At 37.9% G+C, this 72,089-nt stretch overlaps 3 protein-coding genes across 5 annotated transcripts; 1 reads left to right on the forward strand and 2 right to left on the reverse strand.

The window, feature by feature from the left end:
* The first annotated feature begins 17,343 nt into the window (after positions 1–17,343).
* On the forward strand, positions 17,344–18,317 carry LOC104110432 (uncharacterized). Its single transcript, XM_009619930.1, has 2 exons — positions 17,344–17,694; positions 18,213–18,317. The coding sequence occupies exons 1-2, from the start codon at positions 17,344–17,346 to the stop codon at positions 18,315–18,317; spliced, it is 456 nt and encodes a 151-aa protein (XP_009618225.1).
* A 2,207-nt stretch (positions 18,318–20,524) lies between these two features.
* On the reverse strand, positions 20,525–23,479 carry LOC104110430 (uncharacterized). Of its 2 annotated transcripts, none has more exons than XM_070179680.1 (6): positions 22,794–23,479; positions 21,874–22,691; positions 21,645–21,745; positions 21,442–21,570; positions 20,754–21,357; positions 20,525–20,642 (listed from the first exon to the last, which is right to left on the reverse strand). In XM_070179680.1, exons 1-2 carry the CDS (start codon positions 23,010–23,012, stop codon positions 22,260–22,262), a joined length of 651 nt encoding a protein of 216 aa, XP_070035781.1. In that variant the 5' UTR covers positions 23,013–23,479; the 3' UTR covers positions 20,525–20,642; positions 20,754–21,357; positions 21,442–21,570; positions 21,645–21,745; positions 21,874–22,259. Both variants share the same exon structure in this region, with proteins under 2 accessions (XP_070035781.1, XP_033515660.1).
* Positions 23,480–26,049: 2,570 nt separating this feature from the next.
* LOC104110431 (probable enoyl-CoA hydratase 1, peroxisomal) lies at positions 26,050–43,902 on the reverse strand. Of its 2 annotated transcripts, XR_011408738.1 has the most exons (4): positions 43,352–43,895; positions 42,055–42,337; positions 41,827–41,899; positions 26,050–26,357 (listed from the first exon to the last, which is right to left on the reverse strand). XR_011408738.1 is itself a non-coding variant. In XM_009619927.4 (3 exons), exons 1-3 carry the CDS (start codon positions 43,759–43,761, stop codon positions 26,253–26,255), a joined length of 798 nt encoding a protein of 265 aa, XP_009618222.2. In that variant the 5' UTR covers positions 43,762–43,902; the 3' UTR covers positions 26,050–26,252. The 2 variants fall into 2 exon arrangements, 1 of the variants encoding a protein (XP_009618222.2); XM_009619927.4 differs by lacking the exon at positions 41,827–41,899 and having other exon boundaries at positions 43,352–43,902.
* Between the last annotated feature and the right edge of the window lie 28,187 nt (positions 43,903–72,089).

Raw genomic sequence — 72,089 nt, forward strand, 5'->3', positions numbered from 1 at the left:
CATCTGCAACTAATGGCCTCTCACCAACCGGAATATATGCAAGACTGCCCATACTCACAGCCTTTCTACTCAAAGCATCGGCCACCACATTAGCCTTTCCGGGGTGATACAAATGGTGATATCATAGTCTTTCAACAACTCCAACCATCTTCTTTGACTCAAATTAAGATCCTTTTGTTTGAATAGATACCGAAGGCTACGATGATCAGTAAATACCTCACACGAGACACCGTAGAGGTAATGCCTCCAAATCTTCAACGCATGAATAATGGTTGTCAATTCTAAGTCATGAACAGGATAATTCTTCTCGTGAAATTTCAACTTTTGCGACACATATGCAATTACCTTACCATCTTGCATTAATACTGCACCAAGCCCAATGTGAGATGAGTCACAATATACCATATACAATCCTAAACATGTGGGTAATACCAACACTGGCGCCGTAGTCAAAGCGGTCTTGAGCTTCTGAAATCTCAACTCACACTTGTCTGACCATCTCAATAGGACACCTTTCTGGGTCAATCTGGTCAATGGGCTTGCTATAGATGAAAATCCTTCCACGAACCGACGATAATATCTTGCTAAACTCAGGAAACTCCAGATCTCTGTAACTGAAGTAGGTCTAGGCCAATTCTGAACAGCCTCAATCTTCTTAGGATCCACCTTTATGCCTTCTGTCGATACCACATGCCCCAAAAAGGCAACTAAGTCTAACAAAAACTCACATTTTGAAAACTTGGCATATAACTGATTATTCTTCAAAGTGTGAAGCACACTTCGAAGATGCTGCTTATGCTCCTCTCGACTACTGGAGTAAATTAAGATATCATCAATGAATACAACTATAAAAGATTCCAAATGAGGCTTGAACACCCGATTCATCAAATCCATAAATGTCGTTGGGGCATTTGTCAACCCAAATGACATCACTAGGAATTTGTAATGCCCATACCGAGTTCGAAAAGCTGTTTTAGAGACATCAGAGGCCCTAATCTTCAACGGATGGTAACCAGACCTCAAATCGATCTTCGAAAATACCTTGGCACCCTGAAGCTGATCAAATAAGTCATCAATTCTTGGCAGCGGATATATGTTTTTGATAGTGGCCTTGTTCAACTACTGATAGTCTATACACATCCGCATAGAGCCATATTTCTTCTTTACAAATAATACCGGTGCACCCCAGGGCGAGACACTGGCCTAATGAATCCCTGGTCAAGCAAGTCTTGTAACTGTTCTTTCAATTCTTTCAACTCTGGCGGGGCCATACGGTATGGTGGAATAGAAATGGGCTGAGTGCCCGAAGCCAAATCAATACAGAAGTCAATATCTCTGTCGGGTGGCATCCCCGGAAGATCTGCAGGAAATACTTCTGAAAATTCACGAACAACTGGTACTGAGTCCATATAAGGAATATCCGTACTGGGATCGCGAATATAAGCCAAATAGGCTAGACACCCTTTCTCTACCTTGCGCCGAGCTTTCATATAAGAAATAACCCTGCTGGCATAATGGCCAGGAGTTCCTTTCCACTTTAACCGAGGTAACCCCGGCATAGCTAGGGTCACTATCTTGGCATGACAATCCAATATAGCATAATAAGGAGACAGCCAATCCATACCCAAGATGACATCAAAATCTACCATATCAAGAACTAGAAGATCCACACTAGTCTCAAGATTATCAATAGTAACCACACAAGAATGATAGACATGATCTACTACAACAGAGTCTCCCACCGGTGTAGATACACACACAGAAGCACTCAGAGAATCACAAGGCACAACCAAATATGAAGCAAAATAGGAGGACACATAGGAATAAGTAGATCTTGGATCAAATAGAACTGAAGCATCTCTATGGCAAACTGGAATAATACATGTGATCACAACATCAGATGACTCCGCCTCAGGCCTAGCTGGAAAATCATAAAATCGGGGCTGGGCCTCACCACTCTGAACTGCGTCCCTGGGACGGCCTCTAACTGGCTGGCCTCTACCTCTAACGGTCTGACCTCTACCTCTAATGGCCTCACCTCCACCTATAGCTTCCTGACCCATACCAAAATTACCTCTGCCTCTAGATGAAGCATCACTGAAACCACCGAACTGACAAGGCCTCTTATCGGACCTCTGCCATCTCTCCTGTGCAAGAACCATCTCGATCCTCCTTGCAACATTAGCAGCTGCCTGGAAAGAAATCTCACTTCCGGTCTCCTTGGCCATCCGAAGTCTGATAAGGTGAGTGAGTCCCTCAATAAACCTCCTCTCTCTCTCTCTCTCTCTCTCTCTCTCTCTCTCTCCCTCCGTAGGTAGTAAAAGGAGAGCATGACGGGCCAAACCCACAAAATGGGACTCATACTGAGTAACAGTCATACTGCCTTGCTGTAGACGCTCAAATTTCTTGCGGAATTCCTCTCTCAGTGTGATAGGGAGGAACCTTTCCAGAAATAGCTGAGAGAACTGATCCCATGTAAGTGCAGTCAATCTGACTGGTCGGGTCAATGTATAATCTCTCCACCACCTCTTAGCGGAACCTGTCATCTGAAATACAGCAAAATCAACCTCATTGGTCTCAACTATACCCATGTTCCGCAGCACCTCATGGCAGCGTTCAAGATAATCATGTGGGTCCTTAGAAGGTGTACTACTGAAGTAAACTGGAAAGAGCTTAGTAAACTTATCCAGTCTCAATAGAGCCTCAAAAGACATGGCGGGCCTATCACCAATCTGTGCCGCAACAACTGGCTGAACTACTCTAACTGGAGGGGCTGCTGGAGCCTGATTCTGGGGAGCCATCTACTCCGGAGCAGGAGTAGTGGGACTTTGTACTCCTCCCCCAGCCTGTGAGACAGCTGGTGCCACTGGCAATGTACCATTCTGGGCCACGCCGTCCATAAGACTTACCAAACGGACTAGAGCGTCCTGAAGTACTGGAGTGGCTATGAATCCTTATGGGACTTGAACTAGCCCAACTGGTACATTCTAAACTGGAACCTCCTCATGAAGGTCCACCTGAGGTTCTTCAACAGGTACAGCTGCTCGAGCTCTAGACTGAGCTCTACCTTGGCCTCTAGCACGACCTCGACCTCGACCTCTACCCCTGGCCATAGTTGCCACCGGGAGTTCTGGTCCTTGTCCTTGTCCATCGGTAGAGGTATTACGTGTTCTCACCATCTGCGAGAGAATAAGAGTAGAATGGTTCAATCATATAGAATAAAATCGCACGACAGAATAAGAAAGAAGTGATATTGTTCCTAAACTTCATAGCCTCTGAGAGATAAGTACAGACGTCTCCGTACCGATCCTTCAGACTCTACTAAGCTTGCTCGTGACTCGTGAGACCTATGTAACCTAGTGCTCTGATACCAACTGTCACGACCCGAAATACCCTCCTTCGGACTGTGATGGCGCTTAACATTTCACTTGCTAGGCAAGCCAACGCTAAAATAATATTAACAAATTTTTAAACCATTTTAAAATTATTAATAATCAAGGAAACAAAAGCGGAAGCAAAGTTTGAAACATAGTGAACTAATCCATAAAAATAATGGTGTTTAAATACCATCCCAGAATTGGTGTCACAAGTGCATGAGCTTCTAAAATAATTACAAATAAAGGTCTGAAATAAATAAAGTTGTCTGGAAATAAACACACGGCTAAAGTAAAATAGAAGGGGACTTCAGAACTGCGGACGCCATGCAGTTATACCTCAAGTCTCCTTCGAATAGCTGAAATCCGAGCAAGTTTATGGCACGTCGCTGGGACCAACTCCAAAATATGCATAAGAAGTACAGAGTGTAGTATCAGTACAACCGATCCCATGTACTGGTAAGTGTTGAGCCTAACCTCGACGAAGTAGTGATGAGGCTAAGGCGGTTCACTTATATTAACCTGTACGCAATATTAATAACATCAACAAATAATAAAAATAAATCAGGTAACTCATTTATAATAATTGAAGCCAACTCAGCAGTCATAATCCATTATTATTTCACTCAATTCTGTTGGAGCGTGCAACCTGCTCTCACAATATATTCACATTCAATTCTGTTGCAGCATGCAAGCCGCTCTCCCAATATTTTCCTTTTAAACAACTCTATCATATATTTATTTCAATCAAGTGTATATATAGACTTTTAAATAAGTATGTTGCGGCGTTCAATCCGATCCCCCAATATTGACTTTTCAATAAGTCTATTGCGGCGTGCAATCTGATCCCCCAATATTGACTTTTAATAAGTCTGTTGCGGCGTGCAACCCGATCCTCCAATATTGACTTTTAATAAGTCTGTTGCGGCGTACAACCCGATCCTCCAATATATCTATTTCAATCAATTCGTATAGAAGAAATTTTCCCGATAAATGCAACAATTAATATAAAATTATAAGACAATAAGCATACAATAATTATGATTTAATTATGAAACAAACAATAATAACTAGCAAATTATTATAAAAATCATGGATAAAATAGGCAGTTTAAAATTTAATATGCTAAATGTCAAATAACAATTAAAATACATAATTCAAATAGCATGTAACAATTAATGCAGGAATTCAAGAATTAATATTTGACAAAGAATAGGAGAGAAATAATTATTATAATAATTAATTTATGATTTAAAATAATTTATGATTTTTCAAGTAAGGAGGCAATTAATTTGACGATGTATAGACACTCCTCACCTCGCATATACGTCGTTCACATGCAATTCACATAACAAATAATTTAAGGGTTATATTCCCTCAAGTCAAGGTTAACAACGACACTTACCTCGCTTTGCAAATTCCAATCAATTATTCAACCACAACTTTTCATTTAAATTTTCCTCTGAAAGCTTTAAATCTATTCACAAACAATTCGATATATTCAATACTAATCATAGGAATTAATTCCATATTAATTTACTAATTTTTCGGATAAAAATCTGAAATACATTAAAATATTTGACAGTGGGACCCATGTCTCAAATCCCGAAAAAACTCACGAAATCCGAATACCCGTTCCGATACGAGTTCACCCAAACAAAAATTGTCCAATTCTGATATCAAATGGACCTTCAAATCTAAATTTCTCGTTTTTGAAAGATTTTAGAAAAATCTAATTTTTCTTCCATAAATTCACGAATTCATAATATAAACGAGTATGGAATCATGAAATATAATCAATATAGGATAAGGAACACTTACCCCAATGTTTCCCGTGAAAATCGCCCAAACGTTCGCCTTAACCGAGCTCAAAATGACCAAAATGAGTAAAAATATCGGACTCTTCGATATATACACTTCCCAGGCATTTCCGCACCTGCGGTGCCTGGGCTCGCACATGCGAGCTCGCATCTGCGAAATGGGGCTGCCAGGCGAGGCCTCGCACCTGCGGAGGAAAAATGTGCACCTGCGCTGCCTTCGCTTCTACGATCATTTGGTTCGATTCTGCGGACGCGCGGGTGCGTGCAGGTTTCCGCACCTGTGGACTTTTTCCCAGCCATGCCCGGGCGCATCTGCGATCGAAGGTTCGCTTCTGCGAGCTCGCACCTGCGAGAAATATCCGCAGGTGCAATTACAGCAGAAGGAAAAATACGGATTTTGCTTAAGTTCAATTCTTGATCCGATTTTAATCCGTATCACTCTCGGGGTACTCGGGATCCCGTACGAATATACCAACAAGTTCAATAAGATAATACGGACTTACTCGGGGTCTGGTATCACGTCAAACAACGCTGGAATTATAATTCACACCCCGATTCGAACTTTTAGTTTTAAACTTTTCAATTTGCAAATCTTGTGCCAAAATATATTAAATGAATACGGAATGACTTCAAATTTGGCACACAAGTCATAAATGACATAACGAAGCTGTTCAAATTTCCAAAATCGAATTCCGGCTCCGATATCAAAAAGTCAACCCCGTGGTCAAACTTGAAAAACTTTAGCTTTTAAATTACTAGTTTCCGTTAAATGGTCATAACTTGAGCTAGGGACCTCCAAATTAAATTTCAGGCATACGCCCAAGTCCCAAATAACGATACGGAGCTACCGGAACTGTCAAAATACTGATCCTGGTCTGTTTGCTCAAAATGTTGACGAAAGTCAACTCAGCTGAGTTTTAAAGCTCTATTTCTAATTTTAATCCAATTTTCACATAAAAACTTTCCGGAAAATTTTACGGACTGTGCACATAATTCGAGGAATGATAAATGGTACTTTTCGAGGTCTTAGAACATAGAATTATTTATTAAATTTAAAGATGACATTTTAGGTCATCACACTTAGGTATGTCAATATTTATTAATTTTTCCTATGACATTCTTGTGCTCCTATTTTTAAAATTAGAAGTGGTCTAAATTATCAGTTTTTATTTTTAGAGATTCTGAAACAACAAATTTTATCAATGTAAAGCAGGTGAATCCTTTTCAATTATTTTGAAAAAAAGTTCAATTATTATGACAAGTTTTTAAATATTTCTAATTATTTTGAGCTTCAATTGTTATACAGTTTTAATATCTATTATCTTTCGTTACCTTTTTTATTTGTCATCTTTTTTTCAGTCCTAAAGCATTACGTGCGAGGCAAGTACATAAAGACTAGTATACTATAATAAAAGTACGAAGGCCCCTAGCGAAATGTCGTTCGCCTTTTTTACCCTTTTAGAATAGAGTTCACACAAGACAAAATAGTCATTTGATTATTCACCTAGCTAATATTTAGGAGTTTGAAACTAAATTAAATTTTACTTATTTAATCTTTCCTTGTTTGAATTAAGTAAGAAGTCCCTATATTTAGGACCTTAAAACAATTAATGTTTTAACTTATATAAATCTCAAAATTAAAGTGTGACTAATAATTGACTAATATTGGTAACATTCGGCTAATATTAATAATATTTCATGAATTGACTAATTTTTGTAATAAGCTATTTATAAATGGACATAGCTGGTAGTTTCCCTTCAATCTTCCCCTCCGCTCTCAAATTCTTTTAAATGGATGATTTTATTGTTAGCTTTTGACATTCAAATTACACATAATCACAATATCGTAAATATAGTAGCCAATTTAAACTCAAACTTACCAACATCTAGCCCAAAATTAGACACTTACCAAAATTAGCCAAAAATTAGAGATACACGCAAGGAAGGATTCTTCAATTCGAGAATCACGCTAAAGATCTTTCTTCATTTCCTATTTTTCAAGCGTATCAATTTCACAGAGACATACATTCTGTAAATCACGGCATTATCTCCCAAAATATTTTCAAAAGGAGCTCCAAATTTATCTCAAAAATTGATCAATTTCACTGTAGAAGCAACAATTTTCTTTCGCGATTTCTATGTAGATACAACTTTGATGAAGGAACTACGAACTACAATCAAAATCAATCAAGGAATTAGTCAGTTTTGACCTAATTTCAGCTACTTCAATGGCAAATTTACCAATTTTTATTCTGTAAGGTAGCCGATGGAATGTTGATAACAGTTTTGTAGATTGCAATGTCGATACTACAATAGTTACTCCAAATATAAGTTTTGAAGATTTTGTAGACGTGATTTCGAAACAACTTATGATAGATACTTCATTGAATATTATTGAAATCAAATACACTATCCAAAACGGTTCTCCACCAATAGTGATACATAATAATATGGGTGTATGTGTATATCTTGAGCTAAAAAAATCTCGGAATTTACAATGTATCCCCTTTGTATAACATCGAGTGAAAAGGATATGGATATGATCTGCTACAATTCAAATTCTGTTGTGATTTCCTTAGAGTGTGCACAAAGCTCGGTTATACAGGAGAGATACAATGGCGATACAATTAATATGATTGAGTTTAGGGATGGAGAAGACCGGCAGGATATAGAATCTGATAAAAATATAATAATAACTGACCCTCAACACATAGATGTAGAAGAAGGTCAAATTTATAAAGTCAAGGCTACGATAGTCAAAGTCATGAAGCACTTGGCAGTAAAGGAAATATTCTAGTTTAAGGTGCATAGATCAAGTGAAAGCAGGTATCAGAATATTTGCTGTATAATTATGTATCTCAATGTATATCGTAGTTGATGTTAGAAGCATAATTATGCAAAAAATAAGTTGTTGCTTGTAAGTCTGTGGTTGTACACTTTTAAGTTATGGTTGTCACCGTGTAGTACTGTATAGTCATTGTGTTTTTTCATCTAGTATTGTTGATGGCAGTGTGTATCACTATATATCATTGTATTTCATGTCGTTCTGTTTATTGATGGAAAAGTTTATATCCTTGTCGTAGGTACTGCCTAGTGTGCATCAACAACAACTGCGATTGGTGTTTTAATTCTTCGAGCATAAAAATGCAACACTTTTCAAGGTCAGAAATTTCGGCAAACTACACTCATGCCCGCTGAAAGACAGATCTTACGCACAACGTCAAGCTACTGCAAAACTCATCGGCAGTCTTATGATAGACAAGTATAAAGACCCAAAAGCATTATACACTCCTAATGACATAATTGGAGACATGAACAAGCAGTATGGTCTTCAAATGACATATATGCAAGCATGGAGATCAAAGGAATATGCAGTTCAACTACTGAGAGAGAATCCGAGCGAATCATATGAAAAGCTGCCAAGCTACTTTTATATGATGGTTCTTACAAATCTTATGCCGGTGGTAAGTTTGAAAAAAATAAAGGAAGACTTGTTCATGTATGCTTTCGTTGCACTATATTCGTCTATAAAAGGATGGCAGTATTGCAAATCGGTTGTTGTTGTAGATGGAACCTTTCTTAAATTGACATACAGAGGAACATTATTGATAATCCACACAAGATTCAGTATGTAAAAATAAGAATAAGTATAAGAATATATATATATATATATATATATATATATACTGAGAGAGAATCCGAGCGAATCATATGAAAAGATGCCAAGCTACTTTTATATGCTGGCTCTTACAAATCTTATGTCGGTGGTAAGTTTGAAAAAATCAGAGGAAGACCTGTTCATGTATGCTTTCGTTGCACTTTATTCGTCTATAAAAGGATGGCAGTATAGCAAATCGGTTGTTGTTGTAGATGGAACCTTTCTTAAATCGACATACAGAGGAACATTATTGATAACATCCACACAAGATCCAGCAGATAAAAATAAGAATAAATAAATAATATATATATGTGTGTGTGTATATATATATATATATATATATATATATATTATTCATGTATATACTCAAATGTGTTTATATGATTCAATTTATTAGGTAGTATCCTACCACTCGCATATGCCATAGTAGATTCAGAGAATAATGCTTCATGGGAGTGGTTTTTCGCGAGGTTCAAGTATGCATTTGGGGAAAGGGAGGGAATGTGCATAGTCTCGGTGTGATGACCTAAAGGGTCATCTTGTGAATTAAGACTCTATTCCGGGCCCGTTAGCCTTAAAACCCTTATTTTTACTCACCTCGATTTGAGTGTGTAGTTTTGGCGTAAATCCGAAAAGCATTTATGTGGAAATTTATGAAGTAATAATTTTTGGGAATTTTAGTTGACTTTGGTCAACGTTTTGAGTAAACGGACTCAGATTCGTGTTTCAACATTCCCGAAGGTCCGTAGTAAAATATGGGACTTGGGCGTATGCCTGGAATCGAATTCTGAGGTCCCTAGCTCGAAAAATGAATTTTTGATGAAAATTGTAAGACTGAAATTCTATGGATTTAAAGAAATTGATTAAATTGATCTCGTTGATATCGGGACCGTATATTGGTTCCGGAGTCCGGTACAGGTTTAATATAATATATAAGTCATGACTGTGAAATTTGGTAGAAATCGGAGTTGATTTGACGTGATTCGGACGTCCGGTTGAGAAGATAGTAGTTTTGAAATGTTCTTGAGGAATTCATGAGTTTTGGTGCTAAATCCATAGTTTTAGGTATTATTTTTGTGATTTGATTGCACGAGCAAGTTCGTATGATATTTTTAGACTTGCGTGCATATTTGGTTTGGAGTCCTGAGGGCTCGGGTGAGTTTCGAATAAGCTACGGAGTGATATTAGAACTTAGAGAATTGTTGGTGTAACCGGTGTCTATAGCAAGCCTCTGATCTCGCAATTGTGAGATCGGGCTTCGCAAATGCAAAATAAGCAGTCCTGGCAATTGCGAGGTATCTATCGCAATTGTGAAGAAGGCCTGGGCCAGCATGTTCTCGCAATTGCGAGATTTTATTCGCAATTGCGATGGGGGTCTGGGGAAGGATATGTTCGCAAATGCGAATTTCTTCCCGCAAATGCGATGGGCCAGTTGTCGCAAATACGACATATTCTTCGCAAATGCGAAGGCAGCAGAAATGCGAAGGATCTCGCATTTTCAATGACCCCTTCGCATTTGCGAGCTTCGCAATTGCGAAGCTCAAGTCGCAAATGCGACGTCCGCAACTGATAACTTTGGACTTAGACGGGATTTTTCATTCATTCTTCAATTTTTCGAACCCTAAACTTAAGAGGCAATTTTTCAAAGACCAAATCTTTCCCAAATCATAGGTAAGTGATTCCTAATCCTTTTCTTTTAAATTTTTATATCTTATAACAAGATTTCAACCTAGAATCTAGAATTTTTATGGTGAAATTAGGATATTTGGGTAGAACTTAGGAATTTTGAAATTTGAGGATTTAGACCTCAATTTGAGGTCGGATTTAAAAACTAATTACATATTCAGGCTCGGGGGTGAATGGGTAAAAGAATTTTGGTCCGAACCTCGGGTTTTGACCAAGCGGGCCCGGGGGTCGATTTTTCCACTTTTTGGAGGAAAATTTGGGGAATTTAATTTATGCAATATAATTGATTTCTTAAGCAATATTTGATATTATTGAGTCATTTTAGAATAGATAAGAGTGGTTTGGAGGTGAATTCCAAAGGAAAAGTTGTGATTGAAAATTAAATGGCCTTCGGAGCGAGGTAAGTGTTGTGTCTAACCCTGACTTGAGGGAATTAGGAACCTTAGATTACTTGCTAAGTGAAATTCATGTGAGCGGCATATAAGTTAGGTGACGAGTACTTATGCGCCGCCAATTTACCTGTTTTCCATGTTTCTCTGTTTTTCTTATATTGTCTCATTCCTATGCCTAATTGCTACGTGTTATACTAGTGTTGTTCAATTTATTGTTCTTATCATATTTACGGATTTTCTGGTGATAATTGAGTTTTTATTTCAAGGTTGAGATTGGTATTATGGAACCAAATGTTGAAGTAAGGTTTGTACTTGTTATTCTATATCCCTGTTGTTATTTATGCATTGCATTATGGTAAGGGAGAGTGTTAATGCACGAAGGGTGATGTCATGCCATATTGTGAGTGTTAATGCACGAAGGGTGATGCCGTGCCATATTGTGAGTGTTAATGCACGAAGGGTGATGTCGTGCCATATTGTGAGTGCTAATGCACGAAGGGTGATGTCGTGCCATATTGTGAGTGTTAATGCACGAAGGACGATGTCGTGCCATGATATGAGAGTTAATGCACGACACTTACCAGTACATGGGGTCGGTTATAGGTGCCTTGCCTTAGCCTCGTCACTACTTTGTCGAGGTTAGGCTCGACACTTACCAGTACATGGGGTCGGTTGTACTGATACTACACTCTGTACTTTCTGTGCAGATTTTGATACTGGTTCGGGTTGATCGAGATTTTGCTATTAGTCCGCTATCTGGACTCAAGGTAGATCTATCGGCGTTCACAGACCTTGAAGTCCCCGTCTTTTTTTTTTTGTTCTACTGTTTCTTTCATTCAGACAGTTGTATTTATTTCAGACTATTATTTGTAGTAAATTCTAGAATGCTCGTGAATTGTGACTCCAGATCGGGGTGGTAGTAATTAATACAGTTTTATAATATTTCGCACTTATTATATTTCATCTTAGTTAATTATTGTTAATTATGGAATGGAAATAAGGAATTGGTTTACTGATTCTCTAACGTTGTCTTGCCTAGCAAGTGAAATGTTAGGCGCCATCACGGTTCCGTCGGTGGAAAATTTCGGGTCGTGACAGTTGGTATCAAAGCACTAGGTTACATAGGTCTCACGAGTCATGAGCAAGCTTAATAGAGTCTGATGGATCGGTACGGAGACGTCTGTACTTATCTTCTAGAGGCTATAGAGTTTAGGAATAATTCTACTTCTTTCCTTCCTTATCGTGCGGCATTGATTTATCTCGAAAGATATATCTCATATTCCTTTGTATCTACTCGTGTATGACATTGTGCACTCGATATCAGTTATGTGTCGACGGATCGTGATGCCGTAGGTGGACTACGAGAGAGCCAGAGATGCTCAACATTGCCTCAACGTGTGGTTCCAACTGAAGATGCGGACGTATTGAGAGATCAACTAGTGAATCATGTGAGGGGTGCAACGGACCTTGGCATCTAGTTGATTTATACGAGCGGTGAAGGTTAATATTATGGATCATCGTACATGGTGGGTTATGACTTCGCACCGAGTGGGGGGAGTCCACTATCAATGGATGGATTGTGGGGTCATGTGTTATATCAGTTTTGGCCTGAAATGTATATATGTGGTACTTAAAGGTTCCCCAAATATTTACACATGTTTAAGTCCTAAGATTTTGTAGAGGATAAGATTGGGACTTGCGGTATGTCCGCCTACTTAATAATCCTATACTTCAGTACCAAAGGAGTTAGAGAAACAACTTTAAATCTATAGAATGTCTACTCAACGTGGACGTCATGGTTGCGGATTTTGGAGTGCTTCGGAGGAAGTACAGTAGTTGACGAGATTCTGGACTATATGGTTCGTTCCAAGATTTGCCTGTATGGAGTTCTACTATTGTGATCGTTTTGTATAAATAGGGGTAAGGGTTACCCCAAAGAAGATTCGAAGAATATGTTAAGAAATGGGTCAGCTCAACAGTGTTGAGTCAGCATAACAAAAGAAGAAATTGGCCTTGGGAGAGATAATTCTCCACAGGTGTCTGTGGCAAGCCTATGAAGAGGGCAGTATGACTGTTACTCAATATGAGTCCCGTTTTGTGGATTTAGCCCGTCATGCTCTCCTTTTACTACCTACTGAGGGAGAGAGACTGAGGAGGTTTATGGAGGGACTCACTCAACCTATCAGGCTTCAGATGGACAAGGAGACCGGAAGTGAGATTTCTTTTCAAGTAGCTGCTAATGTCGCGAGGAGGATCGAGATGGTTCTTGCATAGGAGAGAGAGTAGAGGTCTGATAAGAGGCCTCGTCAGTTCGGTGGTTTCGGTGGTGCCTCGTCTGGAGGCAAGGGTACTTATGTCAGGGGTCAGGTACCTAGAGGTGGAGGTTAGACCGTTAGAGGTGGAGGACAGGCCGGTAGAAGGTGTCCTAGAGGTGGAGACCCAGTCGTTATTATATTTGTTTTATGGTATGGAAGAGGTCATTACATCAGATGGTGTCATTATGGGTACGACCTCGATTTAAAATAAAGGAATAATTTCCTTAAATCGATTCGGTTCTGAGTATCAAGACGAGTCCTCCTATTGTGCTCCACGTATGAGAAAGCTTCGTAATTCTATAATCTACTTATGTGTTTACTCCTATTGGGAGATTCTATGGAGATAACTACGCCTATTATTCCATGTTGGTCACTACTAAGAGCTGTGAGGCCAAATGTGGCTTTCTGTTACTCATTTCGGTAAGTTTTGATGTAATTTACGGATAATTAATTACAAATTATGAATTATATGCCCTACCGGTGTGGGGTTCATTGCGTGTTGTGATTTTTTGTAACCGAAATTATGTAAAAGGAAAAAATGGAAATTTTCTATTGGCACGATATGCATATTACTTGTGATCCAGAACTGAGGACGAGATCCTCGCATTTTTAATATAAATCGATATGTTTAAACCGGGCTACGAGCTGCGGTGAAAGTTATATAAGGATGAGATCCTTATAAGGAAAAATTCTTGTGTTTAAGTTCTCCCTTGTGAAATTAAATTTGTACTATAGTACTAATAGGGAGTCATGCCTATTAGGCTTATTTGAGAATTCTTGTATGAAATTCTTTGTGCACATTTGCCAAAATATTGAATTTTGTAATTATTGAGTTTTAACCTATGAGGTTGGTGCTTGCCCAGGTGGCGTTAAATCTTACTCGTTAATTCGGGTAAATAATTGTGAGGTCTTCATGCCTCACATCTCGTTATCAATATTGTGAAGGTTTGCAACGAGAGTTTTTATTAACATGAGGTTAATTGGCAATTCGGTAATTGATTATGAACAACTATTAAGAACAAATATCCGCTGACAAGAATTGATGACTTATTTGATCAGCTTCAGGGTGCCAAGGTATTTTCGAAGATCGATTTGAGGTTTGGTTACCATCAGTTGAAGATTAGGGCATCTGATGTCCCTAAGATAACTTTTTAGACTTGGTATGGGCATTATAAGTTTCTAGTGATGTCATTTGGGCTAACAAATGCCCCAGCAGCATTCATGGATTTGATGAACCGGGTGTCCAAACCCTACTTGGATTCCTTTGTGGTTGTATTTATTGACGATATCTTGATCTACTGCCACAGTCGAAAGGAGCATGAGCAGCACCTTCGGATCGTTCTTCAGACTCTGAAAGAAAGCCAGCTATATGCTAAGTTCTCAAAATGCGAGTTTTGATTGAGTTCAGTTGCTTTCTTGGGTCACGTTGTATCAGCAGAGGGTATTCAGGTAGATCCTAAGAAGATTGAGGCAGTCCAGAACTGGCCTAGACCCACATCAGCTACAGAGATCCGTAGTTTCTTGGGTTTGGCGGGCTATTATCGTCGATTTGTGGAGGGGTTTTCATCCATAGCAACCCCGTTGACCAGATTGACCCAGAAGGATGCCTCGTTCAGGTGGTCAGACGAGTATGAAGCGAGCTTTCAGAAGCTCAAGACTGCTTTGACTACAACACCAGTATTGGTGTTACCCACAAGTTCAGGATCTTATACAGTATATTGTAACGCATCCCGTATTGGTCTGGGTGCGGTATTGATGCAGGGTGGAAGGTTATTGCATATGCTTCGTAGAAGCTGAAGGTTCACGAGAAGAATTACCTTGTTCATGATCTAGAGCTGGCAGCCATTGTTCACGCGCTGAAGATTTGGAGGCACTATCCTTACGGTGTGCCATGTAAGGTATTCACTGATCATCAGAGCATGTAGTATTTTTTCAAGCAGAAGGAACTCAATTTGAGGCAGAGGAGGTAGTTGGAGATATTGAAAGACTATGATATCACCATATTGTATCATCCCGGGAAGGCCAATGTGGTGGCCGATGCTTTGAGTAGAAAGTCAGCCAGTATGGGTAGCCTTGCATATATTCCAGTTGGTAAGAGACCGATTGCATTGGATGTTCAGGCCTTGGCCAACCAGCTCGTGAGGTTAGATGTTTTCGAGCCCACCCGTGTTCTAGCTTGTACAGTTGCTCGGTCTTCTTTGTTTGAGCGCATCAGAGATCGGCAGGATGACGATCCTCATTTACTTTTCCTTAGAGATACAGTGCGGCATGGTGGTGCCAAGCAGGTTACTATTGGAGATGACAGAGTTTTGAGGATGCAGGATCGTATTTGTCTGCCTAATGTGGATGAACTTCGTGAGTTGATCATTGAGGAGGCTCACAGTTCTCAGTATTCTATTCACCCGGGTGCTGCCAAGATGTACCAGGACTTGAGGCAGCATTATTGGTGGAGGCGAATGAAGAAGGACATAGTTGCCTATGTATCTCGGTGCCTAAATTTCCAGCAGGTGAAGTGTGAGCATCAGAGACCTGGTGGTTTACTTCAGAGGTTAGAAATTCCTAAGTGGAAGTGGGAGCGTATCGCTATGGATTTTGTTGTTGGACTCCCACGGACTCAGAGGAAGTTCGATGCAGTTTGGGTCATTGTGGACAGGTTGACTAAGTCAGCGCACTTCATTCCTGTGGCAGTTACCTATTCCTCGGAGCGGTTAGCAGAGATTTATATTCGGGAGATCGTCCTCTTCACGGTGTGACCGTCATTCTTATGCCTAATTGCTACGTGTTATACTAGTGTTGTTCAATTTATCGTTCTTATCATGTTTACGGATTTTCTGGTGATAATTTAGTTTTTATTTCAAGGTCGAGATTGGTATTATGGAACCAAATGTTGAAGTAAGGTTTGTACTTGTTATTCTATCTCCTTGTTGTTATTTATGCATTGCATTATGGTAAGGGGGAGTGTTAATGCACGAATGGTGATGTCGTGCCATATTGTAAGTGTTAATGCACGAAGGGTGATGTCGTGCCATATTGTGAGTGTTAATGCACGAAGGGTGATGTCGTGCCATATTGTGAGTGTTAATGCACGAAGGGTGATGCCGTGCCATATTGTGAGTGTTAATGCACGAAGGGTGATGCCGTGCCATATTGTGAGTGTTAATGCACGAAGGGTGATGTCGTGCCATGATATGAGAGTTAATGCACGAAGGGTGATGTCGTGCCGTTTCTATTAATTTTATGGTGAGATTGAGAGTAAAAGCTCGAAGGATGATGTCGTGCATTTTTTCTTGCTATATTCACTATTCCTAGTGATTCATGGTATATTGACTGCTCCAGTGATCATTCTGTTGTAGTTCTTTCTCTTGTATTCCCCTCAGTATTTTCCCCTCCCGACATTTCCTGTTTAGTTATTCATTTCTGTTATTTGTATATACATTGTTAAATTGTACAAGTTGATTTGTAGGTGCCTTGCCTTAGCCTCGTCACTACTTCATCGAGGTTAGGCTCGACACTTACCAGTACATGTGATCGGTTGTACTGATATTGCACTATGTACTTTCTGTGCAGATTTTGATACCGGTTCGGGTTGATCGAGATTTTGCTATTGGTCCGCTGTCCGGAGACTCAAGGTAGATCTGTCGGCATTCACAGACTTTGAAGTCCCCGTCTATCTTTTATGTTCTACTGTTTCTTTCATTCAGACAGTTGTATTTCTTTCAGACTTTGTAGTAAATTCTAGAATGCTCGTGAATTGTGACTCTAGATCCGGGTGGTAGTAATTAATACAGTTTTATGATATTCCGTACTTATTATATTTCATCTTAGTTAATTATCGTTAATTACTGAATGAAAATAAGAAATTGGTTGAATGATTCTCTAACGTTGTCTTGCCTAGCAAGTGAAATGTTAGGCGTCATCACGGTCCCGTTGGTGGGAAATTTCGGGTCGTGACACTCGGACAGGCATGAAGGCATTGAAAATGCAGCGGCAATATTGTATCCACAAGTACCTCACTGTGTCTGCATATGGCTTCTATGGAATAATGTAAAAAAAAATTACAAGAAGAAGCATTTGCAGCTCAAAGACATATTCTTTACTATGGCCAAAGCATACACAGTTGAGAAGTTTGATTACCACATGGCAGAGGTAGAGAGAATTGATAAGAGGGTCAAAGATTACTTAATCAATATTGGGTATGAAAGATGGTCCATAGCACATTGCACTATCAACAGAACATTGACAATGACTTCAAATATTACGGAGTCGATCAATGCGATGCTCAAGGCTGCTAGGGAACTCCCAGTACTGCCCTTACTAGAGTACATAAGGCAATTGATTGGACGATGGAACATTACAAACCAAAAGAGTGCAATAAAGTCATTTACTGATCTTGGGGAAAAATATGATACAATGTTGATGGACAATCTCGAATTGTCATATCGGATGAAGGTATGAATAGAATCTATAGATACTTGTGCATATAATATGTAATCATGACGAATTCACGGATCTGTTATATCTTGAACCCTTTATATGATTCTATTAAACTAGTATCCACTTGCACGGCACAGGGAGACCAAATTGATTAAAGTAGGTGTTTTCTAATATTCATTGTTTGCACAAAGGAAATATTATCGTGTTCAAGTAATGGAGGGTCTTATCTTCGTTACCCTAGGCTTCAGGTTTTTTGTTTCATTTCAAAGCTGGTTGGTCTACTTCCATTCTCAATTTCTTCTGGGGCATGCAAGAAATTAGTCATTTTGTAAGCAAATTGTTCAACTTTTAGGCGACCACCAGCATGTATATAATGCTTTCAATTTATTGTAGCATCTATGCCTACCCCACTACTGAAATATTGGTTAGTTTGACATGATATTAAGCTATTTTGAATCTTGTAGGCTCTTCAATATATGTATTTTGAGGGCATATGCTTTGTCACCACTAATGATAGTTGATAAATTTTGTAGGTGACCTCTTCGACTAGTTACTTATATTCAGTACTTGATAAGGGTAAGCAGAGAATGGTGTTCCTAAAAGACAACTTACAGATGTGGAAGGTTTCAGTTGGATGAGCTGCCATATGCACATGCATGGGCAATATTAAAATACAAATACATTGATCACATTGAGTATTTCTCTGTGTACTACGCCAGAAATTACCTATTGAAGACCTATGAAATTCCAATTTATCCGGTTCCTAATGAAAGCACATGAAAAATTCCTGCAGAAGTTCTAGATGAAAAAGTTTTGCCACCAGACGTGACTAAATCAATAGGAAGGCCGAGGAAGGGGAGGTGCAAGCCAATATCTGAAAGGGAACAAAAAAGGTCGATTTCATGTGGACAGTGCGGAGAACAAGGTCACAACAGGAAAACTTGTAGAAATAATCCAAAGAGAGGATGAAATATGTCAAACTTAGAATTACTTGTTATTTTACTTTACTGGATATCATAGAGATTTAGAAGAATCCAATATATCAAGAACTGTATCAATGCATAATGTCATTTGAATTTTAGATATAAATAAATATCTGATCTATCATTTAAAATCGTGTTGCAAGTGTATTTTTTAAATTATACATTTGTTTGATTAAAAAAGAAGTTGTATCACCTATGTTTCATATTTGTATCTCTTGTGTATCACCAATGTATCAGTTGTGTATCATGTTTATATCATCTATGTATCTCTTGTGTATTACCTATGTATCTCTGTGTATCGGCTCTTACTCATGTTTGCATTTGTGTAATAACAAAGCTAACTAAAGCAAAACAGACGTAGCATCTAGAAACCTCTGCAAATAGTTTTAGAAATTTGCAAATAAGTGGCTTCATTAATACATATTTCGAAACCAAACAAACTGCAGAACTCGTTGTGTAGAAACTAACTGTGCAGCAATCCAAAACGAATGTATCATCTATGTATCATGTGGGTATCCTATCTGTATCATGCATGTATATGAAAGAGACAGTGTATCACAAACTACCGTATATTTTTCATATCTTGAATTCACAACACAAAATCAAGGGAGGAAACACCAAAATAAACTAAACTGCAACACTCCAACATTGCACTAAAATTCATTAAACCTTTATAACAGAGCAGACATCTCATTTGCCATACAAATCTTAAAAGTATTCATAAAATTCAAACACAAACAAATTCGATCCGTCTTACAACAATGACAACATAATAGAACACAATACAAAACAAAATTATTGAGTTCATCCTACAACAATGACAAAGGTAACTACTTCTTCCGCTTTCGCGACTTATTCTGTCGATCAATAATCTCATCATCACTTTGCGCGTTCAGTTCCATCTTCTTTCTAGCATAATCCCATAAGAGAGCACCAAATCTGCACTGGTGTGCATAGGCATTGAAATTTTTAGGAGGCGTCTTTCCCTCAATGAAATACTCGACAAATGATGCCGCAAATACACCGCAATCACTACAGAAAATAAAAATAATAACAATTATCAAACTGTTGAATCTAAAAACAAAACAGATTGTGTTGAAAGAAATTCATATGTTTCGACTTGTCGAGGCAGTCCTTCAACCAGTTTTACGTCAAAAGGGGTAATCAAGTCCTTTTATTTGTAGACACCAATGTGCCAATTGATATCTTTTTTGTTTAAATAGAAATGTGTGTGCATGAAAAAATGAGGCAGCATAGAATACATGCACATTGTGTTATGAACTTTGGCTTGATGAGCAGCTCCACCGCGCATAGAGTCATACACTTAAATGCACCTATCCTTGAAGGAAATCACAGCCATTATTCAATGCCATTGTTCCGCAACATTAATTAGCATTAAGACCTGCTCGACAGTGTGCCATGGAACATTGGCATCCAAGACATACCCCTGAATATACTTTGCAATGATATGTTTCGGATTGCACACTTCACTATCTCCATCTGTATCAATAAACGCCTGCCACAACTCATTAATTTTCTCGTCGAAGTACCAATCCGTGGTGGTGAATGTTACATGTAGGTTTTTGTCATACTTCCCCTTCTTTCTAAAATAATATAACAAAACATCAATGTGCTAAAACAAAACATAACAAATAATTAATCATTGAAGGCTTGTAAGCTTTAAGCGGCTACGCTTTTTCAAACCAAATTCACAGAAAACAAAGGAAAAAGAATGCTCACTACTTCTCTTGTGCCAGGCAAGATAGCAATTAATAATCTGTTCTAACTTAAGAGTCCTGATCATGTGTACACTGGCTAAAATTTAAAAAAAACTGTAAAAGTAACTTCTTACATACCGAATCATTCAAAGGCTAACCATTATATGCCAAAGTGTAAAACCACTTTTTGTCTTCAACATGATATACCCCAAGATCATAAGCAGGATTGAGTTCACTAACATGGTTCGGGTAAATTTTATTCCTAGTAACAGATATACACAAAAGAGATATAGTGATTTGATTTAAAATAATTCTACAAATGACAATATATTAAAATATAAAACTGAACAAAACTCAGAAGCTGGAAACATACTTCTTTCTGGACTTTCCTTCTTTGACCCACGCAGCAAATATATTCAACAAAGAGTTGTTAATGCCAGTTCCGATTTTGAGAATGCTTAGCAGCATAAATTTGCTTTTTTTTCTTTCGCTGCAACAACACCAGTACTGGATCCTGAATCAAATACAGTAATGAACGGAGACTGCACGACCTTTGCAAGACATATCTTTCTTTTTTCCATTTGCGGCGAAACTTCAGGAAGTAATTCAGGCTGGTATAGAACAATCTGAGATTTAGGAACCTATTTCTAAGATTGTTCCTTTATCTCCCCTGCCGTCTCATCAACACTTGCATTCACACAAACAGCGCCAGTCTGAGATTCAGGAACCTTGTCTTTCTCATATTCTGCCTCCATCTCCCCTGCCGCCTCATCTGTAGTCTTACCAATAGCGGCAGCATGTGCTACATCTGGTGTGAAAGTTACTTTAGCAACGAACATGTTAACTTTCACACCAAAAGGTTCTTCCATGATATTGACACATAACTGATCTGCTGCATCGAGAACAATGTTGTTACAATGATGCACACTGGTATCTCCTTGAGAATGTGGAACATTTTTGCCTTCACTTTCACGGACCTATTTTTTTTAAAAAGAATCGAATTATCAAAAACAAGAAAGAAAAAGAAAAAGGAAAAGTGCATAATGCACAACTAAACACACCTTACAACCATCCATGTCAACATCTTCATTGCCACCAAACTCCATATTTCTCACAAAATTATTATTGTCTTGACGACCACTGGTGTCTTCCTCTGGATGTGCACCATATTTGTCTTCGCTTGCACCAAACTATTTTTAAAAAAAGAATACAGTAAGTTAACTAAAAAATAAAAGGAAATGCACAGTGGAAAAGAAATACATACCTTGAAATTTATTAACTCAAAGACTTCCTTGAATTTATCAGAAACATATTCCATGAAGGACTTTAACTACTTATGAAAGTCTTTTGTAATTGCTTATGTTTCTGCAAATGTAACAAAAAGTGCTTCAGTACTAAATGTATCAAAGATGTATAAAAATTGTATATTTGATGTATCACAATGAATTACAGTGTATCATATGTATAACCCATCAATACATAAAAGTTGGTACCTTATTCCATGTGTTGTTGAAGAAACCAGTAGAGAAGTCCTCACGTATTGGCATGTCTGTCATTTCCCAATTCAATATGTGTGGTATATGATCTCCAATGCGAACAACAAACTTTTGATAAACTACAGTGCAACATTCATAGAACCACACCTGTAGTGCAGAAATCCACCAATCCTATAAAACTCAGACTTTCCCCTCAACATGTCCCTCATCGACTTCATTAAAGTTTGAAACGCAATCTTACCCCAGGGAAAAGACACATACTCACCACTCTCGACAAGATGGAAATCATGTTTACTTATAAATGTCTTTTGAGCCTGAGTGGACATTAGAAATGTGTTTATGAAATAAATGGGTACAATCTTAACTGCGTCTTCATCAGACTGTCATTTCTTCTTCTCAAAACAATCAATAAGCGACTTCTTTGACACCGCTTCAAAATAAAGAAAATAAGTATCCACCAACCTATTGGGTCCACTGAAGTTACCCTCAACATGTTCGTTGCCACAACAGTTTAAACCAATTACAACACCAAATTTTCGAAGACCAAAACGTAAAACACATTCGTCATTCAATTTCACATAAAATTGATCACACTTATCTTGAACCAACTCCCTAAACATTAAAGAACGAATAAGTTGTGCCTGGATAGAAACTTGAGGTAAATCAAGGAAATAGCCAAAATAGCTTTCCCTAAACATCTGAAGCTGGACATCAATCAACTTTGACTGTAAAACTGATACGATGTCCACATTAGTGTATGATGTCCAATGAGTAACAGGAAAAGGCTCACCAACTGGAATATAAAGCTTCCAAGGCTACAAATAAATGACACAAATTAAAAACATACAAATACAAACTAAATCCAATTTTAAAAGAAGATTCAACAATAGAAAAAATATAACTGAAATTGTATGTACCTTACAAACTTTGTTAGGAATTTTAACTTTTTCTGCCTTCTGAACCTTACCTTTTTTTGGTTTGACACCCATATTCACTTCGTCCTCCACGACACGTTTTCTCTTACCTTCAACACCATCCACTCTAACCATTTTGCTCTTCTTTTTCTCTGATTTCCCAACAACATCCTTTCGAGATTCTAACACTTTAACACTGTCGGAACGATTTTTTCTTCCCATATTTCATTCGTCAATCGATTTCTCAACTAAAACTGAGGTTGAATGATGAGATAAACTCATCGACCTAGTTTCTCTTCTTATGTTGCTCGATTTCTCATTCGAAACCGACTTTGAATAAGGTAATGAACTCATCGAACAAGTTTTTCTTGTCATATTGCTCTGTTTCACAATTGAAACTAGGTTCAATGAGAAAAATTTTAAAAATTATTATACGAACAAACGGTTACAAAATTTTGTGAAGAAATTGATACAAAACTCGACCAAAACTAACAAAATCGTCTATAACATATACATACGATGAAGTCTAACTAAACAATTCTGTCGCAAAAGCCTAAAAACACATCACTTCTCCAAAAGCACACGCAATCCGAAAAAATATACAAAACAAGAGATTTTCTACTCCAAATTATCTGGAATCAGAAGAAATTAACCGCAAATGTTTCTTGCTTTGTCGTCAATTTCAGCAATTTTGGTTCAATTTAGCAAAAAATCGCATATATATATATATATATATATATATATATATATATATATATATATATATATAGAGAGAGAGAGAGAGAGAGAGAGAGAGAGAGAGAGAGTGAGTGAAAACTCGGTGTCTGTATTATAAAAATAATGGATACAACATTAATTGAAAAAATTTGGACCCAAAATGACATTTGGGCCTTTTCTAGTAGATATTTTATTTTGGCCTAATTTTGATTGGAAAAGTTTATAGAGTGACAGTTTGAGTAATTTTCTCAAGATTGAATGGTAACCCTACAGATAAAAGTTCGGTTTCACTTGTCATTCTCCTAATTAAGTTTCTTCTAAACCTCCAAAATAATTAAAAGTAAATATAAGCATGGGAAAACAAGATGGAAACATTGTTTCCTACATCCTCAACCTTAACGTATCAAAATAATACTTCCTCCAATGATCGATTCAAAGTTTGAATATGAATTGATTTATATTTTGGTCTTAGTTTGGGCATCAATTCCTTATACATTTTAATACAGACTTTGACATATTCAAAGACTAAAAATGTCCCAATAATTATAATTAGAGATGTTTAAAAATGTTTGTAAATAAAAGGCAAAGAACAAAAAAAAAACTTAAACTCTTCCTTACAGCAAAAACAAACTCTTCAATCCCAAATAAAGTGCAAGAAAAATTAACCATATTTTAAATACAATTTTCTCAAATATTATCAAGAGGAATACTTGTACCATAGTTGATCCAAACCATCAACTATTGTCCGTAAATATTATAATCATGGATATATGTACCTCAATCAACTTATGATTTGCTCCTTAATTGCTAATGCTTAAGATTGTATGTTAATATTATAATAATGGATATAAGTACCTCAATCAACTTCTGCTTTACTCTCTAATTGCTACTGCTTAAGATTGTAGTTAAGAATAAAATTGTTGGAATTTCAATTCAGGCTTTTCACTCCCGTTTGGCCATAGATTTTTGCTTCATTTTTTCAAAAAATAAAATTGAAAACATTGTTTGAATTATTTTGGGAAAAACAATTCAAAAATTTTCAAGTTTCCAAAAACTGGTTTATGACAGTTTTTGGGTGAAAATTTTTCTTCCACTCACAAAATTTCAACTTTTTTTCAAATAAAATATATGTCCAAACACAACTTCAATATTCAAAAATTAGTTTTCAACACAATTTCAAAAATTCTTTTTTCAAGTTTCAATCAATTCTATGTCTAAACGCTAACTAAATCCTCTTATTTTGAGGAGAATAATAAATGGTGAAAAGTGCATGTTTTTTAGTATGTTTGTATATTATTTCTTATGTGAGTTATGGGAGATCACATGATTTTTAAAGTGAAAATATGCTCATTACGTGTTTCTTATGTGTAGAAATGAACTTGCGCGAAAAAAGGATCAAATAGGAGCAAAATTGGTGAAAATATAGTTAAAGAAAAAAGTCTCGGACATACCAGACCAGGATCGGAGCAGAAGAATACAACAACTGAGAGCGGTCTGGGTCGCGCATCCAGACGCGCCCCCGACGTTTCCAATTCGAAGTAGAAGTGTTAAACCCGCCCATACAAACCCTAATGGATATAAATACATCCTAAAATATCCTTTTTGAGGGGAGACGCTACTTTGGAGGAAGAGGAAGACTTTCGAGAGGCAAGAACACGCTTGGAACAAGGAGAAGGATTCAACTTCACATTTTCCCTCTTTCTTCCTATTTTTCATGGTTATGAATTATAGTATTGTAGTTTTACGTACTATTATGAATAACTAATTTCTTATCTAGGGTTTTGATGGAATCTTTTGTAGGATAAATGTTTGTTACGTTTTTATGTAACTTAGCCTTTGGATTTCTCTACTTGGTTAACTACGTGCTTATTTTAGTTGATTGAATGGCCATCGATTGATTGTTCCTATTTATTATGTATTACTTGGAAAAGGATACATTTAGGTGGTTGTTAAACCTTACTCCTAACGTATGTGAGGAATCAATACGACTGGTTTAAAGGTGAGTTTAGAAATAACAAAGCCTTGACGTTATAGTGAGCAGTAAAATAGTACCAGCTAGCGTAGTTTGGAAAAATATGTCTAGTAAATTATTTTAGTTGCTCGAGAGAGAATTACGACACCTGAAATGCTCACGATCAATAGAGAATACTTAGGCGAAATTGTAGGAAACGTAGCAAGAAAAATTCTGACAATTGAAAAATTCATAACTCTAGGCCTTCTTGATCTTGTCTCCAACTTTTAGTCTTCCTAATTAATATTTTTTATCGCTTTTAATAGTTGCTAGTTAATTAGTTTAAAATAAGAATCACATTCGTGATAGTGAACAGTTATTGCTAAATCTTAGTTCTCTGTAGAATTCGATTCCGTACTTTTAGACCGGATATTCGATTCCGAACTTTTAGACCGGATTATATTTACAACGACCGCTTATCCTATTTAGGACTAAAGTTGGGCAAAAAATTATCAAAATCAGTAAACCGTGGAAGAAATTATAGGGCGTAATACAAAACCTTAACAATGTCATGTCACAAAGAAGACGGAGTGTGTAAAATGGTTGACCATGGTTGTGCCTTGTTGACAGGATCGTCACTCTACTGAAAATAGAATAACATCTTTCTTAGCGTTTGATCAATACAGTGCCATGTAAAATGAGACAAACAAAGTAATATTTACTTTTACTTGAAATTTCTCAATAAAACGTGCGCGTAGACTAGTTTATTTCAAAAGCAGAATAACATGAAAAATCTATAATTTTGAGGAAGGTTTGCTTGAACTCCGACCAGCAATGAACTCTTGCAGTTTCTTAAAGTGATCTTTGGACATTCCATCGTAATACTCGTGTGCCCTCTCCTGGAAATGACAATAAAGCGCACACATCAGTATATTAAGTTGCAGGTAGTGCGACTACATGGTAATTGCAAGATTTTGTACAAGTATTCATTAGTTTCTAATTTTTGACACGGCACTCTGACGATAACAACCTCAACGCATCCAGAAGAGGTGAACTAACAAGATTAAGTGGATCACTTAAGTTGGAGAGTAACTTGGATACTCAGACATCCATTTTTCCCTTTTTTATTTTATCTCGTCAACAGTTCTCTGCAGCTAGAAGATTTCACAAGACAAGCAACACAACCAAGAAAAAGAAGCAGAGAGAGAGAGAGAGCGCGCGCATTGCGACAAGATATTATATGGACTTGTAATACAGAAGCAACCGCCAACTTCACAATGTAAGGTGAATTAGTACATTTGAGAGTACGAACACCGTAGGGAATAGCCACACCAGAGACTAATAATCAACCATCGATCTTGATGTTAGACAAATATCAGATTCTTCATGCATGATTTAGGATTAACTTTAAAAAGGTGCAACCACCTGAATTGGTTCTCCCTTTCCCCCTATTTCAATCTCAGCTATCTTTTTCCTTCAAGGGCTGTTGGATGGGTTCTTATCTGGTATTTCGCGAGGTCATTATTTTTTCCGGTGAGAGAACTGGAGGGTGGATGGGGCTATGGGTACTAGGAAGGAGTGATAGACTATTTTTCCAGAGTACTTCCCTTTCTTTCTAATTGGTATTTGTAACGACTCGACCGTTCGTTTTGAGCTTTAGCGCGTCGTTAGGCGGTTTGAGCCCTTGAGTAACTTCACTTCAAGTATTATGACTTGTACACGTGATCGGAATTGACTAAGGTTTGACTTTTGAGTAAACGACCTCGGAATCGGAATTTAAAGGTTCCAACATGTTCGTATGATGATTTTGGACTCGTGCGTATGTCCGGATAGGGTTTTGGATGACCCGGGAGCGTTTCGGCGCCTATTGTGGAAAGTTGCCATTTTGGAAGAATTTCATAAATTTGGGTTGAAGTGTATTTTAATGTTATCGATGTCCGTTTGGAATTCTGAACATGAGAATAGCTCCGTATGGTAATTCAGGTCTAAGGAGCACGTCCGGATGGGGGGATTTGGAGGTCTGCAGGTCATTCTGGGGCCATTTGGCGAAAGTTAGAAGTTGAGGTTCTATTGGAAGTTTGACCAGGAGTGGACTTTTTGATATCGGGGTCGGATTCCGATTCCGAAAGTTGGAGTAGGTATGTAATGTCAAATGTGACTTGTGTGCAAAATTTAAGGTCAATCGAACGTGATTTGATAGGTTTTGGCATCGAATGTGGAAGTTAGGAGTTCAATGGTTCATTAAGCATGAATCGATGCACAACTTGTAGATTTGACGTTGTTTGATATGATTTGAGGCCTCGAGCAAGTTTGTGTTATGTTATGGGACTCCTTGGTGTGATTGGACGGGGTCCCGAGGGCCTCGGGTGTGATTCGGAGTGGTTTCGGACCAATTGTGGTTGTTTTGGCTGCTGTTGTTGCTAGTTTTGGTTGTCCTTCGCGAACGCGAAGGGAGTCCCGCGTTCGCGAAGAAAGGTTTTTGGGCGGTTGATTTTTGTTCATCGCGAACGCGACACAGAGGTCGCGAACGCGAAGAAGGGCTTGAGGAACCTACGCGAACGCGAAGGGGCGATCGCGAACGCGTAGAAGGAAAGGGGGAGCTGGGCCTGGAGTAGGTTGGCCTTCGCGAATGCAGCTCTTGGACCGCGAACGCGAAGGGGCAGGGGTCTGAGGCTTCGCGAACGTGGCATAGGTGACGCGAACGCGAAGAGGAATTTTGAGGCAGTGGCATTTGGCCTTCGCGAACGTGAGGCGTTTCACGCGAACGCGAAGACGGGTCGCCTGGGCAGTGTATAAGTTTGCCAAAACGGTTTTTGGCTCATTTTATCTCAATCTTCCATGGGAGCCGAACTAGGGGCGATTTTGGAGGAGCTTCTTCGTCACCCATCACAAGGTAAGTGATTCTCACCTATTACAAGTTAAATACTTGGTTTATATATGGATTTAAACATGAAAATTGGTGGAAATTGTGAGATTTTTAAGAAAACCTAGAAATTTGTAATTTTGGATTTTGACCACGAAATAGGACATGGAATTTGGAATAAATTATATATTTGAGTTAGTAATATTATGGGTAATGTTTATCTTCGAAAATTTTCGGAATCCGGGCACGTGAGCCTGAGGGTCGGCTTTATCGATTTTTCCAACGGAGTTGGAAATTGTTATAATTTGATTTATAATGAGTGTTAGAGTATATATTTATGGATTTGCACATTGATTGACTAGTTTTGGAGCGACGGGCACCAGTTTGAGGTGTTAGAACGGCATTGGAGCCGGTTATGGAACTTCGGAGCGAGGTAAGTCTCATGTCTAACTCTGTGAGGGGGAAACTACCCCCTAGGTGTTGTAATTGATATGTGCTACTTGTTGCGGGGGGCTACGTACGCACGAGGTGACGAGAGTTCGTACGTAGCTACATTCATGTTATTGTCCGAGTAGACTCAGGTTCACGCCATGCTATAACTGTACTATTTGGGTTATCACTTGCTTATTAAATTCTTTTACTTCGCATTACTACTTGAGACTATACGGAATAATTGCTAGAGTGACAGACTTGCTATTGTAAAGATTTGACGAGTTTCATGATTAGCCGCGGAATAATTGCTCCTCTTACGAATTTCTCCCGCGTTATGCGTTCTCATCGAAAGGTTTCCTCAAAGCTCCTTATAACTCACATGTTCCTTCGTGAGTGGGGTCAAGGACCCGTCAAAGCTTCTTATTCTAATGGGATTGGGCAGTTCGCCTCGGCAGGATTATGTACCACTCTCATGAGAGCGGGTCGTCGCCTCGGCAGTATGACAGATGTATCTATGGTTCGTGCCATACAACCATCGGCAGTGCACAAATTATGATGGGATTGGGCCGTACGCTTCGGCATTTATATAAAATACTCTCATGGAAATCGTGCGTAAACATATCTGGTGTGGTCCATTGTATATATATGCTCCGGTTGAGGAGGTAATTGCTAATTGAGAGCTTGAGTCTATTGTAGAGAGGACAGTATCACGTATTTACACTTGTTTAACTTCGTTTATTTACTCCGCCCCATATCTGTTTACTCCTTACTATATTTGTCCAAACGTTTATTTACTCCGCCCCATATCTGTTTACTCCTTACTATATTTGTCTTATTGGACCACTAGTAAGTGTCGATGTCGACCCCTCGTCACAACTTCTCTGGGGTTAGGTTAGATACTTACTGGGTACGCGTTGATTTACGTACTCATGCTACACTTGCTGCACATTTTTGAGCAGGTACATATATGTCTGGTGATCTTTTGGACGTAGAGGCGCGGCTATTGCGAGGACTTACCATAAGCTGCATTTCATGTTACGATCCGCAGCCTACAAAGCCTCCATCAGAGTTATTTGTATTCTCATGTCTAATTTGTATCTCAGACAAATGTTGTATTTTATTTCATTTCCTAGTTGATGTTCATACACTTGTGACACCGGGTTTTGGGGTGCTTATGGGTTGTCCTTTATTGTAGTTGTGAAAACATTATCAGTAACCCTGTAAATTCTATTTCTTATAATTTAATTGATGAAAATTATGATTTCAAAAATACTAAAATGAGTAATTAAATTAAACATTCACTGTTGGCTTGCCTGACGGCGATGTTAGGCGCCATCACGACCTCTAGTGGATTTTGGGTCGTGACAGCTTGGTATCAGAGCATTAGGTTCACTTAGGTCTCACGAGTCATGAGAAAATCTAGTAGAGTCTCGCGGATCGGTACAGAAACATCTGTACTTATCTTCGAGAGCCTACAGGGCTGTTAGGAGCACTTATCTTCTTGATTCCTCATCGTGCGATTTGATTCCTTTGAGGCTTATGCCTTTATATCCTTCCTACTCATTCTCATACGATGTTCAGCGCTCGTGTCATTTGGGCATCGAGGAGTTGCAGTGGTACTACAGACGGGGAGCAAGGTGTTTCTCCCTGCGCATTCGAGCAGGTTATTATTGTCTTCTTGTGGAAGGAGGTTCTATTATTTCAGCTCAGTAACTGTATTTTCGATGGTTTCAAGGCTACGCGCAGGTTGCTATGATGTTCAGACGTTGTTATCGCACTGTGTTCGTGTAAAGGTAGGGTGTTTGTCTATGTGTCGGGGCAGTGAATGACTTGAAAGGAGGTTTTTCTCAGTGCATGATTCAGAGGTTCAAAGGTTCAGCATTTTATTTCCAGCGGAGGAAAGTCAATCGGACTATAAATGTTCAAGTTTGGGATAATGGAGTAACGAGACTTGATATTTTCGAGCGTGGTAGAATTCTCAATTGTGATGTGGTGTCATCGTTGCGTTAAGGTTCGCCGGAGTTATGGTCTTCATCAATTTGCCTTCGGGGCAGGGTAGTGTGAAATGGTGCCGGAGAAGCGATTGTCCGAGATGGCGGAGTGTAGCGATTTCGGAATCAAATGGGCATTTCTAATGTTGATGGCTCGAGAAGGATGATCTTCTAGGAGGCTTGGAGTTGGTGGCAATTTATTAGCTCAAGTGTTACAGAGATGGATTCGGATTTGAGGGAACAATTGGGCAGCGAAGGACGAGGAAGGACATGTGGGAGGTGTTTTGATGTGGTTGAATTGCTAGAAGGTCAAGTATGAAAAGCAGAAGTCGAGGAGTTGCTTAAAGGAGAGGGTTTAACCAAAGTGGGAGAGTGGCAGAGTAGCATATGGGTTCTGTGGTAGGATAGCCACACGCCTTGAGGAAAGTTTGGAGCCATTTGGGAATTCATGATGGACAGTGACTAGGTCCACGGATGCAACATGACTTCGAGTTTGGAATGTATTGTTGGACTTTCAGCTGATGTCAATGGGGAAGGAATCTCGGTGGGTCCCAGGGTTATGTAATTGTAGCTTCAAGCTGAGTGGGAGAGCTCCACCGTCTATGATTGGATTGCGTGGTTGTCTACTTGTACGGTTTCTGGTTATCGGTGTATTGGTGGGTTATTACGACTAAGGAAAGAAAACATCAGTGATGATTGAGCAAAGGATTTGAGGAATGTGTGCTATACTTGGCCTTATCGGTTCATCTTCAGGTTTTGGGAAGACTCAAAGTCTATGCTTTGTGTGGATGTGATGTACAAGGAAACGAATTCAGCCGGTTGCTTCTTTGAGAGGGTGTTCATGTGCTAGCAGGTCCTTGGAGTTTGATTATATTCGGGGACAAGTCAGAGTGGGTGACTCTCAACAACGGTCCTAGTGGGTTCAAAAATTAAAGTGTGGTGCCTAAGGATTCCGGGTCTGTGGTATGGTTAAGTATCGAGCTTCTGCAGTGGATTATGAAAGAGGCTTGGAGTGTTCTATGTTATCATCGGTCTGCGGTGTAGCATTGGAGGAATGGAAGAAAATAACTTCGGATTCGTAGAGGAATTATCAGAATGGGTGTACCAGTTGAAGATGCGAATGTGCGCACAAGGAGGGTATGAGTTAGTTCGTGGGTTTTAAGGCATTGTGGTCTCGTAAAATAGGGTCACTCAGGATGAGTGCGGATTGGGTTCGTTATATTTTGAATGGAGCTATTATTATTTCTAAGGCAAGTCCAGAGTAAATTAGAAGAAGTTGGTTCGGTTAGCAATGGTTGAATCGGCATGATGGTGGCAATGATCAGTTCCTTTAGCGTGTTAAGTTATGCAGGTGATTTGTGGCGGTACGTGCGAGGCTTGACGGCCACCGTAATTTGATTTATTTGGAGGTATTCGATTATAATGACATGTTATGTGTAGATGGATCCTGGAAGAGTTATGGTGGTTTAGACCACTACTTGGGGATTGTATTTTCTGCGGTTATGGGAACGGTTATGGGAATCTAATCGCGTGTTCTGCGGTTATGGGAACGGTTATGGGAATTTAGTCGCGTGTTGCAATGGTTCTCCTGAAATGAGTTAAGCGAAAGGTTTCTATATTATGGAGTGTTTATTCTATTAGTGGTTCAGGAGTTATGATGGAATTCTTGTACTCTCGCGTATTGACATGTTAGGTGCAGTGAGCGGCATGGGAATTGGAAGTTGAGGATCAAGGTTGCGGTTCGGTGTAGACAAGTATATTACGAGCTCGGATGAGCAGGAAAGAATTCAGATGTTTAGAGTAAGCTGGTATTGTCTTTAGTGTCACCTGAGATTGGTGTCCTGTGTAAGAGGCTTTGTGTACTGATTTGCGGATTCTCGATTCGCTTTACAGCATTGTATGGCCGGTGGTATGGATATGCAGACTTTGTTACCTGGTGCGGGAGGTCGTGAGAGTGTATCCCACGGGAAGATTGTATAAGTATGACATGTAGTCACTTGATTGATTGAAGATTGAAACCAAGTATGGAGATTATGGTACTATCGCTAATGTGAGAGCTTAGGCCTGGGAGGCGCTCTATTCATTTGGTTGTGAACTGTGGAAGTTTGTTCCGGATTGGACGGTTGTTCTTATGTATCATGAGTAGGGGTGTTGTGGATCCTTGGAAGGTTATTAGCCCAGTGCGGTACGATCAGAATCGCCTTGAGGTCCGTGGATGGATCTAGATGTGAATGTGCGCTCTATATCAGGCCGGATGTGTTCATGTCAGCATAGCATTGCTTACGGAGGGGCCTTCGGACCTTGGATGTTATTTTTGTCGTCAGTTATTCCGTGCAATCTCTATTGTGCCATGTGGGTTGTGAGACGGTATGATTATTCGCACTCGTATCGAGATCCCATGTAGTTTGTGGTGTTGTGAGAACATGATAGCTCTCGAGATGCAAGTCATTTATTGCACCTTAGCGCTACCTGTCTCCCCAGGGATGATATTATACACTTGGCATGCTTGTGGTCGACATTTGGGTATTTCGTAGGTACGAGCATTATGGCTCGATAGGTATTTCCTTATAGATTATTATGTTTGGATCGGGTGGCACACCGCCACGGGTATCATGGTTGGATCGGGTTGCACGCCGCAACGGTATCATGTGTGGATCGGGTTACACGCCGCAACAGTGTGATGTTGAGTACAGTTCCCTATATCTATTCTTGTGTGTTTTGTTTCTCATTTTATGAGTAAGGTTCATAAAATCTTTTCGGTTGTTTAATTAGTTACGTGGGTTGAGTAGTTCTTTCCGGAGTTCATTTTCCTTATGTATCACATTCGAGTTTGTAGCTTATTGGCACATTGTGGCATCATATGAGAGTTTTGGCAGTGTCTGAGGTGGCTTATTACCTGAGCAGCTTGTACTGGGTGAGACGAGATTATTGGACATGTGATCAGTGCGATCGGATTAATATAAGGTATATTAAAGAGCAAATATCGTTGTTCAGTTCAGAATGAAGTAATGCTTCTTCGTCAGGAACTCTATGATTTGTGATTCGGTAGATGGTTATGAGTTTCTACAAATCTTTTCCGTCGTGGCAATATTGCGAGAGTTGAAGCAGGGCTTATATATGTTATGAGGTATACTACGGGCTTCGGGTCAGTGGAAATTTCAGCCGTTGTGCTTGGGGGAGATTGCCTTGGGCAAATGAGTTATGTGGTGCATGGTGTAATTTCAGCGGAGGAGCATGGTCACGCTGGGTTCAGTGTCCGGTGATTTATACGGTGTTCGTGTGTCAGAATATGGTATCGTGGAGAAACTCCGGATGTTGGAATTTGGCTCTAAAGTTTGCTAGCTAAGGTAGCAGGAAGGATCTTTAGTCTGGCTCGAGCTAATGTGCTATAATCGGTTATGGTGGCACGGGTAGGTGCACGAGGTGTTAAACAGTGATTTTGGACAATTCCGGAGCAGTTCTTAGCACGTTCGAGGACGAACGTATGTTTAAGTGGTAGAGAATGTAATGACCCGACCAGTCATTTTGAGCTCTAGCGCGTCGTTCGGCGGTTTGAAGCCTTGCGTAGCTTCACTTTATGTATTATGACTTGTACACGTGATCGGAATTGACTAAGGTTTGACTTTTGAGTAAACAACCTCGGAATCGGGATTTGAAGGTTCCAATAGGTTCGTATGATGATTTTGGACTCGGACGTATGTCCGGATCGGGTTTTGGATTACCCGGGAGCGTTTTGGCGCCTATTTTGGAAAGTTGGCATTTTAGAAAATTTTCATAAATTTGGGTTGAAGTGTATTTTAATGTTATCGATGTTTGTTTGGAATTCTGAGCCTGGGAATAGCTCTGTATGGTGATTCTGGCCTTGGGAGCGTGTCCGGGTGTGGATTAGGAGGTCTGTAGGTCATTTTGGGGTCATTTGGCGGAAGTTGGAAGTTGAGGTTTTTTTGGAAGTTTGACCGAGAGTGGACTTTTTGATATCGGGGTCGGATTCTGATTCCGGAAGTTGGAGTAGGCCCGTAATGTCAAATGTGACTTGTGTGCAAAATTTGAGGTTAATCGGGCGTGATTTGATAGGTTTTGGCATCGAATGTGGAAGTTAGGAGTTCAATGGTTCATTAAGCTTGAATCGATGCGCAACTTGTAGATTTGACGTTTGTGAGAAGGCACGGCAGAAAATATGTTATTGATATTGAATGATAAATACAATACAAGAGGTCCATATTTATAGCTATACACTACAAGGAGATATTACTCCTCTTCCAATGTAGGACAAGACTACACTATACATATCTGTAAATTAACACTCCCCCTCAAGACGGTGCATACACATCATATGTACCGAACTTGTTACACATGTAGCTAATACGAGAACCAGTAAGAGACTTAGTGAAAATATCTACTAGTTGATCATTCGACTTTACAAACTTTGTAACAATATCTCCTGAAAGTATTTTTTTCTCTGACAAAGTGACAGTCGATCTCAATATGTTTAGTCCTCTCATGGAACACCGGATTTGACGCAATATAAAGAGCAGTTTGGTTATCACACTAGTTCCATCTTGCTGATTTCTCCGAACTTTAACTCCTTGAGCAACTGCTTGACCCAAACTAACTCACACGTCGCCATAGCCATGGCCCGATATTCGGCTTCGGCGCTAGATCGAGCAACTACATTCTGTTTCTTGCTCTTCCACGAGACCAAGTAACTTCTTACTAGAACACAATATCCAAATGTAGAACGTCTATCAAAAGGTGATCCTGCCCAATCAGCATCTGTATACCCAACAATCTGCTCGTGGCATCGATCCTCTAATAGTAATCATTTGCCTGAAGCTGACTTTATATACCGAAGAATACGAACAACTGCATCCCAGTGACTATCATAGGGAGAATCCATAAACTGACTTACAACACTCACCAGAAAAGAAATGTCAGGTCTATTCACTGTGAGGTAATTCAATTTGCCAACCAACCTCCTATATCTCGTAGGGTCTCTAAGAGGCTCCCCCTGTCCAGGCAAAAGCTTAGTATTCGGATCCATAGGAGAGTCAATAGGTCTACAACCCATCATTCCAGTCTCCTCAAGAATGTCTAAGGCATACTTCCGCTGTGAAATAACAATACCTGAGCTAGACTGAGCGACCTTAATACCTAGAAAATACTTCAATCTGCCCAGATCCTTAGTCTGGAAGTGCTAAAAAAGATGTTGCTTCAGATTAGTAATATCATTCTTATCATTGCCAGTAATAACAATATCATCAACATAAACCACTAGATAAATACACAGATTAGGAGCAGAATGCCGATAAAACACAGAGTGATCAGCCTCACTACGAGTCATGCCGAACTCCTGAATAATTGTGCTGAACTTACCAAACCAAGCTCGAGGGGACTGTTTCAAACCATATAGTGACCTGCGCAATCTGCAAACACAACCATTAAACTCCCCCTGAGCAACAAAACCAGGTGGCTGCTCCATATAAACTTCTTCCTCAAGATCACCGTAGAGAAAAGCATTCTTAATGTCTAACTGATAAAGATGCCAATGACGTACATCAGCCATGGACAAAAAGAGACGAACAGATGCTACTTTAGCCACGGGAAAGAAAGTATCACTATAATCAAGCCCAAAAATCTGAGTATATCCTTTGGCAACAAGACGTGCCTTAAGCCGATCAACCTAGCCATCCGGGCCGACTTTGACTGCATAAACCCAACGACAACCAACAACAGACTTACCTACAGGAAGAGGAACAAGCTCCCAAGTGTCACTCGCATGTAAAGCAGACATCTCATCAATCATAGCATGTCGCCATCCTGGATGAGATAGTGTCTCACCTGTAGACTTAGGGATAGAAACAGTGGACAAAGAAGATATAAAAGCATAATGAGATGACGACAGGCGATGATAACTTAAACCGACATAGTGGGGATTAGGATTAAGTGTGGATCGTACACCTTTGCGGAGTGCAATTGGTTGACTAAGAGGAGACAAGTCCGCAGTAGGTGCAGAATCTGATACGTGGCGTGAATTACCCGGGCCTAATGTTGGATGTGGACGACGATGATAAGTCAAGAGTGGTGGAGCTGTAGAAGTTGAATTGGATTATGTGGAGGAGCTGGAGCTATAGTTGGTGGAGCTACAACTGGAGCTGTAGGTGATGGAATTGGAGCTATAGGTGGTGGAGCTATAACAGGAGTTGTAGGTGGTGGAGCTGGAGTGACTGAATCTCCAAAAGATGAAACTGGTAGTACCTCAGAAATATCTAAGTGATGACCGGACCCTGTGAAGTATGATTGGGTTTCAAAGAAGGTAACATCAGCGGACATAAGGTACCGCTGGAGGTCAGGAGAGTAGCATCGATACCCCTTTTGTGTTCTCGAGAAACTCAGAAATACGCACTTAAGAGCACGAGGAGCTAACTTATTTGTTCCTGGAGTAAGGTTATGGACAAAACAAGTGCTTCCAAAGATACGAGGTGGAAGAGAGAACAAAGGTAAGTGGGGAAACATGACAGAGAATGGAACTTGGTTCTGGATAGCTGAAGATGGCATACGATTAATAAGATAGCAAGATGTAAGAACTGCATCCCCCCAAAAACGCAACAGAGCATAAGATTGTATGAGTAGGGTACGAGCAGTTTCAATAAGATGTCTATTCTTTCCTTCAGCTACCCCATTTTGTTTAGATGTGTACGGACAACATGTTTGATGAATAATCTCATGAGATTTCATAAAATGCTGAAATGGGGAAGACAAATACTCTCGGGCATTATCACTACGAAATGTGCGAATAGAAACCCCAAATTGATTTTGAATTTCAGCGTGGAAGGTCTGGAAAATAGAAAACAGCTCAGATTGATTTTTTATCAAAAATATCCAAGTGCATCTGGAATAATCATCAATGAAACTGACAAAGTAGCGAAATCCCAAGGTGGAAATGACCCGACTAGGACCCCAAGCATCTGAATAGACTAAAGTAAACGGTGACTCTGCTCGATTATCAAGACGCCGAGTGAAATGGGAGCGAGTATGCTTACCGAGCTGACATGACTCACACTCTAGAGCTGACAAATGAGATAAACCATATACCATTTTCTGAAGTTTTGACAAACTGGGATGTCCCAACCGTTTATGTAATAAATCTGGTGAATCAGTAACAGGACAAGTTGTAGAAGGAAAGACAAAATGTGAGTCCATGTGATTTAGCAAGGATAAGGTAATAAAGTCTGTTTGATTCATGCCCGGTATCAATGATCCGCCCCGTACTGCGTTCCTGTATAAAAACATGGTCATCAAGAAATAAAACAGCACATTTAAGTGATTTGGCTAAGCAACTAACAGCTATGAGATTAAAAGGACTATTGGGAACATAAAGGACTGAATCTAAAGGTAAGGAAGGAATTGGACTTGCTTGACCTATTGTTGTTACCATGGTTTGAGACCCATTGGCCATTGTGACTTTTGGAAGAGATTGAGAATACGAAATAGTAGTGAAAAGAGATTTGTTACCAGAAAGATGATCTGATGCACTTGAATCAATGACCCAAGACTCAGAGGATGAAGATTGTGAGAAACAAGTCACATTATTACCTGTTTGAACAACAGAAGCTATATCAGAAGATGTCTGCTTACATGCTTTGTACTGAATGAACTCAATATAATCTGCTAAAGAAACCATCCGACTATTCAAAACATCGGTTCCCATGTCGCTACGAGATGTCTGCTTACATACTTTGTACTGAAGGAACTCAATATAATCTGCTAAAGAAACCATCCGACTATTCAAAGCATCGGTTCCCATGTCGCTACAATTTGTAGTAGTAGGGTTAACTTGAAATAGTGGAAATAAGTAACTCCTGTGAGAAAACTGAAGAAGTAGCTTGAAAAGCACTGTTTACAGAAGGAAAACTGAACAATGTTCTACGCCGGAAACACTATTCACGCTGAAAAAACTGTAGCTCGCCGGAATCTACTGTAGCTGTTGAAAAACTCAAAGTGGTCGGAATGAAACAAAACCAGTGAGGGTATAATCGGAATTACCAGGCGATTCTACTGTTCAACTGGAACTTTTTCAAAATCTGGCCGGAACAGTGCTCACGCGCCGACGCGTGGGTCAGATCTCGCCGGAAAATATTTTCTTTTCCAGGCGCGTGAGTGCGCGTGGACGTGTGTTTTCCGGTGGGGTTGACTGGGGTTTGGTCGCCGGAGCCTAAGGAGTCTTGTGGTGGTGTTGGTTTTTGCACAACACCAACAGAAAGTGATTTGCTTACGGACAGCCTTCTAAGTCGCCGGAAAATTGCACGGCGAAGAGGTCTTTCTTCCCGGAAGTCGTTGGAATGATGCACAGCGACGGGTTTCTCACTAATGTTCTGATACCATGTGAGAAGTCACGGGAGAAAATATGTTATTGATATTGAATGATAAATACAATAAAAGAGGTCCATATTTATAGTTATACACTACAAGGAGATATTACTCCTCTTCCAATGTGGGACAAGACTACACTATACATATCTGTAAACTAACAACGTTGTTTGAAGTGATTTGAGGCCTTGAGCAAGTTTGTGTTATGTTATGGGACTGGTTGGTGTGATTGGACGGGGTCCCAGGGGCCTCGGGTGTGATTCGGAGTGGTTTCGGACCAATTCTGGTTGTTTTAGCTATTGCTGTTGCTGGTTCTGGTTTTGTCCTTCGCGAACGCGAAGGGAGTCCCGCGTTCGCGAAGAAGGGTTTTTGTGCGGATGATTTTTGTTCATCGTGAATGCGACACAGGGGTCGCGAATGCAGAGAAGGGCTTGAAGAACCTACGCGAACGCGAAGGGGCTATCGCGAACGCGTAGAAGGAAAGGGGGAGCTGGGCCTGGAGCAGGTTGGCCTTCGCGAACGCGGCTCTTGGACCGCGAACGCGAAGGGGCAGGGGTCTGAGGCTTAGCGAACGCGGAGTAGGTGACGCGAACGCAAAGAGGAATTTTGAGGCAGTGGCATTTGGCCTTCGCGAACGCGAAGAAAGGTCGCCTGGGTAGTGTATAAGTTTGCCAAAACGGGTTTTGGCTCATTTTATCTCAATCTTCTATGGGAGCCGAGCTAGGGGCGATTTTGGAGGAGCTTCTTCGTCACCCATCACAAGGTAAGTGATTCCCACCTATTACAAGTTAAATACTTGGTTTATATATGGATTTAAACATGAAAATTAGTGGAAATTGTGAGATTTTGAAGAAAACCTAGAAATTTGTAATTTTGGATTTTGACCACGAAATAGGACATGGAATTCGGAATAAATTATATATTTGAGTTAGTAATGTTATGGGTAATGTTTATCTTCGAAAATTTTCGGAATTCTGGCACATGGGCCCAAGGGTCGGCTTTATCGATTTTTCGAACGGAGTTGGAAATAGTTATAATTTGATTTATCATGAGTATTAGAGTATATATTTATGGATTTGCACATTGATTGATTAGTTTTGGAGCGACGGGCACCGGTTTGAGGTGTTAGAGCGGCGTTGGAGCTGGTTATGGAACTTCGGAGCGAGGTAAGTCTCCTGTCTAACTCTAGGAGGGGGGAAACTGCCCCCGAGGTGTTGTAATTGATATGTGCTACTTGTTGCGGGGGGCTACGTACGCACGAGGTGACGAGAGTCCGTACGTAACTACATTCATGTTATTGTCCGGGTAGACTCAGGTTCACGCCATGCTATAACCGTACTATTTGGGTTATCACTTGTTTATTAAATTCTTTTACTTCGCATTACTACTTGAGACTAGACAGACGTAAAGTGATAGACTTGCTATTGTAGAGATTTGACGAGTTTCATGATTAGCCGCGGAATAATTGTACTCCTCTTACGAATTTCTCCTGCGTTATGCGTTCTCATCGAAAGGTTTCCTCAAAGCTCCTTATAACTCACATGTTCCTTCGTGAGTGGGATCAAGGACCCGTCAAAGCTTCTTATTCTAATAGGATCGGGCCGTTCGCCTCGACAGATTATGTACCACACTCCCATGGGAGCGAGTCATTCGCCTCGGCAGTATGACATATGTATCTATGGTTCGTGTCGTTCGACCCTCGGCAATGCACAGATTATGATGGGATCGGGCCGTACGCCTCAACATTTCTATAAAATACTCTCATGGAAATCGTGTGTAATATTTAACAAGAAGTCGGTGTATTCATGAGTCTTACAACAACAACAACAACCCAGTATAATCCCACTAGTGGAGTCTGGGAGGGTAGTATGTACGCAGACCTTACCCCTACCCTGGGGTAGAAAGGCTATTTCCGATAGACCCTCGGTTTCCTCCCTCCAAGAACTCTCCACCTTGCTCTTTGGGTGACTTGAACTCACAACCTCTTGGTTGGAAGTGGAAGGTGCTCACCACTAGAGCAACCCACTCTTGTCGTATTCATGAGTCTTCCTGATTTGAATTATAACGACCAATCTGGTGAGGTCCATTATATATATATGCTTCAGTTGAGGAGGTAATTGTTAATTGAGAGCTTGAGTCTATTGTAGAAAGGAGGACAGTATCACGTATTTACACTTGTTTAACTTCGTTTATTTACTCCGCCCCATATCTGTTTACTCCTTACTATATTTGTCTTATTGGACCACTAGTAAGTGTCGATGTCGGCCCCTCGTCACTACTTCTCTGGGGTTAGGCTAGATACTTGCTGGGTACGCGTTGATTTACGTACTCATGCTACACTTGCTGCACATTTTTGAGCAGGTACATATATGTCTGGTGATCTTTTGGACGTAGAGGCGCGGCTATTGCGGGGACTTACCATGAGCTGCATTTCATGTTACGATCCGCAGCCTGCAGAGCCTCCATCAGAGTTATTTGTATTCTCATGTCTAATTTGTATCTCAGACAAATGTTGAATTTTATTTCATTTCCTAGTTGATGCCCATGCACTTGTGACACCGGGTTTTGGGGTGCTTATGGCTTGTCCTTTATTGTAGTTGTGAAAACATTATCAGTAACCCTGTAAATTCTATTTCTTATTATTTAATTGATGTAAATTATGATTTCAAAAATACTAAAATGAGTAATTAAATTAAACATTCACTGTTGGCTTGCCTGACGGCGATGTTAGGCGCCATCACGACCTCTAGTGGATTTTGGGTCGTGACAGTATTAGCATCTACTATACCTGCAATGCATGCATGGGTTCTCTTTTAATATAATACTTAAAAGATTTAGATACAGATAATAGGCAATAAGTTAAAATTAGACAGGATGGACACTGCTTCAAACAAGATGTACAATTAGCTTGTAAACCATAACAAAAACAGGAGATCTTGTTACCTTCTCAAGAGCAAGGGCTCGGGTCAAGTCTTGTTTGAACCCATCATTGATTACTGCCTTGTACTTCAAAACCAGGTCGTGGTTGTTCTTGATGATGGCTTCTGCTATTTGCCTAGCTTTCTTCAAAAGTTCACTTCTGTCTACAACATAATTTACCAAACCCCATCTCTCAGCTTGTTCAGCGCTGAGAGGCATTGCAGTTAAAGATGCTTCACGAGCTCGGCTGGGTCCAATAACACGAGAGAGTTTCTGAGATAGACCCCAAGAAGGAAATATCCCAAACCTGCATCACAAAAGCAACGACACTCTTGTCAGAAAATCATCTAGAAACACATATGAAGTTTAACATTAATATCACAGAACTTGTATATAGATTGGGTTCAAGTGTTTAAGTAGCTTAAAACTCAAGTAGAACAACTGAAAATACCATGAACACTTATAACTTTAGGTATATCAGGTTTTTCAAGAGGTTGATAGCCTCAATTAACTAGTAACTCAGACGCTGACGGGAACTCTCTGTATTCAATAGAATTTTCAGCTTAGAATTTATACAGCTAAGGACTTTGTCTCATTTTAATAGCGGCTTACATGGGGCTAAAGTCCACAGGTGACTAATGATCGGTCAAATGCAGAGATTTCATTTTAGATCACATAAACAATAAGCTTAAAACTTAAACTACTATGTAAGTAAAACTTAAAATCAACTATGAAACTGAAGCACAGTCAATACTTTAAAAATCAAGTTCAAGAACGAAAAGTAGTAAAGCTAAATAGTTTGGTTTGGTGCTAACTGTCAATACAGAAGTACTAGTTAAGATACAATTGTAAGCACAATTTTGCAGGAAAACCAACTCCTATGTGGTGTAATCTAAGCTTCTTAAGACAGTGATCAAGCTATGAATCAAAAGCCAATTAGTTTATTTTCCAAAAATTTTATGGGAAGGCTCAACTAGTAGAATTGAAACCTGAGAATTGAGATGCTCAGTATGGGGGAGAATTCATTCAGTCTAGTCATAACTTACTAATTAAGAATCAAGCTAAATCCAGTCTCAATTTCTCCAATATAGCATGACTTAAGGTAATAAAGCTCACTTGTTAAAAATCACCACCATCCAGCTTCGACAGTTCCAATATCCAAATATATCCTAACATTGATCATATGTTTCTTCATCAACAGAGTAACATCATAAACAGAACCGCCCAAATAAGTAAATTTAGAAGAAAAAAACCATTCTTTTTTCCCTACTAGTATCAATATAGCAAAAGCAAAAGAAAAATTCCGAGAAATAAGACAAACCTTGCATGAGTGTCCAAGAATTTAGCATCATTAGAGGCAACCAACAAATCACAAGCAAGAGAAATCTCAAAACCAGCAGTCACAGCAAATCCCCCAATAGCCCCAATGATGGGCTTCCTACAGCGTTCCATTTGCGCCACCGGATCAGTCTCCACATCCTTCACGTCACCCTTAAACACGTCCTCCGCTGCCGTCAGGTCAACGCCCGAGCAGAACGATCGACCCGATCCGGTGAGTATAATGACCCGAACCGAATCATCCGCGTCCAAGGACTTGAAAATTCGAGCAAGATCAACCATCATTGACTTAGTCAGGGAATTTAGGGACTTGGGTCGGTTTATTGTAACCCATGCAACCCCGTCGGATTCCCGATTCACCAGTATCAGATTTTCCTGTGATGATTTCTCCATATTCTTGATTGTACTCTAAAAGTGTATGTGCGAATTGTATAATTAGTAACTCGTACTAGGGTACATCCGTATAAGAAGAAAGGGAAGATTTGCGGTGTACTTGATGGAATAATGTCATTGAAGTGTGTGCCATTTCTGTTTAGGTCACCTATATCCATTTATAAATAGTTTATTGTAAAAGTTGTTCTATTCATGAAATATTACTAATATTAGTTACAGCGGCAGAGCCAAAATTTTCGTTAAGGGGTATCAAAATATATAAAAGTAAATATATCATGAAATTATGGAGAGTCAATACATACTATATATATATATATACATATAATTTATTTTTTTTACCTAACTACACAGTGTATTTTTCCCGCAAATGGGCGCCATTCCTATAAGGTGGCTCCACCGGTGATTAGCTGAATGTTACCAATATTAGTCAATTAGTTATTTGAACCCAAAAAAGGTTAAATTTTTACTTTTTTTTGAGTGAGTATTATTAGAATAGATTGGGTACAACTTAAGAAGTTTGAATTTCAATTTTGGGATGATTTGGTAGAGTTTTGAGGTGGTTTGAATTAAAATTCGAAGTAGAAGATAAACATCAAAAAATTATATGTGTATCACACTATGTATCATTTATGTATCACATATGTATCATATTTGTATCACATGTATATTCTTGTATACCTATATGTGTGATACATGTTTGATACATGTGTCGCAGAAGAATTTTTCGAACTCAATTTTAACTACGAATATTGATACAAATCACCTCCAATCTTCCTTTAATTTTGTATATTGGCTAATCTATATGTTTTCAATGAATTTCAACCATACTCATTGAAAAATATCATTTTTTTGCATAGGTTTTTGGAATCTTGTAATTTGTTTTTTGGTATGTCATCACCTTGTTTGCTGCATCATCCATTAAATTTCCTTTCCGTCTTGCATCTAATATTGCTTATCACATTTGAAAATATGGAAGGAGTTCCTTTGCGTGTGATTCTTAAAGAGACAAACCTTATTTATTTGGATTTTTAATTTTATATGTGTTTGGCTAGTTTTGGTAAGTTTATGATTAATGGCTGGATGCTGGTAAGTTATGACATATTTGTGACATTTACGTAAGATTCCCAATAAAATTGGGATCTTTATGCATATGAATTGTCTCTAATCGAACGTTTTTTTGGGGTCAAAAGAGATTGTTTGATTATGCAAAATTTTAGGTGAAAAATTATGACGTAAAAAAAAAAAAATTAAAGAAAGAGGAAGAATTTTGCATGATCCTTTATCCCAATTCGGTAATTAACTTGTGAATGCTAGAGTAATCTATGTGAAATTGGTCCACTGGCTTAATTTTATTCTTCGATCAATAATTTGCTTAGATATAAATAATACTATAGATTTAAAATATAATTAAAATATATAATTACAAAAATATTTAATAATAGCAAAAAAAAAGAATAAAAATAATTGATAAATGTCAGTTACATTAATGCTTCGACAATTATAAAGTGCAAAAGTTCGAATATTTATCATTTGAATAATTTTTTTCTGGATAAAAATATAGTCATTATTAAATATTTAAAATAGCATGAGCTAATATTAAAGATTTGAATCTTCAAAAGTAAATTATTTTCTATATTTTTGGAAAATATTAAATTAAGTATTTAAATTAACTAATTAAAAAATAATCTAATTTCATTCTTTTTCAAATTCATCATATGGTAAAAAAACAATTTTCAAGTTTATACAATCTCAGAATACATAAATTATTTTCCATAAAAATATAACGGCGATGAAAGAAATCACAAAATAAAACAAAATTAGCTAGAGTAGTAAGAATTAAATTGGTTAAATGCAAACTTGAAGGAATAAAGATGAAATAATAGAAGATAAAATATATTCATATAGACGGGTGAGACCCAATTTAATATATTTGTATCTCATATCATAAGAAATATATAATTACAAATTATCATTTATGCATATTCAAAAGATATTAAATTCAACTATTGTGTCAATGTGATAACATTTACTTTCATCATTTAACAAATATTGCATTTCATTTTTACGTTAATGTGTCACGATCCCCAAATTTCCTACGTAGAATGTCGTGGCGACACCTAGTCTCTAAGATTAGGTAAGCCTAACAATATGGAAAACATTAAATAAAACTTAGATTCTCAAAACTCCAACAATTTCATAAATAGAATCTATAAACACAATGCGTACAACTCCCCAAAAACTGGTGAAATGTAAGTCGCAAGCTCTAGATACAGTGCTGGACAATCCTATATATCACTGTCTGTAAAAAATATAAGGAAATAAGGAAAAACATGATAGAAGGAAACTCTGAGGCTTGCGGACACGGGTAGGTGTACCTTGAAGTCTCCAAAAGCAAGCTCAGCGCGCTAGTATCGGGACTGATAAGATGTGCTGTATCTACACAACACATATGCGGAAGCGTAGTATGAGTAGACCACAACGATACCCAGTAAGTGTCAAGCTTAACCTCGGTATAGTAGTGACGAGGCTAGGTCAAGGCCCTATTGGAGATAATAAGAAAAAATAAGACATAAGACATAACAATATAATGATAATGACAAAGGAAGTGAAACAATAAAGAACCTATGGAAAGTTAACAACATAGAAGCAAGGCAACTAATACAACACGAAAGAACACAAAGATTTTACATGTTAAGGAAACAACAACCAAAATAAATACAGCAAATAGAAAAAGATTAACAAGGGTCTACTAGACATGTTAAATTAGACTAAACATGGTGACTATAACATGCTACAGTAACTCAATTAAAGCATGAAAAGGAAACTACGTAGCTAAAAATCGGAATCTTAACATTTAGCCCGTGAACGCACTCGTCACCTTGCATACACGCCTCCACATGTCACAATTATCATACCAATACCAAATCCCAAGGCAATTTCCCACACATAAGGTTAGACAAGTCACTTACCTTAATTCACGCTAAATCAATCAATTCGAAGGCCTTTTCCTAGATTTTCTAACTCTGAACGGCTCGAATCTAGTCAAAACTATTTCATACTATAAATATAACTATAGGAAACTATTTTAAATAATAAAATTATGATTTAGCAAAGAATTGAAAAATCGCTCCAAAAGTCGACCCCGGACCGCGTCTCGGAACCCGACCAAAATTATAAAATTCGAACACCAATTCGATATCGAGTCTAACTATACAAGAATTATTCAAATCCGACCTCATTTCGCCTTTCAAAACTCAAAACTTTAGCCTAAGAAGTTTTATCACTTTTCCTTAATTTTTCCAGACCAAATCGCTAATTACATGATAAAATCAATGATAGATTAGTAAAATTTAAGCAAAATCGAGTTAAGAACTCTTAACCCAACAATCCCTCTGAAAATCCCTCGAAATATCACCTCAAATCGAGCTTTTTAAGTCCAAATTATGAAATATGAAATAAACCCTCGATTTCAAACTTAAGTTCTGCTGCCCAGTGATTCCTTCTTCGCGAACGCGGAAAATGCCTCGCTTTCACGAAGCATAAAAATGTTGCTGCCCAAAATAACACTCCGTGATCGCGGAACACCTCATGCGAACGCGTAACACTGCCCCCAACAAGGTTTGCGATCGCGAAACACATCACGCGACCGCGATGAAGAAAAGCGCATGAACCTACAACACCCAATTCCTCTACGCGAACGTGACCTTCACCACGCGTTCGCGATTCACTGGGAACCAACCTTCCGCGATCGTGTCCCTCTCTTTGCAAACGCGTGGAGTAAAAACTGTAACGACTCGACCGGTCGTTTTGAGTATTTTAATCTTGTTCCCCAATTTACTGCTCAATTTATGCTTTATAGTTATTTTATGACTTACCGGGTTAGTGGGTTCGGGTCCGGAAGGAATTCGGAGTAAAATGAGACACTTAGTCTCATAATTAAAAACTTAAGTTAGAAAAGTGGATTGGATATGGACCTATATGTAAACGACCTCGGATTTAAATTTTGATGATTCCAAGAGCTCTGTATGGTGATTTTGGGCTTAGAAGTGTGTCGAGAATATTATTTGGAGGTCCGTAGTGGAATTAGGCTTGAAATACCGAAAGTTGAATTTTTGGGAAGTTTGACCAGGGGGTTGACTTTTTGATATCGAGGTCGGAATCTGATTCTGAAAATTTGAGTACCTCTGTTATGTCATTTATGACTTGTGCGCAAAATTTGAGGTAAATCGGATGTGATTTGATAGGTTCCGGAGTCATTTGTAGAAATTAGAAATTTCAAAGTTTATTAGGCTTGAATTGGGGTGTAATTCATAGTTTTAGCATTGTTTGAGGTGATTTAAGGGTTCGACTAAGTCCGTATGATGTTTTAGGACTTGTTGGTATATTTCGTTGAGGTACCAAGGGACTCGGGTGAGTTTTGGATGGTTAACGGATCAAAAATTTGGACTTGAACAACTGTTGGAATTTTCTGATATCTGATGATGTTTTCCTTCTACGCGATAGCGTGAATTCATCTGCGATCGCGTAGGCTTAGTTGGTCAATGGGGGATTTTTGTTCTACGTGATCGCGTGAATGCATCTGCGATCGCATAGGGTTAATGTGAGGCAATGGAATTTTGTGCTTCACGATCGCGTGAAGCGGGGCGCGATCGCGTAGCTCTGGGATTTTATGACTCGCGAACGCGTGAAGAAGATCGCGTTCGCGTAGAGTAAGTGGAGCGGAGTAGAAGTCACGCGTTTTGTACTTCGCGGTCGCGTGGACTAGTCTGCGATCACGTAGGTCTGTGATGTTGTGCTTTGCGATCGCGTGGGAAAGTCCGCGATCGCGTAGAGTAAAATCTGGGTGATGGAAATATTGTTCTTTGCGATCGCGTGGGAATGTTTGCGATCGCGTAGAGCAAATGTCTGGGTAGATCCCATTTTCAGTTTTTGACGGATTTAAGCACGGGAAGAGGCAATTTTCGGGAGTTCTTTAAGGAAAACAACGTGGTAAGTGTTCTTAACTCAATATTGGTTAAATTACCCGAATTCATGGTTGTTTTTATCATTTAATTGGTGAATTAAGTTGGAAAAGTTTGAAAACCCTCTTAGTTTAAATTGAAGATTTGATGGTCGAGTTGGGGTCGGATTTTGATAAAATTGGTATACTTAGACTAGAGGTTGAATGGGCTTTCGGATTTTATAACTTTTGTCGAGTTCCGAGACGTGTGCCCTACAGGCGATTTTTGAGCTAAAATTTGGATTTTTATAGAACATTAGCATTTTCTTATGGAGTTAATTCCAATAAATTTTATTGACTGAAACGAATTATTTGTGACTAGATTCGAGGCATTCGGAGACCGATTTGCGAGGCAAAGGCATAGCAGAGTAAAGAATTTCACGCTCTGAGGTAAGTAACAGTTTTAAATCTGGTCCTGAGGGTATGAAACCCCATATTTTGGTATCATGTGATTATTTTAGAAGTGACGCACATGCTAGGTGACGAGTATGTGGGCGTGCACCGAGGGGATTGTGACTTGGTCTGTCTTGGAAAAAACTGTAAAGTTGAATAATTTATTGTTAGCTCTATGCTCTCTATGTGTTGATAAAATTTGACTGTAAATCATGTTACAAATCATGCTTAGGCTATGTGATAGTATTGTTGGCACCCACAGAGGTTGCGTACTTGTTGAATTGCCTACTAAATACTATATGTACTCAATCTCAATTTTTATTTGCATATTTTATCTCAGTCTCTATTATTATTATAGATACATCATATCATTGTTGTTTGGGCTGATTTCATGATTATTAAGAGCCCCGAGAGACTGGAGAGATTTATGACTGAGTGAGGCCGAGGGCCTGATTGTGAGATATTGATACTATAGCACGTGAGTTGACCGTGCAACACGTGAGTTGGCCGTGCCGATCCTTATTTTATACTATAGCACGTAAGTTGGCCATGCGGATCCTTATATTATACTATAACACGTGAGTTGGCCGTGCAGATCCAGATATTTATATTATGGCACGTGAGTTGTCCGTGCAGATTATAGCGCTTGGGCTGTAGGAGCCCCTCTAGAGTCTGTACACCCCCAGTGAGTGTGGGTACCCATTGAGAGTAAGTGATGAGGGCTCCCGGCTGGGAGCCCAGTGAGTGATTGTTGTCCTTAAAGGTTGTACTTGATTTCCATTTGTTGTTGCATTTAGTTGCTATTTGTCATTGTTATGAAACCTCTTAAAGATTTTTATATACGGATTACATGAACAGGAACTGTATAAAAATTGATTTGACATTAAACTGCCAGATTTGATAGCATGTTTATTCTTTGCTGGAATTACTGGAAATGAACCATAACTGTGTAGCTCGTTACTATCTTCAGTTCCTTATTTATTAATCTTACTTGCTGAGTTGGTTGTACTCATACTATACCCTACACTTCGTGTGCAGATCCAGGTATTCTCGGACATAGCGGGTGTTGATCCTTTCGCGCAATTGATTTTCGGGAGATTTTGAGGTAGTTGTCGTGTTCCGCAGACCTTGTCTCTCCTTTTCTATCTCTTTGTTTACTATATTTGGTCTCAGACTATTATAGACTATATTTTCCAGATTTGTATTCATATTAGATGCTCATGTACTCAGTGACACCGGGTTTTGGGAGTGTTATATTTGAAATTGTGAGATTTTTCCCGCTGAATTTAATTATTTTGTTTTCAAATTTAAAAGAAGTGGTGGTTTATTGAGATTTTCGGCTTGCCTAGTATTGAGATAGGCGCCACCACAACAAGTGAGATTTTGGGTCGTGACAAAAATACCAGTCCAAAAAAATCCCTTCGCGATCGTGGACCAAACCTCACGATCGCATTGAAGGAAACCGGGCCAGAGAAAACCAGCAACTTCAACTATTCTTTAATAATCCGAAATGCGCCGAACATGGTCCGAATCACACCCGAGCCCCCAGAACCTCAACCAAGCATACCAACAAGTCCTAAACACATTATACGAACATGTTCGAAGCATCAAATCACATCAAACAACACTAGAACCACGAATCACACATCGATTCAAGCCTAAGGACTTATGAACTTCCGAATTCCGAAACCAACGCCGATTCGTACCAAAACAACTCCGATTAACCCCAAATGTTTGCACACAAGTCACAATTGACATTACAGACCTATTCCAACTTTCGGAATCGGAATCCAACCCCGATATCAAAAAGTCCACTCCCGGTCAAACTTTTCGAAAATCTTCCAACTTTTCAATTTTTGCCAATTTACGCTGAAACGGCCCACGGACCTCCGAGACTTAAATTCCTGGCTCGACCTTTTCATCTCTTATTGATTTAAAAAACTATAACCCTCTTTACATCGAATAATTGCATACGTAAGAACATATTACTTGTTCTAGGTTTGAATTATTCTTTGTCAAAGAATTGTAATCAATTAGTTTTATATAATTTAATTATTTTAATAAAAATAAAAGAAAAATAGAGAAAGACTAAGTACGGACAACAATTTATGTCAAACAACATTCACTAGATTTTTCTTATTCTTAATTAATAGTTAGTATTGGAGCCCGCGGGATGCGCGGATCGTATTAAAAAATACTAATTATTTCAACTTGCGATATCTGTTATTTAAGCATATTAGATTACATTACTTTGAAAAATAAAAATTCAACTTCCATTTTGATTTTCAATATAATATATCTCATAAAAATATATATATGAAATTAAAGGAAGCAGATCATAATAGAATAATATTTTTTTATTATATTATCCACTATTAATCGATATATATATATATATATATATATATTAATCAATAATATTTTTATGTATTATGTACTTACTTTATTTTTTAATTAATTCAAAGTATAAATGTCCTCATATTATCTCTGTTTCTCTATTTATACATTTTTCAAAACTACCGTGATATTTTAATTAGTTTTCCGCATCTAGCGTTTTTACCTATAATCAGAATAATATCATATTTAGTACTAATTTGTGATATTGAATTTGTTCAAACTAAAAGCAAATTTGTTATTTTATTATAGTATCTACTAATAATTTTTATTTTTATATTATGTGTCATAACCAATTCAATTCTTCTTCTTTTTTACTTCAATACATAAAATGCAGTTTCACAAAAATCCCAAAATCCGAGGGAGAAATCACACAAATTTTTTCTTTACTATCCTAATCTACGTGAACGACATGAACTTTTACCTTGTCTCTTACATTGAGGTCAAACCAATTAATAAGTAAGCTCTAGGAGTATTGCACCCTCGTAATTATTTGTTTCTAAGCACCCTAATCTATTGCACCCTCATGAATTTATAATTCTAAATATAAATTGTAGAGTCTTCACTCATGGATCAAATCCACCTATCTCGCAACTCTTTGGGGCTAGTTCTTTCAGCAAAAAATTATTAGCAAAATTTCAGCAAAGTAAGCATATGACAATTTCGAAATTAAAATCTTAAATTTTAAAAAATCTCTTGTAAAAGTATCAATATACCTTTTCTTGCTGAGGATGCTTGTCAGTTGATGTCATAGTTTCCAGTTCCGTGTAGATCCAACTGTATTCATCTCGTACCTTTGAAAAGCTAAAAAGGTCAAATAGTTAGATGTTCAACACCATTTTCTTTACAAATAAAATTTTCAAATAAAATAACGGCTAAAACACTATTTAAAAAAAGCGACGAGCACTCACATAAATGCGCTTTTAATTAAAAATATTTCACTCATCAACTACTACAACATTAAGTAGTGACTCTATTCTCGTACATAGACCCCTGTTAACCAAATCTCAGAGATGAATATCTGCAAGAAAATTTAAATTAGCAACTTCAAAAACTAAATAGAACACATTCACTTTTATAAGCCACCAATTCCACAATTCATAATTCAATCTTGAAGTTCAATCTTTATTTTTAACAAAAATATATTATCGAAAAAAGCAAAATTATTTATTTTTCTGGAATCTCAAAATTGCATTTAGAACATAATTATACCACCCTCAACAAAACCTCAAAATACTTCTTTCAATGATGTGGATTCTTCACTATGCAAGAGACTGCATCATTGTGGCCATCTGTTGCTTCAATGAATGGCTTTGAAAAATCTGAAAAATATAAACACTAAACTTAATGATCAAATCAAAGATCATAATAAGAAACTTCGAGTAGAAAAAATAACTTTCTCTAGTAATGTTATTGTATCTACGATACCAATATATTTAATTGCCTTCTCTCGATCAGTTTGATAACTTTTAATTTTGTCACGACCCAAAAATCCTAACCTGTCGTGATGGCGTCTATCTCAGTACTAGGCAAGCCGGCAACATCAATAACCCACGATTTTCTTTAAATTTAAAACGTAACGTTTAATACAATACCAAAAATCTAGCAATTTTCGATACAACACTCCCAAAATCTGGTGTCACTGAGTACATGAGCATCTAATACGAGTACAAGTCTGGAAAATACGGTCTATAATAGTTTGAGACCAAATACAGTATACAAGGATATAGAGAAGGAGAGACAAGGTCTGCGGAACACGACAGCTACCTCAAAATCTCCTGAAAATCAACTGTGCAAAATGATCAACACCCGCTATGTCCGGAAATACCTGGATCTGCACACGAAATGCAGGGTGTAGTATGAGTACAACCAACTCAGCAAGTAACAAAAATAACTAAGGAACTGAAGATAATGATGAGCTACACAGTTATAGTTCACTTTCAGTAATCCCAGCAAAGAATAGACCTGCTTTTGAATTCGGCAGTTTAAGTCAAATAAATTTTATACAGTTCAATTTCAAGTAATCCGGATATAAATTCTTTCAGAGATTTCACAACAATGACAGATAACAACCAAGTGCAACAACAAATGCAAAGCAAGTACAGCCTCTCAGGCAACAGTCACTTAGCTCATCACAACAGCTCAACCACTCGCCTCTCAGCCCTCAGCACTCACACTCAATGGGTACCCGCGCTCACTGGGAGTGTACAGACTCCGGAGGGCTCCTACAGCCCAAGCGCTATAATCTGCACGGACAATTCACGTGCTATAATATCCTGCACGGACAACTCACGTGCCATAATATCCTTACCTCACTAACAAGCCCTCGGCCTTACTCGATCCTTCACCTATCTAGTCTCTCGGGCTCTCAGAAATCACACAGATCAGCCCAAATAAAGATAACATAGTGCATCAACAAATATCAAGAAAGATTGAGGTATGATTCGCTAGTAAAATCAAGACTAAGCACAAGATAACAATTAGCAAATAATTCAACAAGTTTGTAACCTCTGTGGGTCCCAACAGTACTATCACATAACCTAAGCATGATTTTCAACATGATTTATAGTTAAATTTCTTCAACACAAAGAGAGCTTATAGCTAACAACAGGTTATTTAACTTTACAGTTTCACGGGACGGACCAAGTCACAATTTCTTCGATGCACGCCCACACGCCCGTCACCTAGCATGTGCGTCACCTCCAAAATAATCACATGACACAAAATCCGGGGTTTCATACCCTCAGGACAAGATTTATAATTGTTACTTACCTCAACCCGTGTAATTATTTATTCCGCTATGCCCTTGCCACGAGAATTGGTCTCCGAAAGCCTCGTATCTAGCCACAATTAATTCGATTCAGTCAATACAAATTATTGTAATTAATTCCATAAGGAAATACTAATTTTTTCAATAAAATCCGAAATTAACTCAAAAATCGACCGTAGGGCCCACGTCTCGGAACCCGACAAAAGTTACGGAATATGAACGCCCATCCAACCACGAGTCCAGCCATACAAATTTTATCAAAATCTGACACCAACTCGACCCTCAAATCTTCAATTAAAGCCTATGAAGATTTCTACAATTTTCAACCCAAACCTTACCCATTTGAATTAACAATCTTTCCACAACCTTATTGGTATGTATACATAATACTCTTACACCCAAGAATCATACTATTAATCACCCATCTTTACTTCAAACCCGAAATTGAAAAATTGGGGAAGGAAATTCTTACCTCTTTGAAGCCCTAGCAAGATCCTTGTGAAATCTTCAAACCTTGAACAAGAATTGATCGATAAATGACCAAGTCTTCACTTTCTCTCTCTAAAATGCTCTCACCTCTCTCTAAAATATCAGATTTTTGGCTAAAAAATGAGCTTCAAGGGCTATAAATCGAAGTTGGGTCGGGTCAAAAATTAGAAAGAATGGAAGCTCTGACGCAATTATGCGGTCGCATAACAGGTATGCGGTCCGCATACCAGCCGCATAATTTGGCCTCCAAAGCTGGGCGTTACTGACCTGTTCTGCGGTCATTATGCGGTCCGCATACTTGTTCTGCCGTCGCATAATGCACCGCAAAATAAGTCTGTGGTCGCATAGTGCACCGCGGATTTTTCTCAAATCTTGCCCTCCTCCTGCTCCACTTTGCGACCATTATGTGGTCCGCAGAGTGATTCTGCGACCGCATAGTGGTCGCAGAAATGACCATTTTCCGACAAAAATTTTCTTTACACTTCGGTGTATTGTTCAACCCAAAAGGTCCGAGCTAATCTCTGTACTATTTGATCTACCTCGGCACCAACAAACCTTAATTTCCTTAGCAAAATTTCTCCGAGGTCGTTACACATAAGTTAGCATCCGGTCAACCTTTTCAACTTAAATTCTAAACCTTGGAACTAAGAGCTCTAAATCATTTCAAAACCTCACCAAACCCAAACCAATTACCCCGGCAAGCTAAATAACAATTGTAATTCACAATTTGAGCAGTAAATGGAGGAACGGGATTGCAATAGTCAAAATGACCGGTCGGGTCATTACAAATATGGACTCCTTTGTGATCTTGAGACTTCTATGCAATCTTAATACTCTCTCCTGAAGTAAAAGACGGTATTTAATCTTTTATTTTTCCCTTATGAAATATTTTTAACTTGAGCATTTCTTTCTCTTTTGTAAAATATCTTCTTTCCATAAAATCATCACTGTAATAAATATTTTTTTCATAATGTATGTCACGCCCCGAATACTGGGGTGGGACGTGATTGGCACCCGATCTAAGCAACACTTCGAGTGAACCCATACTAAGATGTGCTAAGAATCATGATAACTGAATTAACCCAAAAATAAGGTCATGGCATATTTATTAGCTATAAACTAAATTCAATATGAGAACTAAGTTATAAATCTCAACGAAATACCAAGTTGAGAACAGAAACTATAATGATCCGACCGGTCATTTTGAGATCTAGCACGTCATTCGGTGGTTTGAGGCCTTGAGTAGCTTCACTTAAGGTATTATGACTTATACGTATGGTCGGAATCGAATTTTGGTGGTCGGAATTGAATTTTGGGAAGCTCAGAGTTGATTCAGATGGAAAATTTTAATTTCGGAAGCGTTGAGTTGGAAGAACTGACTAAGGTTTAACTTTGGAGTAAATGACCTCGGAATCAGGATTTGAAGGTTCCAATAGGTTTGTATGATAATTTTGGTCTTATGGGCATATCCTGATGTTGATTTGGAGGCCCGTAGGTTATTTCGGCGTCAATTGGCGAAAGTTAAAAATCAGATGATTTTTTTGGGAAGTTTGACCGGGGGTGGACTTTTTAATATCGGGGTCAGATTCTGACTCCGGAAGTAGGAGTAGGTCCGTAATGTTAATTATGACTTGTGTGCAAAATTTGAGATCAATCGTACTTGATTTGATAGGTTTCAGTGTCAAATGTAGAAGTTTGAGGTTTTAAGTTCATTAAGCTTGAATTGGGGTGCGATTCATATTTTTAGCGTTGTTTGATGTGATTTAATATTCATCTAAATTCGTATGATATTTTAGGACTGGTTGGTATATTTGGTTGAGGTCTCGGGGGCCTCGGGTGAGTTTCAGACGGTTAACAGATCGAAATGGGACTTAGAACAAAGCTGGAATTTTCTACGTTCTTGTGCAATCGCATCTACGGAACTATTCTTGCAGGTGCGGCTGGCAAGGAGCAGAAGCGGATTTGGGGCTTGGCCTGGGGCTGCGACGTAGGTGCGTGAAGCTTTCCGCATCTACGAGCCCGCAGGTGCGAGCGAGGAGCCGCAGATGCGGAGTGAGGGGAGGAAGCTGGTTCCGCAGAAGCGGCAGTGTCGACCGCAAAAGCGTGACCGCAGAAGCGGACCTCTTGTCCGCAGAAGCGGGGAGGCCTCGCATTTTCTAGACCGTAGATACGGTTAAGTACTCCGCATAAGCGAAAATGCTGGTCAGGCTAAAAAAACATAAGGGGTCCGATATTTTGTCATTTTTGGACTTTTCAAACACGGGTTGAGGCGATGCTTGAGCGAGAATTCAGGGAAAAACTTGAGGTAAGTCACTTGTGATCATTGTTAGTCAATAATATTGAATTATCATTGAGTATTTTGACTAGATTACATGTTTTTGAAGTGAAATTCGAGGATTTGAGCCTAGGAATTTGAAAATAAGATTGAGGATTTGAAGGTCGAGTTGACGTCGGATTTTGGTAAAATTGGTATGGTTGGACTCGTGGTTGAATGTGTGTTGAATTTTGTAACTTTTACCCGATTTTGAGCTATGGGCCCGGGTTGACCTTTTGGGCTAAATTTTTAATTCTTTGCTAAAGTCGTAGTTTCATTATTTAAATTAGTTTCTTGTAGTTATATTTATAGTATGTAATTATTGTCGCTAGATTCGAGCTGATCAGAGTCGGAAAGTCAAGGTAAAGGCATTCTTATCGATTGATTGAGCGAGATTTGAGATAAGTGACTTGTCTAACCTTGTGTGGGAGAAATCCCCTTAGGTTTTGGTAGTGTTTTAACAATTCGTGATATGTAAGTGCCGTGTATGCGAGGCGACGAGTGCGTACACGGGCTAAATGTGGAAATTTCGGTTCTTGCTGAGTAGTTTTCTTTTAAATTCCTTAACTGAATTGCCTTAGCATGTATAGTTATCAAGTTTAGCATAGTATCACATGTCTACATGTCTTAGCTCTTACTTGCAATTTGTGCAACATGCTTAGTTGAATTATCTGTTTCCTTGATTTTGTATTCAGTCTTTAACTGTCTGATTCCTTGTTGTAAATTCATGGTTCCATAGGTTATGAGTTATGTATTTACTTTTGGGACTACGAGGCGGTACCTCGGGAGCTCCCTCTGTCGTGTATTTACTTTTGGGACTACGAGGCGGTACCTCGGGAGATCCCCTGCTGCATATTTACTTTTAGGACTATGAGGCGGCATATTTACTTTTGGGACTACGAGGCGATACCTCGGGAGATTCCCTGTTGCATATTTACTTTTGGGACTACGAGGTGATACCTCAGAAGATCCCTCTGTTGTGTATTTATGTTTGGGACTACGATGCGGTACCTCGGGAGTGCCCCTATTATTTACCTCTATTTGTTGTGCTGTTACCTCTCTGTAATTTCTCGTTGTTCATTTCTCAGTCATTTCATTGTATTATTATATTTTCTGCCTCATTTCCTTTTATTCCAGTAGGGCCCTGACCTGACCTCGTCACTACTCTACCGATGCTAGACTTGACACTTACTAGGTACCGTTGTGGTGTACTCATACTACACTTCTATACATCTTTTGTGCAAATCCAGGTACTGCTTACCGGAGCAGGTACCAGTGAACTAGCCGTACGTGGAGACTTCAAGGTGTATCTGTCAGCGTCCGCAGACCTCGGAGTCCCCCTCTATCCTTATTATATTGTTTTCCTTACTCTCTTTAGACCCTAATGTATAGAGACACTTAGTATCTTCTCTTAGAAGCTTGTGACTTATTTGTGCCGGGTTTTGGGAGTTGTAATTATCTGAATCGCAGTTTTTATATGTATTTCATATGTTGAGATTTGAGTTCAGTTTTACATTCAGTTATTCCGCAAATTGTTAGGGTTACCTAGTCTTAGAGACTAGGTGCCATCACGACATCCTACGGAGGAAAAATTGGAGTCGTGAGAGAAACTGTATAATATCTACTAGACTAAGTCATTAGCATCTAAGAATACCTAACATTTACCTCCTCGGGGCATACCCCATATGTTAAAACAATGTAAATAAATACTAAATTTGAGTCCCTACCGAGGAGAGAAATGGGGCGTAGCTGAGCTGAAAGCTAGTCCTATCCAGTAGGGCCGAGAACGTGATAAAAAATATCTGCATCCATGAAAAACAAAAATAGGCCCTCACGGGCTAAGTATCACGACGGGATACCCAACAACTCTCATAGGCTACCCCCCAAGAAGGCGGAGCGGGACCTTCTGGGATAAACACAACACGAAGAAAAAATATCGACATAAAGCATGTAAGCAGTTTAAGATCTGACAATTGATAATGGGCTGAAGACTGAAACTGTAAGCTCAACATGTAAACAAATAACTAAAATTGGAACTTTAAGTAATAGTTAAAATGAAATATAATTTAGGTTACACGTAGTGGCCCTATGTAACGACCCGACTTGACGTTTTAAGAATTAATTCCCCGTTCTATGACTTAAGGTCTCGAACAGCTTAGTAATATGTATTATGACTCGCGGGTGTGGTCGAGTTTGATTTTCGAAAGATTCGGAAATAAATTAAAAGAACAATTCTTATTTAGAAGTTTAAATGAAAAGAGTTGATCGGAGAGTTAACTTTTGAGCAAACGATCCCGGGATAGAATTTTGATGGTGTCAATAGGTTTGTATGGTGATTTTGGACTTAGGCGTATATCCGGATTTATATTTGGAAGTTCGTAGGACAATTCGACGCATTTTGGCGAAAGTTGGAAAATAGACGATTTTCGGAAAGTTCGATCGAGGGTTGAATTTTTGATAACGAGGTCGGAATCCGATTCTGGAAATTGGAATAGGTCCATTATGTCATTTATGAATTTTGTGCAAAATTTGAGGTCAATCAGACTTGATTCGATAGGTTTCAGCATCGAATGTAGAAGTTGAAAATTTCATAATAGACTAAAGTTTCAAGTGAGTTCGCACAAGACCTAACTTCAAATGAGCATAACTCTCATGATACGAAATGTCATATAGTTTATTAACTATCAAATTAAATATCTTTGAGTTTAGTTTCTAACGCTTCAAACCGTTTGTCATTTGGATATTCCTACAAGAAGTTATGACCAAATTACCAAAGGCTGAAAAAATGCGATTCTGCGACCAATTTTGCGATCGCAGAATAGTTATGCGATCGCGAAACTGCTTTTGCGACCGCAAACTGGTCGTAGAATGGACCAAAATAGCCCAGTTCTGGGCACCAAATTTTGCGACCATTTTGTGGCCCGCATACCCATTCTGCGGTCCATTATGCGACCGCAGACCTGCTTTCGGAGGGTTAATCTTTCTATTTTTATAACCCGACCCAATTTTAATAAATAGCCTTTGGGGCTTATTTTGGGGTATTTTTCTGAGGGTTTTAGAGAGAGGTAAGAGCATTTAAGAGATAGAGAAGGAGGGAATCTAGCATTCTAATCATCCAATATTCAAGAATCAAGGAAGCTAATCAAAAGATCTTCATCTAAGAGGTAAGATTCAACCCCTAGTCTTCAAATTTCGAGTTTGGGGTAAAAGATTGGTGATTGGAAGTATGATTCTTAGGTGTAAGGGTATTATGTATATATGCTTGTACCAATAAGGTTTGTGGAAAGATTGTTGAGATCAAATAAGTAAAGATTGGATTGTGGAATGAAGGAAATCTTGTAGAAGAACCTTGTAACCAAATTTGCACACCTAGTGTTTGATTAAATGCTCAAATGAGCTGAAACCATGAAAATCTTCCTGATTATGGTTCACTTTTGTTATGTTTCTAAATAGATTGAGGTTGCTAGGATTTTCGTAACCTCGTAGTAATGTAAGGAAGGATCAAGAAAGAATGGAGCCGTCCGGAGGTCAATTCACGTGAGAAAACTATTTTGGAATATCGGCCTAAGTTCAAAAAGGTAAATATCTTGCCTAACCTTGAGTGGGGGAATTACCCCTTAGGCATTGAGTCTTATGTGCCATTTGTGAAATGTGAAAAGCCGTGTACGTGAGGTGACGAGTACGTACTTGGGCTTATATGTGAAAAATTTACTGAGTTAACATCTTGAGCATATTGTGTAGTAAATTGGATAATTATTGGTACATATTTAATCATCTATTTGCCATACTTCAATTCGCATTTATTGAATTTGTTTTTATATGAGGATTTGATGTGAATGTTACTTGTATATTTATGTGAATTCCGTGAGTTTGATGGTTTGATATTTCTTGGAATTTAATTTCATTATGGATTTTTCCTCTGCAAATAATAAATTAAATGAGCTTAAGAAGAGGTGTTTATATAATTATTGAGAATTTTGATTAATGAAGGCGTTGCCCTATACTGAGTAATTTCTATCTCTGTTGATTATTTTTGAGGTCTTATACACATTGTGTGGAGCCTTCGGCTATTTGTTGTGAAATTAATTGATTTGTTATATCTTTGGAATTGGTTGTGGCCATTGAGCAAATTGTGTTATGAATTGATTTTGTTATATTGCCGTGATAATATTCTGTGTAAATTGTTGAGTTATTATTTTGAGGATATAATGGTGGCATTTCACTATTGATATTATGTGGGTATAAGGGTGGCATTTCACTGTTGTTATGTGCGTTAGGATATTGTCTGGGCGGAGAGATAAGGGTGGCTATAGGAGTGATAAGGGTGGCTATTGATATTGTGAGGGCGGAGGGATAAGAGAGGCTATTATAGGCGTGATAAGGGTGGCTATAGGAGAGATAAGGGTGGCTATTGTCAGGGATGATATGTGATGATGTGGAGTGGTTGCATTGGTGATTTTATGTGATGTTGTGATTTTTCTTGTGTTTATTTTTATACCTTGTGCAATTTGTCTTGTTGTTGGTAAATTGATAATAGTCTGATTTATGTTGAAATTGGGAGCCTGTGGCTATTGCCAGACAGTTGTGATAAAAAAATGTGGGAACGAGGTGCCGTGAGTAAATAATGATGATATTGGCACGCGAATTGTCCGTGCAGTTGGGATATGAAATGTGGCCACGAAGTGCCGGAAAAAATATGATGGCTTTATTATTGGCACGTGAACTGTCAGTGCAGATGTGATATAAAAAATGGGCACTAGGCGCCGGGAAAATATGATAATTTAATTATGGGCACGAAGTGCAGTAAAAATATGAAAGTGGGCTGAGACTCGTGTTTACGAAAAATATGAAAAGGGCTGAGACCCGTATTTTTATGATTATGAAATGAGGTGTCACATGGTGACTTTTAATTGAAAGAATTATATTCAAAATATTTATTTGGAAGGGTTTTTATTCAAAAAGTAGTATTTGAAGGAATTGTATGTAATAGATATTTATTTGAGGAAATTATATTTGAAAAAGATTTATTGAAAGAATTATATTTGAAAGATATTTATTTGAGGAAATTATATTTGAAAGAGAGTTATTTGGAAGAATTATATATGAAAGATATTTATTTGAAGAACTTGATTTAATTGAGTGTACTTGTATTTATTCTTTTTTGAGCAATATTAATGGTGTTCTTTTTACCATGCCGGGCATATCACTGGTTGATTTGTGTTGCCCTTATTGTTATTTATTTCTTATTATTTTATATATTATATTACACAAGTTATTAAACTAGTGAGTTCTTGACTGTACCTCGTCTCTACTCCACTGATGTTAGTCTTGATACTTACTGGGTACCGACTGTGGTGTACTCATACTATACTTTTGCACATTTTTATACAAAGCCAGGTATTGGAGATATCGGACTGAACAAAGTTAGAGTGGGATCGCAAGGATTCAAGGTAGAGCAGCTTGGTCGTCGCAGTTCCTTGGAGTCTTTCCCTTTTATTGTACTGTTATTTATTATTCAAACAGTATTGAGAATTCGATTCCTGAGATCTTTTTATGTATTCAGTTAGAGTTCGTGACTCATTATTACCAGTCTTGGAAGGTTGTTATATTTGTAATTACTTCCGCTGTTGGTAAAAACAAAATGGCTTGAATTGTTATAAAATCGACTTACCTAGTCTTAGAGACTAAGTGCCATTACGACGTCTGTGGCGGGATTTTGGGTCATGACACCCTGCGTACGTGAGATCTGGCAACACGCACGGGAAGTGTCGGCCTATCTTCCCAACAAATAATAGCCCCTGTGAGCGTGGGGTAGCTAATCCTGACCCTGGTGGCACTCACGCACGGGAAGGCCGGCTAGCTCTCCCTTCTGAATGTAATCACATTTAATGCATGAATGAATGAATGCTGAAACTGAATATTGGACTGAGCTTAATTATCACAAAGGCTCATAACAAGTGGTAATACAAGTAAGCTTGAAATTCTATTACAGATAAAGTAATACCTATAAGAGTGGAGTGAAATGAGAAATGGAGTACAAGAAAACATGGCTTATATTTATCGAACACATGAAGCACGAGAGTTTTAATAAAATTCCCTACTAGAAGAGTAAGCCTCAACTCACCTCAAATCTTAGCTCCAATTCGTCCTTTCAAACTTTACAGGAGTTCAACAACTCATGATCTACAAATATTTGGGATAGGATCATCACGACATACTCAACAAGTTCAATTCACCAGCAATTGAACTAATTTCTAAGTCATGAATTACTCAATATAATCAATGCATAATGTGAAATATATATTTATATTTCCCTGTCAAGCTTACCGTTACAATATCCTTGACCACTTGGTATATGAAGAGGAGGAAACATATGTTAATATCAAAAATATTACATGTCCATACTTAAATGACACCATCCAAAATCCATGACCATAATAATAATAATAATCCAAATACTCTAACAACATTCAAATATGATCCTCACTTTACCCTTAAAGCTTTGTCCATCACTATGTGAAAATAATTTCTCCTTTACTTTAATATTTTTAATCACGTTCCTAATCTTAAAAACTTGTCAGCAACTCAAATGGGTTTAACATTTATCATATTGCTTTTAATTTACTTCTTGTCATCATTTCAAAGAATTTGATATCCACATCAATCCTAATGTAATCCAAGGCACGCTATAGGGATAAGGTTATATATCTATATACTTGATTGTTGGTTGAATTGCGCAAAAATAATTTCAAGCTTTTCTAGTTCTCTGCTCACACTAATTATGTATCCTCAAACTCCTCAAATAATAATGACCCAAGCAACAGAGCAAACAATTGTTCTTCTTTGTTACTCCTTAACGCGGCCGTCGGGCGCAATAATTCTTCCGCAACTTCTTTTTTTTTTTAATTTGATTCCAAAGTTAATGAGGTTTAATTTTTTTTTTTAAGCCATTCTAAGGCTCTGTAAAGTAAGGAACAATAAGAAGTTGGGCTGACCCACTTGTTTCCTCATTTAATCTAAAGTTTGGCCCAATATATATATTTTTAATCAAGTAAATGGTATTTATAAAGCTATTGATGGCCTCACATACTGCCAGTCACGTTTTTGGCCTCAAAGTCAAACAAAAATTTGATTATTCCATCCATAAGCTCTATTTCCATATTTAAGGTTAAATTAGACCAAATATGACGGGGTATTACAATGTAGTCGTTCTTCATTGTAGTAAATATCTCCTTGCTAGATTATATAATATATTCAAAACCTTATTACATATAATATTTCCTTCTTTGTCTTATTTCATATAACTAGTTTTAGGGTACGCGCGTTGCACGTGTACCGTATATTGATGAGAATAATTTTAAAAATATATATATAAATAACATTCAAAGCATGATTTTAGTCACAAAATAAATATTAAGTAACAATTTGAGTTCTTGAAAATAATAAATATTGATCATGAAATTGACACACATTATGATGAATTATATTCATTTATTCATGATCGTGTCTCATAATATTTATTTAAGTAGCAAATTCAATTAACGTATACAAAAGAAAATCTATTAGTAATTTGAAATTAGAATATCTTATGAATATTGCTTTTGTCTTAATAACCATATATATTATGATTTGTTATGTAGTAATCAATAAAAATGAACAATTAAGTTAATACTTTAATCATAATATTTTAATTGATTTCAAAGTTATAAATATTGAGAAAAATAATTAGATGTTAATTTTATCCTATTTGAAATTTATTTTTAAATGCTAAAAAGGTTTATTAATATTTTGCTCTGAGGCATTATGCTTTTATAATAGTTCACATATATTGATTAAATAAATATTACAACATGTACTTTGCGCGCAAGAAATAAAGAAGATTGTCTTTCCGTCCATTAAAATGAACTTGAAAATTGCTTTTCATTTTTTTTTTTTGAAAAACTCTTAGATCTTCAAAAGCTATGTATTCTTGCTAAAACTGAAAAGATAAACATATAGAATTGGAACTAAGTTTAATTTGAACATATTGAATGATGGTTGGGAAACTTTATGGGGTACAATTTCTTGCTTTATTGAGTTGGCTATATATATATATATATATATATATATATATATATATATATATATATATATTCAATATTCATCAAATTCAAAAACTTAAACTTTTTATTTTATAATCAAATATAACTTGTAGTAAGTATATTTACATATTGAGATTAGGTACACGCGTAACATGGGTACTGTGAATTTTATCAAATAATAAAGACTCCTAACCTAAAAGAAAAAGAAATTGTGTGTGAGATTTAAGCAAAAACATTTAACTACAAAACAATCTCATAAACCTAGGAGGTATAAACTACAAATAAAGTCATTTAATAGCCCAACGTAAGGAGTTGAATAGGAGGCGAAAATTTAGGTACGGTAAAAAAAATTAAAAGGTATTAAATACAAAATAAACACATTTATACTCCAACATAGGAAGTTCAACGTAGAGGCGAAAATTTAGGCTAGGCAGAATGTTTTTAACTACGTCTTCAAAAACTTGAAGTTAATAATTACTGCACCGAGGGAGTAGAACGTATAGGCAAAAATTTAGGCAAATTTTTATTAACTTTCCTAGACCGTTAATAATAATAGAATAATTAAATAACTATTCCTAAATTGTAGGAGAATTAATTAAATAATTATTTTTAAATATTAATGAAATACTCAAATTACTATTTTGTTTAATATGAATTTTATATTTTAGGAGGTAAAAATGGCGAACGACATTTCGCTAATTCGTGCTTTTAATATAGTATAGATATGGCAAGTCTCAACGATCATATATTGTTATACCCTAATAATATTATTTTTACTTATTATTCGATTTTTGGTCCGTAACATGTTTCAAAAGAACTTTTTCCGTCTATTTTTATGACAATATCAATAGAATATCTTATACATTGTTTTTTTCATTACCTAATTATTTTGTGATAGTTGCATAATTCAAAGAAAAAATATAAGAATCTCTCTTGCCATTCTCTTAACTATATTGACTCAAAGTATTAATTCAAAATTTGGAAACCTTTGCTCAACAGGAAAAGGTATTTGCATAAATTTTACTTAAAGCAATAATATAGAAGATATATTAGTTTAATAGAATACAAATAAAAAATAAAAAAATATTTCAAAAGCAGGGGATATTGGATATGAACTATCCATTCTGCCTAGGTTAAATACTATATCCTTATATTATGTTATCTAACTAATGCTTACTTTATCACCTCTTTTGAAGGAAACAATGAATATTCATTTCCTTACGTTGTTTTCTCTAATTAATACTTACCTTAGTTCCTCATTTTAAAGTACATTATGAATATTATTTGTTATATAATATTACTCTAAATATGATAATTATAAGTCACGGAATATGCGATCCCTAACAGATATTTTTTCCCATTATTAATTAGATCCAAAAGAATATCAATTAATAATATTTTTCAATATTATACAAATAGAATCCAACAAATAGATTCCATAAAATTGCCAAGTGGCATTTTCTCAACATGACACTTGGCTTAACCACAATGCATACTACCTCCTTTTAATATAATATAGATCATTGAATAAAGCTAATTAATTCTATATAATTTATTTATGTTAGTAAAAACTGAAGAAAAAATAGAGAAAGGATTTTTGTGGAAACTTTTATTTGATTCTCTAGGTATACAATTGTATGTCCATTACCCTTAATTTATGTACCAAATTGTAAATACATATTCTAATAAATACTATAATTTGATAAAAATTATCATAATATTCATAATTATTATTTTCTTTAACTCAAAATTAAATTCTAAAACTACTCCGAAATGATAACAAAAATGCACGTTAAGTATACATAGTTTAATAATAGTCAATTAACCAAAAAAGTACTTTTATAATAATATATTTATACTTATTAAGATGGGGTACAAGCGCAAAGTGCGTATACTAAAACTAGTACTATATTAAAAGATGAAGGCCCTTAGCGAAATATCGTTCGTCTTTTTTACCCTTTTAAAATAGAGTTCACATTGGACAAAATAGATATTTAATAATATTTTGGGATTTAAAATCAATAAAATTTTTGGTTATCAAATATTTTCTTACTTGAATTTAGTAGGAAGTCCTAACATTTAGAAGTTTAAAATCAATTAGAATTTTATCTTATGTAAATTACTTCGTTAATTGAACTATGTGCCATAACTTTAATACCACATAATATATTTCTTTTAATAGAAACACAAAATAGCTTCAAAATTATCACGACCCCAATTTTCCCTCCGTAGGATATCGTGATGGCACCTAGTCTCTAAGACTAGGTAAGCCTAACAATTTGCGAAATATTTGAATGTTAAACTGAACTCAAATCTCAACATATGAAATACATATAAAAAACTGCGATTCAGATAATTACAACTCCCAATATCCGGCATAAATAAGTCACAAGCTTCTAAGAGAAAATACTAAGTGTCTATATACATCAGGGTCTGAAGAGAGTAAGAAAAATAACATAATAAGGATAGAGAGGGACTCCGAGTTCTGCGGACGCTGGCAGATATATCTTGAAGTCTCCACGTACGGCTAGCTCACTAGTACCTAGCCTGGTAAGCAGTACCTGGATCTGCATAAAAGATGTGCAGAAGTGTAGTATGAGTATACCACAACGGTACCCAATAAGTGCTAAGCCTAACCTCGGTAGAGTAGTGACTAGGTCAGGTCAGGGTCCTACTCGAATAAAAGAAAATGAGGCAGAAAATATAATAATACAATGAAATGACTGAGAAACGAACAACGAGAAATTATAGAGAGGTAACAACACAACAAATAGAGGTAAACAACACAACAAATAGAGGTAAACAACAGGGGCGCTCCCGAGGTACCGCCTCGTAGTCCCAAACGTAAATACACAATAGGGAGATCTCCCGAGGTACCTCCTCGTAGTCCCAAAAATAAATATACAACAAGGGATCTCCCGAGATACCGCCTCGTAGTTCCAAAAGTAAATATGCAGCAAGGGATCTCCCAAGGTATCGCCTCGTAGTCCCAAAAGTAAATACACGACAGGGGGAGCTCCCGAGGTACCACCTCATAGTCCCAAAAGTAAATACACAACTCATAACCTATGGAACAATGAATTTACTGCAAGGAATTATACAGTTAAAGACTAAATACAAGTCGAGGAAACAGATATTTCACAAAGCATGTTGCACAAATTGCAAGTAAGAGTTAAGACACGTAGACATGTGATACTAAGCTAAACATGATAACTACACATGCTAAGGCAACTCAGTTAAGGAATTTAAAAGAAAACTACTCAGCAATATTGTTACAAGATTACGAAAACCTAAGAGGATTTTCAACACACAAGGTTAGACAAGTCACTTACCTCAAATCTTGCTCAATCAGTCGATAAGAATGCCTTTCCCTCGACATTCCGACTCCGATCGACTCGAATCTAGCCAAAACAATTATATACTATAATATAGCTACAAGAAATTAATTTAAATAATGAAACCACGACTTTAGCAAAGAACTGAAAACTCGGCCCAAAAGTCGACCCGGACCCACATCTCGGGAATCGGATAAAAGTCACAAAATACGAACAGTCATTCGATATCGAGTTCACCCATACCAAAATTACCAAAATTCGTCACCAAATTGCCACTCAAACCCCCAACTCTTATTTTCAAATTCCTAGGCACAAATCCTCGAATTTCACCTCAAAAACATATAATCTAGTCAAAATACTCAATGACAATTCAATATTATTGACTAACAATGATTACAAGTGACTTACCTCGAGTTTTCCGGTGAAATCCCTCTGAAAATTTGCCTCAACCCATGTTGGAAATGTCCAAAAATGCCAAAATCCCGCAACTCCTCTGATTTTATTCTGTCCAGGGGTTTTTGCATTTGCGGCTCACTTGGACGCATCTGCGGTCTCGCATATGCGAGGGCTTCGACGCTTCTGCGGCTCAGGGTACTTCCGCGGACACGCTTTTGCGAATAAGTTGTTCACTTCTGCGATGTGGCTGCCCCTTCCCATTTTCCGTTTCTGCGCTACCAAGCTCGCTTCTGCGATCTCGCACCTGCGAGCAAAATTCCGCAGGTGCGATTTGTCACAACCCAATTTCACCTATAGGTCGTGATGGCACCCAACACTACAGCTAGGCAAGCCAACTAATAAGTCAAACGTACATTGGTTAAACTTTTATTCCAAGAAAATAATAAAATACCAACTTCTTCCAATGTGTGTGCCAAGACCTAGTGTCACAAGTGCATGAGCATCTAGTAGATTATACAAAACTCCAAATACTGTCTGAAATTAAATAGACAATATAAATATAAGAAGAGACACTGGTAGCTGCAGAACGTCTCAGAAAGGCAGCTCACCACTATGCCTCGGGATGACGTGGGTATGTGATGATAGGTCCTCCACTAGTACCTGTCTCAGATCATGCACAAAAAATGCAACAAGTGTAGTATGAGTACGTAAGCAACGTGTACCCAGTAAGTATCAAGCCTAATCTCGAAGTGGTAGAGACGAGATGGCCGACTTTGACACTCACTATGGGTCAATAATAATAACTGAAATATAACTAGAATATTTAAATCAGCATGGTTTACAGAATTTACAATAATTGTTTAATCAGCAGAAATAATCAAATTCCTTCAAATGTAACAAATCTCAATATATTAATTAAATTCCTTCAATTCAAATAAATTCCAATCTATCAATTAAATCTCATTTACAGGAGTAACAATTAATTCCTAAACAAGCAAGAATAATAATTCATTAAATTCCAAGGATTTTCCAATTTATTACTTAGCTTCACAAGCTGAAATAAATTATTAAAGTATCGTGTAATTATTATTATTAAGCACGATTTCTGCCGAGGACGTACGGCCCGATCCAGAGTGTCATGTACACTGCCGAGGGACGTGCAGCGCAATCCATAGATGCATCTATCCTGCCGAGGCGTTCGGCCCACTCCACAAGAAAGGAGGATATTTTCTTATGTGTCTCCGGAAGGAGAGTATATTCATTATAAGATGAATTTGGGAGGAGAACAATTTCTTTTAACAATTAATTTATTTAAACAGACAATCAAGCCTATGAGATTTTCATCCTTTAATATCTTTATCTAACAATTCACAAAATATTCATATAGATATCAATTAATATAAATAAATCAAAGAATACAATTTACACAAGTAAGGCATGCTTTGAGTCCTAAACTACCCGGACTTTAGCATTAATAGTAGCTACGCACGGACTTTCGTCACCTCGTGCGTATGTAGCCTCCCACAATTAGCAACAGTTATTTAATTTTAATCACCTATGAGGTAATTTCCCCTCAAAAGATTAGACAAGAGACTTACCTCGTCTTGCTCCAATTTAATCCATAATTTTGCCTTTTCCACGATTATCCAACTCTGTCTGGCTCGAATCTAGCCAAAATAATTCTATACAATCACTAAAAATTAAAGGAAATAAATTCTATAAAGAAATACTACATTTTTAATAAAAATCTCGAAATTAATTAAAACTTCGCCTGCGGGGCCCATATCTCAGAATCCGGCGAAAGTTATGAAATCCGACAACCCATTCAATTACGAATCCAACCATACCAGTTTCACTCAAATCCGACTCCAAATCGATACCGAAATCTCAAAATTTCATTTCTATGAGATTTCTAAACTTTTCCAAATCTCAAATCTCAAAACACTAATTAAATTGTGAAAAATAATGATACACTTGTATATGTAGACCAAATCCGAGTTAGAATCACTTACCCCAATGTTTTTCCCTTGAAAATCTGTCAAAAGTCGCCTCTGCTCAAGCTCAAGTTTGCCAAAAATGACAAATGGGACGAATGTCCTCTTTTTATAAAACTGCCCAGCAGCCTTCGAAACTGGTCCTCGAGCTGGGCCTCGACCGCGGCTTCGATCACCGGCTCGAGCCTGGACCTCGGTCATGGCCTCGATCAGGGCATCGAACATGTGCCTTCGATCAGGGCATTGAGGTTGTGCCTTTGATCAGGGCATCGAGGTTGGGCCTTCACTCAGGGAATCGAGCTTGGGTCTCGATCCTAGTCCTCGAGCCTTACCTTCGATCATGCCCTCGAGCCTTACCTTCGATCATGCCCTCGAACCTTACATTCGATCGAGGCTTCGATACTGAGTCTCGTCCCTGGCTTCGACTCAGGGCTCGATCGTGGGCTCGATATCTGGGCTCGATCACAGCCCAGAATGTCCAACAGAAGAGGAAAAATTGCAGCAGCTTTTTAACTCAAAATGTTTGATCCGTTAACCATCCGAAACTCACTCGAGGCCCTTGGGACCTCAACCAAATATACCAACAAGTCCTAAAACATCATACGAACTTAGTCGAACCTCTAAATCACATCAAACAACACTAAAACCATGAATCATACCCCAATTCAAGCGTAATGAAACTAAGAGTTTTCAACTTCTACATTCAATGTCGGAACCTATCAAATCAACTCCGATTGACCTCAAATTTTACACACGAGTCATAAGTTACATAACGGAGCTATGAAAATTTTCGGAACTGGATTCCGACTCCGGTATCAAAAAGTCAACTCATCGGTCAAACTTCCAAACTTAAGTTTTTGTTTTTAACCATTTTATGCCTAATTTAACTACAGACTTCCAAATAAAATTTCGAACACACTCCTAAGTCCAAAATCACCATACGGAACTGTTGGAATCATCAAAATTCTATTCTGGGGTCGTTTTCCCAAAAAGTTGACCGAAGTCAAACTTAGCACTTTAAGGCTAATCTTAAGGAACCAAGTGTTCTGGTTTCACCCCAAACACTTCCAAATCCCGAACCAACCATCCCCGCAAGTCATAAATCATTACAAGCACCTATAGGAAGTTTTATTTTAGGGAACGGGGTTCTAAAAGTTAAAAAA

This window comes from Nicotiana tomentosiformis, chromosome 6 (genome assembly GCF_000390325.3).
Source record: "Nicotiana tomentosiformis chromosome 6, ASM39032v3, whole genome shotgun sequence".
NCBI lineage: Eukaryota > Viridiplantae > Streptophyta > Magnoliopsida > Solanales > Solanaceae > Nicotiana > Nicotiana tomentosiformis.

What these genes read in the sequence shown, in the direction of transcription:
- LOC104110430 (XM_070179680.1), bottom strand. Translation starts at nt 23,012, where the DNA reads ATGGGAAGAAAAAATCGTTCCGACAGTGTTAAAGTGTTAGAATCTCGA. An exon ending in TTCCTAACAAAGTTTGTAAG is followed by an intron (nt 22,692 to 22,793) that starts GTACATACAATT and finishes ATTTATTTGTAG; the next exon opens with CCTTGGAAGCTTTATATTCC.
- LOC104110431 (XM_009619927.4), bottom strand. Translation starts at nt 43,761, where the DNA reads ATGGAGAAATCATCACAGGAAAATCTGATACTGGTGAATCGGGAATCC. An exon ending in TTCTTGGACACTCATGCAAG is followed by an intron (nt 42,338 to 43,351) that starts GTTTGTCTTATT and finishes TTTGTGATGCAG; the next exon opens with GTTTGGGATATTTCCTTCTT. An exon ending in GAGCCCTTGCTCTTGAGAAG is followed by an intron (nt 26,358 to 42,054) that starts GTAACAAGATCT and finishes TGTCATTTCCAG; the next exon opens with GAGAGGGCACACGAGTATTA.
- LOC104110432 (XM_009619930.1), top strand. Translation starts at nt 17,344, where the DNA reads ATGGCCAAAGCATACACAGTTGAGAAGTTTGATTACCACATGGCAGAG. An exon ending in AATTGTCATATCGGATGAAG is followed by an intron (nt 17,695 to 18,212) that starts GTATGAATAGAA and finishes TAAATTTTGTAG; the next exon opens with GTGACCTCTTCGACTAGTTA.